Source organism: Mustelus asterias, unplaced genomic scaffold (assembly GCF_964213995.1).
Source record: "Mustelus asterias unplaced genomic scaffold, sMusAst1.hap1.1 HAP1_SCAFFOLD_1208, whole genome shotgun sequence".
Taxonomy (NCBI): Eukaryota; Metazoa; Chordata; class Chondrichthyes; order Carcharhiniformes; family Triakidae; genus Mustelus; species Mustelus asterias.
The window spans coordinates 31,926-103,378 of NW_027591153.1; the positions used below are offsets into that span (position 1 = coordinate 31,926).

Genomic DNA, 71,453 nt, shown 5'->3' on the forward strand with positions numbered 1-71,453 from the left:
AGAGCGAGAGAGACAGAGCGAGAGAGACAGAGCGACAGAGACAGCGCGACAGAGACAGAGCGAGAGAGACAGAGCGAGAGAGACAGAGCGAGTGAGACAGAGCGAGAGAGACAGAGCGAGAGAGACAGAGCGAGAGAGACAGAGCGAGAGAGACAGAGCGAGAGAGACAGAGCGAGAGAGAGAGGGAGCGAGAGTGTGAGAGACAGAGCGAGAGTGTGAGAGGGACAGAGCGACAGAGATAGAGTGACAGAGACAGAGAGAGACGGAGCGAGAGTGTGAGAGGCAGAGTGAGAGTGTGAGAGAAGAGCGAGAGAGACAGAGCGAGAGAGACAGAGCGACAGAGACAGAGCGACAGAGACAGGGCGACAGAGACAGGGCGACAGAGACAGGGCGACAGAGACAGGGCGACAGAGACAGAGCGACAGAGACAGAGCGACAGAGACAGAGCGACAGAGACAGAGCGACAGAGACAAGGCGAGAGAGACAGAGTGACAGAGACAGAGCGAGAGAGACAGAGCGACAGAGACAGGGCGACAGAGACAGGGCGACAGAGACAGAGTGACAGAGACAGGGCGAGAGAGGCAGAGTGACAGAGACAGAGCGAGAGAGACAGGGCGACAGAGACAGAGCGACAGAGACAGGGCGACAGAGACAGGGTGACAGAGACAGGGCGAGAGAGGCAGAGCGACAGAGACAGAGCGACAGAGACAGGGCGACCGAGACAGGGCGACCGAGACAGGGCGACAGAGACAGGGCGACAGAGACAGAGCGAGAGAGGCAGAGCGACAGAGACAGGGCGACAGAGACAGGGCGACAGAGACAGAGCGACAGAGACAGGGCGACAGAGACAGGGCGACAGAGACAGGGCGACAGAGACAGGGCGACAGAGACAGAGCGACAGAGACAGGGCGACAGAGACAGGGCGACAGAGACAGGGCGAGAGAGACAGAGCGACAGAGACAGAGCGACAGAGACAGAGCGACAGAGACAGGGCGACAGAGACAGGGCGACAGAGACAGGGCGACAGAGACAGAGCGACAGAGACAGAGCGACAGAGACAGAGCGACAGAGACAGGGCGACAGAGACAGGGCGACAGAGACAGGGCGACAGAGACAGGGCGAGAGAGGCAGAGCGACAGAGACAGAGCGACAGAGACAGAGCGACAGAGACAGGGCGACAGAGACAGGGCGACAGAGACAGGGCGACAGAGACAGAGCGACAGAGACAGAGCGACAGAGACAGAGCGACAGAGACAGAGCGACAGAGACAGGGCGACAGAGACAGGGCGACAGAGACAGGGCGACAGAGACAGGGCGAGAGAGGCAGAGCGACAGAGGCAGAGTGACAGAGACAGAGCGACAGAGACAGAGCGACAGAGACAGGGCGACAGAGACAGGGCGACAGAGACAGGGCGAGAGAGACAGGGCGACAGAGACAGGGCGACAGAGACAGAGCGACAGAGACAGAGCGACAGAGACAGGGCGACAGAGACAGGGCGACAGAGACAGGGCGACAGAGACAGAGCGACAGAGACAGAGCGACAGAGACAGGGCGACAGAGACAGGGCGACAGAGACAGGGCGACAGAGACAGGGCGACAGAGACAGGGCGACAGAGACAGGGTGACAGAGACAGAGCGACAGAGACAGAGAGAGCCAGAGCGAGAGTGTGAGAGACAGAGTGAGAGTATGAGAGTGACAGAGCGACAGAGACAGAGCGACAGAGACAGAGCGACAGAGACAGGGCGACAGAGACAGGGCGACAGAGACAGGGCGACAGAGACAGAGCGACAGAGACAGAGCGACAGAGACAGAGCGACAGAGACAGGGCGACAGAGACAGGGCGACAGAGACAGGGCGACAGAGACAGGGCGAGAGAGGCAGAGCGACAGAGACAGAGCGACAGAGACAGGGCGACAGAGACAGGGCGACAGAGACAGGGCGACAGAGACAGGGCGACAGAGACAGAGCGACAGAGACAGAGCGACAGAGACAGAGCGACAGAGACAGAGCGACAGAGACAGGGCGACAGAGACAGGGCGACAGAGACAGGGCGACAGAGACAGGGCGAGAGAGGCAGAGCGACAGAGGCAGAGTGACAGAGACAGAGCGACAGAGACAGAGCGACAGAGACAGGGCGACAGAGACAGGGCGACAGAGACAGGGCGAGAGAGACAGGGCGACAGAGACAGGGCGACAGAGACAGAGCGACAGAGACAGAGCGACAGAGACAGGGCGACAGAGACAGGGCGACAGAGACAGGGCGACAGAGACAGAGCGACAGAGACAGAGCGACAGAGACAGAGCGACAGAGACAGGGCGACAGAGACAGGGCGACAGAGACAGGGCGACAGAGACAGGGCGACAGAGACAGGGCGACAGAGACAGGGTGACAGAGACAGAGCGACAGAGACAGAGAGAGCCAGAGCGAGAGTGTGAGAGACAGAGTGAGAGTATGAGAGTGACAGAGCGACAGAGACAGGGCGACAGAGACAGGGCGACAGAGACAGGGCGACAGAGACAGGGCGACAGAGACAGGGCGACAGAGACAGAGCGACAGAGACAGAGCGACAGAGACAGGGCGACAGAGACAGGGCGACAGAGACAGGGCGACAGTGACAGAGCGAGAGAGGCAGAGCGACAGAGGCAGAGTGACAGAGACAGAGCGACAGAGACAGAGCGACAGAGACAGGGCGACAGAGACAGGGCGACAGAGACAGGGCGACAGAGACAGGGCGACAGAGACAGAGCGACAGAGACAGGGCGACAGAGACAGGGCGACAGAGACAGGGCGACAGAGACAGGGCGACAGAGACAGGGCGACAGAGACAGGGCGACAGAGACAGAGCGACAGAGACAGAGCGACAGAGACAGAGCGACAGAGACAGGGCGACAGAGACAGAGCGACAGAGACAGAGCGACAGAGACAGAGCGACAGAGACAGGGCGACAGAGACAGGGCGACAGAGACAGGGCGACAGAGACAGGGCGAGAGAGGCAGAGCGACAGAGGCAGGGTGACAGAGACAGAGAGAGCCAGAGCGAGAGTGTGAGAGACAGAGTGAGAGTATGAGAGTGACAGAGCGACAGAGACAGCGCGACAGAGACAGGGCGACAGAGACAGGGCGAGAGAGAGAGAGCGACAGAGGCAGGGTGACAGAGACAGAGAGAGCCAGAGCGAGAGTGTGAGAGACAGAGTGAGAGTATGAGAGTGACAGAGCGACAGAGACAGCGCGACAGAGACAGGGTGACAGTGACAGAGCGAGAGAGACAGAGCGACAGAGACAGGGCGACAGAGACAGAGCGACAGAGACAGGGCGACAGAGACAGAGTGACAGAGACAGGGCGAGAGAGGCAGAGTGACAGTGACAGAGCGAGAGAGACAGGGCGACAGAGACAGGGCGACAGAGACAGAGCGACAGAGACAGGGCGACAGAGACAGGGTGACAGAGACAGGGCGAGAGAGGCAGAGCGACAGAGACAGAGCGACAGAGACAGGGCGACAGAGACAGGGCGACAGAGACAGGGCGACAGAGACAGAGCGAGAGAGGCAGAGCGACAGAGACAGAGCGACAGAGACAGAGCGACAGAGACAGAGCGACAGAGACAGAGCGACAGAGACAGAGCGACAGAGACAGAGCGACAGAGACAGCGCGACAGAGACAGAGCGACAGAGACAGAGCGACAGAGACAGAGCGACAGAGACAGAGCGACAGAGACAGAGCGACAGAGACAGAGCGACAGAGACAGAGCGACAGAGGCAGAGCGACAGAGGCAGAGCGACAGAGGCAGAGCGACAGAGACAGAGCGACAGAGACAGCGCGACAGAGACAGAGCGACAGAGACAGAGCGACAGAGACAGAGCGACAGAGACAGAGCGACAGAGACAGAGCGACAGAGACAGAGCGACAGAGACAGAGCGACAGAGACAGAGCGACAGAGGCAGAGCGAGAGAGGCAGAGTGACAGAGGCAGAGCGACAGAGACAGAGCGACAGAGACAGAGCGACAGAGACAGAGCGAGAGAGACAGAGCGACAGAGACAGAGCGACAGAGACAGCGCGACAGAGACAGAGCGAGAGAGACAGAGCGAGAGAGACAGAGCGAGTGAGACAGAGCGAGAGAGACAGAGCGAGAGAGACAGAGCGAGAGAGACAGAGCGAGAGAGACAGAGCGAGAGAGACAGAGCGAGAGAGAGAGGGAGCGAGAGTGTGAGAGACAGAGCGAGAGTGTGAGAGGGACAGAGCGACAGAGATAGAGTGACAGAGACAGAGAGAGACGGAGCGAGAGTGTGAGAGGCAGAGTGAGAGTGTGAGAGAAGAGCGAGAGAGACAGAGCGAGAGAGACAGAGCGACAGAGACAGAGCGACAGAGACAGGGCGAGAGAGACAGGGCGACAGAGACAGGGCGACAGAGACAGGGCGACAGAGACAGGGCGACAGAGACAGAGCGACAGAGACAGAGCGACAGAGACAGAGCGACAGAGACAGAGCGACAGAGACAAGGCGAGAGAGACAGAGTGACAGAGACAGAGCGAGAGAGACAGAGCGACAGAGACAGGGCGACAGAGACAGGGCAACAGAGACAGAGTGACAGAGACAGGGCGAGAGAGGCAGAGTGACAGAGACAGAGCGAGAGAGACAGGGCGACAGAGACAGAGCGACAGAGACAGGGCGACAGAGACAGGGCGACAGAGACAGAGCGACAGAGACAGGGCGACAGAGACAGAGTGACAGAGACAGGGCGACAGAGACAGAGCGACAGAGACAGGGCGACAGAGACAGGGCGACAGAGACAGGGCGACAGAGACAGAGCGACAGAGACAGGGCGACAGAGACAGGGCGACAGAGACAGGGCGACAGAGACAGGGCGAGAGAGGCAGAGCGACAGAGACAGAGCGACAGAGACAGAGCGACAGAGACAGGGCGACAGAGACAGAGCGACAGAGACAGGGCGACAGAGACAGGGCGACAGAGACAGGGCGACAGAGACAGGGCGACAGAGACAGGGCGACAGAGACAGGGCGACAGAGACAGGGCGACAGAGACAGGGCGACAGAGACAGGGCGACAGAGACAGGGCGAGAGAGACAGAGCGACAGAGACAGAGCGACAGAGACAGAGCGACAGAGACAGGGCGACAGAGACAGGGCGACAGAGACAGGGCGACAGAGACAGGGCGACAGAGACAGGGCGACAGAGACAGGGCGACAGAGACAGGGCGACAGAGACAGGGCGGGAGAGACAGAGCGACAGAGACAGAGCGACAGAGACAGAGCGACAGAGACAGAGCGACAGAGACAGGGCGACAGAGACAGGGCGACAGAGACAGGGCGACAGAGACAGGGCGACAGAGACAGAGCGACAGAGACAGAGCGACAGAGACAGAGCGACAGAGACAGAGCGACAGAGACAAGGCGAGAGAGACAGAGCGACAGAGACAGGGCGACAGAGACAGGGCGACAGAGACAGGGCGACAGAGACAGGGCGACAGAGACAGGGCGACAGAGACAGGGCGACAGAGACAGGGCGAGAGAGACAGAGCGACAGAGACAGGGCGACAGAGACAGAGCGACAGAGACAGGGCGACAGAGACAGGGCGACAGAGACAGGGCGACAGAGACAGGGCGAGAGAGACAGAGCGACAGAGACAGAGCGACAGAGACAGAGCGACAGAGACAGGGCGACAGAGACAGGGCGACAGAGACAGGGCGACAGAGACAGGGCGACAGAGACAGGGCGACAGAGACAGAGCGACAGAGACAGAGCGACAGAGACAGAGCGACAGAGACAGAGCGACAGAGACAGGGCGACAGAGACAGGGCGACAGAGACAGGGCGACAGAGACAGAGCGACAGAGACAGAGCGACAGAGACAGGGCGACAGAGACAGGGCGACAGAGACAGGGCGACAGAGACAGGGCGACAGAGACAGGGCGACAGAGACAGAGCGACAGAGACAGAGCGACAGAGACAGAGCGACAGAGACAGGGCGACAGAGACAGGGCGACAGAGACAGGGCGACAGAGACAGAGCGACAGAGACAGAGCGACAGAGACAGGGCGACAGAGACAGAGAGACAGGGCGACAGAGACAGAGCGACAGAGACAGAGCGACAGAGACAGGGCGACAGAGACAGGGCGACAGAGACAGAGCGACAGAGACAGGGCGACAGAGACAGGGCGAGAGAGGCAGAGCGACAGAGGCAGGGCGACAGAGACAGGGCGACAGAGACAGGGCGACAGAGACAGAGCGACAGAGACAGAGCGAGAGAGGCAGAGCGACAGAGACAGGGCGACAGAGACAGGGCGACAGAGACAGAGCGACAGAGACAGAGCGACAGAGACAGAGCGACAGAGACAGAGCGACAGAGACAGGGCGACAGAGACAGGGCGACAGAGACAGAGCGACAGAGACAGGGCGACAGAGACAGGGCGACAGAGACAGGGCGACAGAGACAGAGCGACAGAGACAGGGCGACAGAGACAGGGCGACAGTGACAGAGCGACAGAGACAGAGCGACAGAGACAGAGCGACAGAGACAGGGCGACAGAGACAGGGCGACAGAGACAGGGCGACAGAGACAGAGCGACAGTGACAGGGCGACAGAGACAGAGCGACAGAGACAGGGCGACAGAGACAGGGCGAGAGAGACAGAGCGACAGAGACAGGGCGACAGAGACAGGGCGACAGAGACAGGGCGACAGAGACAGGGCGACAGAGACAGAGCGACAGAGACAGGGCGACAGAGACAGGGCGACAGTGACAGAGCGAGAGAGACAGAGCGACAGAGACAGAGCGACAGAGACAGGGCGACAGAGACAGGGCGACAGAGACAGAGCGACAGAGACAGAGCGACAGAGACAGAGCGACAGAGACAGGGCGACAGAGACAGGGCGACAGAGACAGGGCGACAGAGACAGGGCGACAGAGACAGAGCGACAGAGACAGGGCGACAGAGACAGGGCGACAGAGACAGGGCGACAGTGACAGAGCGAGAGAGACAGAGCGACAGAGACAGAGCGACAGAGACAGGGCGACAGAGACAGGGCGACAGAGCCAGAGCGACAGTGACAGAGCGAGAGAGGCAGAGCGACAGAGGCAGAGCGACAGAGACAGGGCGACAGAGACAGAGCGACAGAGACAGGGCGACAGAGACAGAGCGACAGAGACAGAGCGACAGAGACAGGGCGACAGAGACAGGGCGACAGAGACAGGGCGACAGAGACAGAGCGACAGAGACAGAGCGACAGAGACAGAGCGACAGAGACAGGGCGACAGAGACAGAGCGACAGAGACAGGGCGACAGAGACAGAGCGACAGAGACAGAGCGACAGAGACAGAGCGACAGAGACAGAGCGACAGAGACAGAGCGACAGAGACAGGGCGACAGAGACAGAGCGACAGAGACAGAGCGACAGAGACAGAGCGACAGAGACAGGGCGACAGAGACAGAGCGACAGAGACAGAGCGACAGAGACAGAGCGACAGAGACAGGGCGACAGAGACAGGGCGACAGAGACAGAGCGACAGAGACAGGGCGACAGAGACAGGGCGACAGAGACAGGGCGACAGAGACAGAGCGACAGAGGCAGGGCGACAGAGACAGGGCGACAGTGACAGAGCGAGAGAGGCAGAGCGACAGAGGCAGAGTGACAGAGACAGAGCGACAGAGACAGAGCGACAGAGACAGAGCGACAGAGACAGGGCGACAGAGACAGGGCTACAGAGACAGGGCGACAGAGACAGAGCGACAGAGACAGGGCGACAGAGACAGGGCGACAGAGACAGGGCGACAGTGACAGAGCGAGAGAGGCAGAGCGACAGAGGCAGAGTGACAGAGACAGAGCGACAGAGACAGAGCGACAGAGACAGGGCGACAGAGACAGGGCGACAGAGACAGGGCGACAGAGACAGGGCGACAGAGACAGGGCGAGAGAGACAGAGCGACAGAGACAGAGCGACAGAGACAGAGCGACAGAGACAGGGCGACAGAGACAGGGCGAGAGAGACAGAGCGACAGAGACAGAGCGACAGAGACAGGGCGACAGAGACTGGGCGACAGAGACAGGGCGAGAGAGACAGGGCGACAGAGACAGGGCGACAGAGACAGAGCGACAGAGACAGAGCGACAGAGACAGAGCGACAGAGACAGGGCGACAGAGACAGGGCGACAGAGACAGGGCGACAGAGACAGGGCGACAGAGACAGGGCGACAGAGACAGGGCGACAGAGACAGAGCGAGAGCAAGAGAGAGACAGAGCGACAGAGACAGAGCGAGAGCAAGAGAGAGACAGAGCGGGAGAGAGAGAGAGACAGAGCGAGAGAGAGACAGAGCGGGAGAGAGAGACAGAGCGGGAGAGAGAGACAGAGCGAGAGAGAGACAGAGCGACAGAGGCAGAGCGACAGAGACAGAGCGACAGAGACAGAGCGAGAGCAAGAGAGAGACAGAGCGACAGAGACAGAGCGAGAGCAAGAGAGAGACAGAGCGGGAGAGAGAGAGAGACAGAGCGAGAGAGAGACAGAGCGGGAGAGAGAGACAGAGCGGGAGAGAGAGACAGAGCGAGAGAGAGACAGAGCGACAGAGACAGGGCGACAGAGACAGGGCGAGAGAGACAGAGCGACAGAGACAGGGCGACAGAGACAGAGCGACAGAGACAGAGCGACAGAGACAGAGCGACAGAGACAAGGCGACAGAGACAGGGCGACAGAGACAGGGCGACAGAGACAGGGCGAGAGAGGCAGAGCGACAGAGGCAGAGTGACAGAGACAGAGCGACAGAGACAGAGCGACAGAGACAGGGCGACAGAGACAGGGCGACAGAGACAGGGCGACAGAGACAGGGCGACAGAGACAGGGCGACAGAGACAGGGCGACAGAGACAGGGCGACAGAGACAGAGCGACAGAGACAGAGCGACAGAGACAGAGCGACAGAGACAGGGCGACAGAGACAGGGCGACAGAGACAGGGCGACAGAGACAGGGCGACAGAGACAGGGCGACAGAGACAGGGCGACAGAGACAGGGCGAGAGAGGCAGAGCGACAGAGACAGGGCGACAGAGACAGAGCGACAGAGACAGGGCGACAGAGACAGAGCGACAGAGACAGGGCGACAGAGACAGGGCGACAGAGACAGGGCGACAGAGACAGGGTGACAGAGACAGAGCGACAGAGACAGAGAGAGCCAGAGCGAGAGTGTGAGAGACAGAGTGAGAGTATGAGAGTGACAGAGCGACAGAGACAGCGCGACAGAGACAGAGAGAGCCAGAGCGAGAGTGTGAGAGACAGAGTGAGAGTATGAGAGTGACAGAGCGACAGAGACAGCGCGACAGAGACAGGGGCGACAGAGACAGGGCGAGAGAGACAGAGCGACAGAGACAGAGCGACAGAGACAGAGCGACAGAGACAGGGCGACAGAGACAGGGCGACAGAGACAGGGCGACAGAGACAGGGCGACAGAGACAGGGCGACAGAGACAGGGCGACAGTGACAGAGCGAGAGAGGCAGAGTGACAGAGACAGAGCGACAGAGACAGAGCGACAGAGACAGGGCGACAGAGACAGGGCGACAGAGACAGGGCGACAGAGACAGGGCGACAGAGACAGGGCGACAGAGACAGGGCGACAGAGACAGGGCGACAGAGACAGGGCGAGAGAGACAGAGCTACAGAGACAGAGCGACAGAGACAGAGCGACAGAGACAGGGCGAGAGAGACAGGGCGACAGAGACAGGGCGAGAGAGACAGAGCGACAGAGACAGAGCGACAGAGACAGAGCGACAGAGACAGGGCGAGAGAGACAGGGCGACAGAGACAGGGCGACAGAGACAGGGCGACAGAGACAGGGCGAGAGAGACAGAGCGACAGAGACAGGGCGACAGAGACAGGGCGACAGAGACAGGGCGACAGAGACAGGGCGACAGAGACAGGGCGACAGAGACAGGGCGAGAGAGACAGAGCGACAGAGACAGAGCGACAGAGACAGAGCGACAGAGACAGGGCGAGAGAGACAGGGCGACAGAGACAGGGCGAGAGAGACAGAGCGACAGAGACAGAGCGACAGAGACAGAGCGACAGAGACAGAGCGACAGAGACAGGGCGAGAGAGACAGGGCGACAGAGACAGGGCGAGAGAGACAGAGCGACAGAGACAGAGCGACAGAGACAGAGCGACAGAGACAGGGCGACAGAGACAGGGCGACAGAGACAGGGCGAGAGAGACAGAGCGACAGAGACAGAGCGACAGAGACAGAGCGACAGAGACAGGGCGACAGAGACAGGGCGACAGAGACAGAGCGACAGAGACAAGGCGAGAGAGGCAGAGCGACAGAGACAGAGCGACAGAGACAGGGCGACAGAGACAGGGCGACAGAGACAGGGCGACAGAGACAGGGCGACAGAGACAGGGTGACAGAGACAGAGAGAGCCAGAGCGAGAGTGTGAGAGACAGAGTGAGAGTATGAGAGTGACAGAGCGACAGAGACAGCGCGACAGAGACAGGGTGACAGAGACAGGGCGACAGAGACAGGGCGACAGAGACAGAGCGACAGAGACAGGGTGACAGTGACAGGGTGACAGTGACAGGGTGACAGTGACAGAGCAACAGAGACAGAACGAGAGAGAGACAGAGCGACAGAGACAGAGCGAGAGCAAGAGAGAGACAGAGCGGGAGAGAGAGAGACAGAGCGAGAGAGAGACAGAGCGGGAGAGAGAGAGACAGAGAGAGAGAGAGACAGAGCGGGAGAGAGAGAGACAGAGCGAGAGAGAGACAGAGCGAGACAGAGAGACAGAGAGAGAGAGAGAGAGACAGAGTGAGAGAGAGACAGAGCGAGAGAGAGAGACAGACAGGGAGAGAGAGAGACAGGGAGAGAGAGACAGAGAGAGAGACACACAGAGAGAGAGAGAGATAGAGAGAGAGAGTGACAGCGAGAGAGAGAGACAGGGAGAGAGAGAGACAGGGAGAGAGAGAGAGACAGGAGAGAGACAGGGAGAGAGAGAGAGACAGGGAGAGAGAGACAGGAGAGAGAGAGACAGGGAGAGAGAGAGAGAGAGAGACAGGGAGTGAGAGAGAGAGAGAGAGACAGGGAGAGAGAGACAGCGAGAGAGAGAGAGACAGGGAGAGGGAGAAAGAGTGAGAGAGAGATAGGGAGAGAGAGAGACAGGAGAGAGAGAGACAGCGAGAGAGAGAGAGAGACAGGGAGAGAGAGAGAGAGAGAGTAGTGGAGAGGTTTAGGGAGGGTATTCCAGAAGTTAGCGCCCACTCCACCTCCCCCCCCGGTCCCCAGGCAGCTGAAGGCATGGCCACCAATGGTGGAACGATGGGAATCGGAATGCTGAAGAGGCCAGAATTGGAAGAGCGCAGATATCTCACAGGATAGGAACTGCAAGAGACAGGGATGGTACCGGGGATGGAGAGGGATACAGAGATAGGGATGGTACCGGGGATGGAGAGGGATACAGAGATAGGGAGGGTACCGGGGATGGAGAGGGATACAGAGATAGGGATGGTACCGGGGATGGAGAGGGATACAGAGATAGGGATGGTACCGGGGATGGAGAGGGATACAGAGATAGGGATGGTACCGGGAATGGAGAGGAATACAGAGATAGGGAGGGTACCGGGGATGGAGAGGGATACAGAGATAGGGATGGTACCGGGGATGGAGAGGGATACAGAGATAGGGAGGGTACCGGGGATGGAGAGGGTTACAGAGATAGGGATGGTACCGGGGATGGAGAGGGATACAGAGATAGGGAGGGTACCGGGGATGGAGAGGGATACAGAGATAGGGATGGTACCGGGGATGGAGAGGGATACAGAGATAGGGAGGGTACCGGGGATGGAGAGGGATACAGAGATAGGGATGGTACCGGGGATGGAGAGGGATACAGAGATAGGGAGGGTACCGGGGATGGAGAGGGATACAGAGATAGGGATGGTACCGGGGATGGAGAGGGATACAGAGATAGGGATGGTACCGGGGATGGAGAGGGATACAGAGATAGGGAGGGTACTGGGGATGGAGAGGGATACAGAGATAGGGATGGTACCGGGGATGGAGAGGGATACAGAGATAGGGATGGTACCGGGGATGGAGAGGGATACAGAGATAGGGATGGTACCGGGGATGGAGAGGGATACAGAGATAGGGATGGTACCGGGGATGGAGAGGGATACAGAGATAGGGATGGTACCGGGAATGGAGAGGGATACAGAGATAGGGATGGTACCGGGGATGGAGAGGGATACAGAGATAGGGATGGTACCGGGGATGGAGAGGGATACAGAGATAGGGATGGTACCGGGGATGGAGAGGGATACAGAGATAGGGATGGTACCGGGGATGGAGAGGGATACAGAGATAGGGATGGTACCGGGGATGGAGAGGGATACAGAGATAGGGATGGTACCGGGGATGGAGAGGGATACAGAGATAGGGATGGTACCGGGGATGGAGAGGGATACAGAGATAGGGAGGGTACCGGGGATGGAGAGGGATACAGAGATAGGGATGGTACCGGGGATGGAGAGGGATACAGAGATAGGGAGGGTACCGGGGATGGAGAGGGTTACAGAGATAGGGATGGTACCGGGGATGGAGAGGGATACAGAGATAGGGAGGGTACCGGGGATGGAGAGGGATACAGAGATAGGGATGGTACCGGGGATGGAGAGGGATACAGAGATAGGGAGGGTACCGCGGATGGAGAGGGATACAGAGATATGGATGGTACCGGGGATGGAGAGGGATACAGAGATAGGGAGGGTACCGGGGATGGAGAGGGATACAGAGATAGGGATGGTACCGGGGATGGAGAGGGATACAGAGATAGGGATGGTACCCGGGATGGAGAGGGTTACAGAGATAGGGAGGGGTGTAGGGGATGGAGAGGGATACAGAGATAGGGAGGGTACCGGGGATGGAGAGGGATACAGAGATAGGGAGGGTACCGGGGATGGAGAGGGATACAGAGATAGGGATGGTACCGGGGATGGAGAGGGATACAGAGATAGGGAGGGTACCGGGGATGGAGAGGGTTACAGAGATAGGGATGGTACCGGGGATGGAGAGATAGGGATGGTACCGGGGATGGAGAGGGATACAGAGATAGGGAGGGTACCGGGGATGGAGAGGGATACAGAGATAGGGATGGTACCGGGGATGGAGAGGGATACAGAGATAGGGAGGGTACCGGGGATGGAGAGGGATACAGAGATAGGGATGGTACCGGGGATGGAGAGGGATACAGAGATAGGGATGGTACCGGGGATGGAGAGGGATACAGAGATAGGGATGGTACCGGGGATGGAGAGGGATACAGAGATAGGGATGGTACCGGGGATGGAGAGGGATACAGAGATAGGGATGGTACCGGGAATGGAGAGGGATACAGAGATAGGGATGGTACCGGGGATGGAGAGGGATACAGAGATAGGGATGGTACCGGGGATGGAGAGGGATACAGAGATAGGGATGGTACCGGGGATGGAGAGGGATACAGAGATAGGGAGGGTACCGGGGATGGAGAGGGATACAGAGATAGGGATGGTACCGGGGATGGAGAGGGATACAGAGATAGGGAGGGTACCGGGGATGGAGAGGGATACAGAGATAGGGATGGTACCGGGGATGGAGAGGGATACAGAGATAGGGAGGGTACCGGGGATGGAGAGGGTTACAGAGATAGGGATGGTACCGGGGATGGAGAGGGATACAGAGATAGGGAGGGTACCGGGGATGGAGAGGGATACAGAGATAGGGATGGTACCGGGGATGGAGAGGGATACAGAGATAGGGAGGGTACCGGGGATGGAGAGGGATACAGAGATAGGGATGGTACCGGGGATGGAGAGGGATACAGAGATAGGGAGGGTACCGGGGATGGAGAGGGATACAGAGATAGGGATGGTACCGGGGATGGAGAGGGATACAGAGATAGGGATGGTACCGGGGATGGAGAGGGATACAGAGATAGGGATGGTACCGGGGATGGAGAGGGTTACAGAGATAGGGAGGGGTGTATGGGATGGAGAGGGATACAGAGATAGGGAGGGTACCGGGGATGGAGAGGGATACAGAGATAGGGAGGGTACCGGGGATGGAGAGGGATACAGAGATAGGGATGGTACCGGGGATGGAGAGGGATACAGAGATAGGGAGGGTACCGGGGATGGAGAGGGTTACAGAGATAGGGATGGTACCGGGGATGGAGAGGGATACAGAGATAGGGATGGTACCGGGGATGGAGAGGGATACAGAGATAGGGAGGGTCCCGGGGATGGAGAGGGATACAGAGATAGGGATGGTACCGGGGATGGAGAGGGATACAGAGATAGGGATGGTACCGGGGATGGAGAGGGATACAGAGATAGGGATGGTACCGGGGATGGAGAGGGATACAGAGATAGGGATGGTACCGGGGATGGAGAGGGATACAGAGATAGGGATGGTACCGGGGATGGAGAGGGATACAGAGATAGGGAGGGTTGTAGGGGCTGGAGGAGGTTACAGAGATAGGGAGGGTTGTAGGGGCTGGAGGAGGTTACAGAGATAGGGAGGGTTCTAGGGGCTGGAGGGGGTTACAGAGATAGGGAGGGTTGTAGGGGCTGGAGGAGGTTACAGAGATAGGGAGGGTTGTAGGGGCTGGAAGAGGTTACAGAGACAGGGAGGGTTGTAGGGTCTGGAGGAGGTTACAGAGATAGGGAGGGTTGTAGGGTCTGGAGGAGGTTACAGAGATAGGGAGGGGTGTAGGGGCTGGAGGAGGTTACAGAGATAGGGAGGGGTGTAGGGGCTGGAGGAGGTTACAGAGATAGGGAGGGTTATAGGGGCTGGAGGAGGTTACAGAGATAGGGAGGGCTGTAGGGGCTGGAGGAGGTTACAGAGATAGGGAGGGTTATAGGGGCTGGAGGAGGTTACAGAGATAGGGAGGGTTGTAGGGACTGGAGGAGGTTACAGAGATAGGGAGGGTTGTAGGGGCTGGAGGAGGTTACAGAGATAGGGAGGGTTGTAGGGGCTGGAGGAGGTTACAGAGATAGGGAGGGTTGTAGGGGCTGGAGGAGGTTACAGAGATAGGGAGGGTTGTAGGGGCTGGAGGAGGTTACAGAGATAGGGAGGGTTGTAGGGGCTGGAGGAGGTTACAGAGATAGGGAGGGTTGTAGGGGCTGGAGGAGGTTACAGAGATAGGGAGGGTTGTAGGGGCTGGAGGAGGTTACAGAGATAGGGAGGGTTGTAGGGTCTGGAAGAGGTTACAGAGACAGGGAGGGTTGTAGGGTCTGGAGGAGGTTACAGAGATAGGGAGGGGTGTAGGGGCTGGAGGAGGTTACAGAGATAGGGAGGGTTATAGGGGCTGGAGGAGGTTACAGAGATAGGGAGGGTTGTAGGGTCTGGAAGAGGTTACAGAGACAGGGAGGGATGTAGGGTCTGGAGGAGGTTACAGAGATAGGGAGGGGTGTAGGGGCTGGAGGAGGTTACAGAGATAGGGTGGGTTGTAGGGGTTGGAGGAGGTTAGAGAGATAGGGAAGGTTGTAGGGGCTGGAGGAGGTTACAGAGATAGGGAAGGTTGTAGGGGTTGGAGGAGGTTAGAGAGATAGGGAGGGTTGTAGGGTCTGGAGGAGGTTACAGAGATAGGGAGGGTTGTAGGGTCTGGAGGAGGTTACAGAGATAGGGAGGTTTGTAGGGGCTGGAGGAGGTTACAGAGATAGGGAGGGTAGTAGGGTCTGGAGGAGGTTACAGAGATAGGGAGAGTTGTAGGTGTAACTGGGGTGATCAGTATGTTTGCGGATGACACGAAAATGGCTGGACTTGCAGATAGTGAGGAACATTGTCAGAGGCGACAGAAGGATATAGATAGGCTGGAAATTTGGGCAAAGAAATGGCAGATGGAGTTCAATCCAGATGAATGTGAAGTGATGCATTTTGGTAGAACTAACGTAGGGGGGAGCTATACGATAAATGGCAGAACCATAAAGGGTGTAGATATGCAGAGGGACCTGGGTGTGCAAGTCCACAGATCCTTGAAGGTGACGTCACAGGTGGAGAAGGTGGTGAATAAGGCATATGGCATGCTTGCCTTTATAGGACGGGGCATAGAGTATAAAAGTTGGGGTCTGATGTTGCAGATGTATAGAACGTTGGTTCGGCCGCATTTGGAATACTGCGCCCAGTTCTGGTCGCCAGACTACCAGAAGGATGTGGAGGCTTCAGAGAGAGTGCAGAGGAGGTTGACCAGGATGTTGCCTGGTATGGAGGGGCTTAGTTATGAGGAGAGATTGGGTAAACTGGGGTTGTTCTCACTAGAAAGACGGAGGATGAGGGGTGACCTAATAGAGGTGTAAAGAATTATGAAAGGCATAGATAGGGTGAACGGTGGGAAGCTTTTCCCCAGGTCGGTGGTGACGTTCACGAGGGGTCATAGGTTCAAGGTGAGGGGGGGGGGGGAGGTTTAACACGGATATCAGAAGGACGTATTTTACACAGAGGGTGGTGGGGGCCTGGATTGCGCTGCCAGGCAAGGTGGTGGAGGCGGACACACTGGGAACGTTTAAGACTTATCTAGATAGCCATATGAACGGAGTGGGAATGGAGGGATACAAAAGAATGGTCTAGTTTGGACCAGGGAGCGGCGCGGGCTTGGAGGGCCGAAGGGCCTGCTCCTGTGCTGTATTGTTCTTTGTTCTTTGTTTAGGGGCTGGAGGAGGTTACAGAGATAGGGAGGGGTGTAGGGGCTGGAGGAGGTTACAGAGATAGGGAGGGTTGTAGGGGCTGGAGGAGGTTACAGAGATAGGGAGCATTGTCGGGGCTGAAGGAGGTTACAGAGATAGGGAGGGTTGTCGGGGCTGGAGGAGGTTACAGAGATAGGGAGGGTTCTAGGGGCTGGAGGGGGTTACAGAGATGGGGAGGGTTGTAGGGGCTGGAAGCAGTTACAGAGATAGAAAGGGTTGTCAGGGCTGGAGGAGGTTACAGAGATAGGGAGGGTTGTAGGGGCTGGAGGAGGTTACAGAGATAGGAAGGGTTGTAGGGGCTGGAGGATGTTACAGAGATAGGGATGGTTGTAGGGGCTGGAGGGGGTTACAGAGATAGGGAGGGTTGTAGGGGCTGGAGGAGGTTACAGAGATAGGGAGGGTTGTAGGGGCTGGAAGACGTTACAGAGATAGGGTGCATTGTAGGGGCTGAAGGAGGTTACAGAGATAGGGAGGGTTGTAGGGGCTGGAAGAGATACAGAGACAGGGAAGGTTGCAGGGACTGGAGGAGGTTACAGAGATAGGGAGGGTTGTAGGGGCTGGAGGAGGTTACACAGATAGGGATGCAGTAGGGGGTGCTGGGGGTTACAGAGAAAGGGAGGTTTGTAGGGTCTGGAGGGGGTTACAGAGATAGGGAGGGTTGTAGGGGCTGGAGGAGGTTACACAGAGATAGGGAGGGGTGTAGGGGCTGGAGGAGGTTACAGAGATAGGGAGGGTTGTAGGGGCTGGATGAGGTTACAGAGATAGGGAGGGTTGTAGGGGCTGGAGGAGGTTACAGAGTTAGGGAGGGTTGTAGGAGCTGGTTGAGGTTGCCGAGATAGGGAGGGTTGTAGGAGCTGGGGGAGGTTACAGAGATAGCGAGGAGTGTCGGGGCTGGAGGAGGTTACAGAGATAGCGAGGAGTGTAGGGGCTGGAGGAGGTTACAGAGATAGGGAGGGTTGTAGGGGCTGGAGGAGGTTACAGAGACAGGGAAGGTTGTAGGGGCTGGAGGAGGTTACAGAGATAGGGAGGGTTGTAGGGACTGGAGGAGGTTACAGTAATAGGGAGGGTTTGTAGGGACTGGAGGAGGTTCCAGAAATAGGGAGGGTTTGTAGGGGCTGGAGGAGGTTACAGAAATAGTGAGGAGTGTAGGGGCTGGAGGAGTGTACACAGAGATAGGGAGGAGGCTGATGTTGCGGCTGTATAGAACGTTGGTTAGGCCACATTTGGAGTACTGCGTCCAGTTCTGGTCGCCGCACTACCAGAAGGACGTGGAGGCTTTAGAGAGAGCGCAGAGAAGGTTTACCAGGATGTTGCCTGGTATGGAGGGTCTTAGCTATGAGGAAAGATTGGGTAAACTGGGCTTGTTCTCCCTGGAAAGATGGCGAATGAGGGGAGACCTAATAGAGGTGTACAAAATTATGAAGGGTATAGATAGGGTGAACAGTGGGAAGCTTTTTCCCAGGTCGGAGGTGACGATCACGAGGGGTCACGGGCTCAAGGTGAGAGGGGCGAGGTATAACTCAGATATCAGAGGGATGTTTTTTACACAGAGGGTGGTGGGGGCCTGGAATGCGCTGCCAAGTAGGGTGGTGGAGGCAGACACCCTGACATCGTTTAAGACTTACCTGGAAAGTCACATGAGCATCCTGGGAATGGAGGGATGCAAACGATTGGTCTAGTTGGACCAAGGAGCGGCACAGGCTTGGAGGGCCGAAGGGCCTGTTTCCTGTGCTGTACTGTTCTTTGTTCTTTGTTCTTTGAGTGTGGGGGCTGGAGGGGGTTACAGAGATAGGGAGGGGTGTAGGGGCTGGAGGGTGTTACAGAGATTGGGAGGGGTGTAGGGGCTGGAGGGTGTTACAGAGATAGGGAGGGGTGTAGGGGCTGGAGGGTGTTACAGAGATTGGGAGGCAGGGTGAGGAGGCCCTGGAGGGGTTTGAAAGGGTGAGAATTTGAAAATGGAGGCGTTTCCGGACTGGGAGCCAGTGTGGGTGAGCGAGCAGAGGGGGCGATGGGTGAACGGGGACTTGGACAGGGGGTTCGGACAGGGGGCTTTGGGCAGCAGAGTGTGGAGGTAACGAAGGGGCGGACGAGGGCTTCCTCAGCGGATGAGCTGAGATGGGAAGCGGAGCCAGGCGATGAGTGGCACGGTGGTTAGCACCGCTGCCTCTCAGCGCCAGGTACCTGGGTTCGATTCCCGGCTTGGGTCACTGTCTGTGTGGAGTCTGCACGTTCTCCCCGTGTCTGCGTGGGTTTCCTCCGGGTGCTCCGGTTTCCTCCCACAGTCTGAAAGGTGTGCTGGTTAGGTGGATTGGGCATGGTGATACCCGGAGTTAGAGGAATAATGCGAGGGTGTGGGCCTGTGTCAGATGCTCTTTCGGAGAGTTGGTGCAGATTTGATGGGCCGAATGACCTTCTGCACCGTCGGGATCCTCTGGAGATCAGGGCGGTGTGAATGGGCGGTGTGAGTGACGGTGAGGTTATGGTTTTGGATTTGACCCTGAGGTTATCGGCTGCCTCAGGCAGGCAGTGCAGAGGTGGATGGAGTCAGTAACTCGAGAAGAATAAACACAAGCAATGATAGAATTAAAAACTCATTTATTACAAAAATATAAAGACTCTCAAACTCAGGTCTAGAATGTGGACAGAAGCTGAACACAGGAACAAAGTGGCTTCCTTAATCAACTACAAAAACACATCACATACTGGCCCCCGCTCGATCGACATGCTAACCACCCACCGTGCTGTACCTGTCCTGGGAGTGTTTGATGGGGACAGTGTAGAGGGAGCTTTACTCTGTATCTAACCCCGTGCTGTACCTGTCCTGGGAGTGTTTGATGGGGGACAGTGTAGAGGGAGCTTTACTCTGTATCTAACCCCGTGCTGTACCTGTCCTGGGAGTGTTTGATGGGGACAGTGTAGAGGGAGCTTTACTCTGCATCGAACCCCGTGCTGTACCTGTCCTGGGAGTGTTTGATGGGGACAGTGTAGAGGGAGCTTTACTCTGTATCTAACCCCGTGCTGTACCTGTCCTGGGAGTGTTTGATGGGGACAGTGTAGAGGGAGCTTTACTCTAAGAGAGAGGGAGTGAGGGAGGGAGAGAAAGGGAGGGAGGGAGGGAGGGAGAGAGAAGGTGGGAGGGAGGGAGGGAGGGAGGAAGTTAGAGGGAGGGAAGTAGAGGAAGAGAGAGAGGGTGAGGGAGGGAGCGAGAGAGAGAGGGCACGACAGAAAGATGGTGAGTGAGGAGGGAGAAAGAGGGTGGGAAAGAGAAAGATTCTGGATTGGACAGTCAGAGAGAGAAGATTTAGATTAATTTCCAACATTGATCTCTCAAGGCTGCCTGTCCCTCTGCTGAATATGGCTGGGGTAGAGTTAGTAAGAAGTCTAACAACACCAGGTTAAAGTCCAACAGGTATATTTGGTTGCAAAAGCCACTAGCTAGTGACTTTTGCGACCAAATAAACCTGTTGGACTTTAACCTGGTGTTGTTAAACTTCTTACTGTGTTTACCCCAGTCCAACGCCGGCATCTCCACATCATGGGGTAGAGTTACACAATCCCAGGAAACCCCTTCCTCTTCACTCCCACTGTACACAATCCCAATCCCCTTCCCGTTCACTCCCACTGTACACAATCCCAATCCCCTTCCCGTTCACTCCCACTGTACACAATTCCAATCCCAAACCCCTTCCCGTTCACTCCCATTGTCCACAATCCCAATCCCCTTCCCGTTCACTCCCACTGTACACAATCCCAATCCCCTTCCCATTCACTCCCACTGTACACAATCCCAATCCCCTTCCCGTTCACTCCCACTGTACACAATTCCAATCCCAAACCCCTCGCCATTCACTCCCATTCTACATAATTCCAATCCCAAACCTATCCCGTTCACTCTCTCTGTACATAATCCCAATTCCCTTCCCGTTCACTTCCACTGGACACAATTCCAATGGACGCACAGCACATGGTGAAATACAGAGTAAAGCTCCCTCTACACTGTCCCCATCAAACACTCCCAGGACAGGTACAGCACGGGGTTAGATACAGAGTAAAGCTCCCTCTACACTGTCCCCATCAAACACTCCCAGGACAGGTACAGCACGGGGTTAGATACAGAGTAAAGCTCCCTCTACACTGTCCCCATCAAACACTCCCAGGTCAGGTACAGCACGGGGTTAGATACAGAGTAAAGATCCCTCTACACTGTCCCCATCAAACACTCCCAGGACAGGTACAGCACGGGGTTAGATACAGAGTAAAACTCCCTCTACACTGTCACCATCAAACACTCCCAGGACAGGTACAGCACGGGGTTAGATACAGAGTAAAGCTCCCTCTACACTGTCCCCATCAAACACTCCCAGGACAGGTACAGCACGGGGTTAGATACAGAGTAAAGCTCCCTCTGCACTGTCCCCATCAAACACTCCCAGGACAGGTACAGCACGGGGTTAGATACAGAGTAAAGCTCCCTCTACACTGTCCCCCATCAAACACTCCCAGGTCAGGTACAGCACGGGGTTAGATACAGAGTAAAGCTCCCTCTGCACTGTCCCCATCAAACACTCCCAGGTCAGGTACAGCACGGGGTTAGATACAGAGTAAAGCTCCCTCTACACTGTCCCCATCAAACACTCCCAGGTCAGGTACAGCACGGGGTTAGATACAGAGTAAAGCTCCCTCTACACTGTCCCCATCAAACACTCCCAGGACAGGTACAGCACGGGGTTAGATACAGAGTAAAGCTCCCTCTACACTGTCCCCCATCAAACACTCCCAGGTCAGGTACAGCACGGGGTTAGATACAGAGTAAAGCTCCCTCTGCACTGTCCCCATCAAACACTCCCAGGTCAGGTACAGCACGGGGTTAGATACAGAGTAAAGCTCCCTCTACACTGTCCCCATCAAACACTCCCAGGTCAGGTACAGCACGGGGTTAGATACAGAGTAAAGCTCCCTCTGCACTGTCCCCATCAAACACTCCCAGGACAGGTACAGCACGGGGTTAGATACAGAGTAAAGCTCCCTCTGCACTGTCCCCATCAAACACTCCCAGGACAGGTACAGCACGGGGTTAGATACAGAGTAAAGCTCCCTCTACATGGTCCCCCATCAAACACTCCCAGGACAGGTACAGCACGGGGTTAGATACAGAGTAAAGCTTCCTCTACACTGTCCCCATCAAACACTCCCAAGACAGGTACAGCACGGGGTTCGATACAGAGTAAAGCTCCCTCTACACTGTCCCCATCAAACACTCCCAAGACAGGTACAGCACGGGGTTAGATACAGAGTAAAGCTCCCTCTACACTGTCCCCATCAAACACTCCCAGCACAGGTACAGCACAGGGTTAGATACAGAGTAAAGCTCCCTCTACACTGCCCCCATCAAACACTCCCAGGACAGGTACAGCACGGGGTTAGATACGGAGTAAAGCTCCCTCTACACTGTCCCCATCAAACACTACCAGGACAGGTACAGCAGATGTACCAGAATCTCGAACTCTACACAGCGGCGGAAAGCTTGTTTTCCAAAGTTTGCGACCGAGATGCACTTGGGAAAAATGGTGTTTGAAATTGGATCACAGAAATGTCCGACCGGCCGTTGGTGTGGTGTCCTAGATATTACCCATCGCCCCTGGCTAAGCAACAATGACACTTTTCACGTCTGACCTTTTTCTCTTTTTGGGCTTTATGACCTTGCCGCTGCAGTCCACGTGTGCCCGGCCGTAACCTCCAACCCTTTGGGTGCTTAGCTTGAGTCTTGGAATTTTGAAGAGAGCCTGTTTGTCTCTGTGGTGGCAAGTCTCAAAGCAGAATGGCACATCTAGTACTGACAACGTCCTGGCAGGCACACGGGTTGATGCAGGTTTGACCTCCCTGCCTTGAGGTCCAATGAAGACAAAGCAGTGACTTGAGGACAGTCAGAGTCCAATTGCACGGAGGCGGAGGCCGGGGGGGGGGGGGGGGGGGGGGAGGGCAATCAGAGTCCAATTGCACAGGGGGGCAATCAGAATCTAATTGCACAAGGGGGGTCAATCAGAGTCCAATTGCACAGGGGGGGTCAATCAGAGTCCAATTGCACAGGGGGGCAGAGTCTAATTGCACAGGGGGGCAATCGGAGTCCAATTGCACAGGGGGCGGGGCAATCAGAGTTCAATTGCACAAGGGGGGCAGTCAGAGTCCAATTGCACAAGGGGGGCAGTCAGAGTCCAATTGCACAGGGGGCCAATGAGAGTCTAATTGCTGCATTTCAGCAGTGGAATGACACCTAGTGCCACTTGCCTGGTGTAGAGCCCCTTATAGTACCCCCACGGATGGTGCCGCGTTGTAGGCCATGCTTAGCCCAGAAGGGGAGCCGTTGCTCGAAGCTGGGGTGAGGGCATCGGAACCAAGCAATCGTCCGCCAACCTGTGTTCCCCGGCATCATTGCAAGTGGGTGAAAGCTCAGACCCCGTTGCCCGCGGGCGAGCCTCCTGTGTGTCTCAGTTGCAGGTATAGGCATGCGTCCTCTCACTGCACCGGCTGCAGGTGACCTGGCAGCACCAGTGGAACTTGCAGTTGCACTGCCAGGTGCGGGTGTACTGGAAGGTGTTGTACCCCCGGCCGCAGCACAGGATCTCGCAGCCGCCCTGCTTCCCAGCGTCTCCCCGCTCACACCGGCGTCCCCGTGTGCCCGCGCTCCCCGTGGCCACGCTCTCCTCGCAGTAGTTGGGTGAACGCTCGGTGTAGACCAGGTCGGTGGGCAGCGGCTTGAGGTGGGACGTCCTGCGGACCTTCAGGAAAGTGGGCTGGTGCCCCCGGCCCGCCCGCACCGGCTCCACCTGAACTGCCCGCCCGTACTTGTTCTTGAGGGCGTAGCCCACCTCGCGGAAGGCTGGCAGGGTCACCCAGCAGGTCTTGATGGTGCAGGAGCCCGAGACGCCGTGGCATTTACACTCCATCCTCATACTCTCCCTCAGGGTCTGCAAAGGCAACACAAAGCAACAATTACCAGCCTTATCACCAGCAATACTTGTCCCGCTCGCTGCCGGACCCACCGCGACCTCGGCCTCAGGCGAGACGGCAAGTCCCGGGTCCAACAAGAACGGGGATTGAACCCCCTACGCCAGTGACACCAAACTGACCTGCGACCGACGTCCATTATTAAGGATGTTACAGAGTGGCGCTCAGAAAAACTGAAGGCAGAGTCAACATGGTTTCGTGAAAGGAAAATCACGTTGAACCAATTTACTGGAGCTCCCTGCAGGAGTCACATGGGATGGCGATAGAGGGGAACCAGTGGATGCGCTGTACTTGGATTTGCAGAAGGCGTTTGATAATAAGCGTGCAGCTAAAGCAGGCAATGAAGAAGGCAAATGATATAGCGAGAGGATTTGCGTATAGGAATAGGGATGTTTTGCTGCAATTTCTTAGGGCGTCAGTGAGGCCAAACCTGGAGCATTGTGTGCAGTTTTGGTCTCCTTATCTGAGGAAGGATGTCTTTGATTTGATTTATTATTGTCACGTGTACCGGGATACAGTGAAAAGTATTGTTTCTTGCACGTTATGCAGACAAAGCATACTGTTCACAGAGTACATAGGGGAGCAGGAAAGGAGAGGGTGCAGAATATAGTGTTACAACCATAGCTAGAGTGTAGAGAAAGATCAGCTTAACATATAGTATGTCCATTCAGTTTGATGGCAGCAGGGAAGAAGCTGTTCTTGAGTCGGTTGGTACGTGATCTCAGACTTGTCCTTGCTGTAGAGGGAGAACAGCGAAGGTTTACCAGGCTGATTCCTGGGATGGCAGGTCTGTCATATGAGGAGAGACTAAGTCGGTTAGGATTATATTCACTGGAGTTTAGAAGAGTGAGAGGGGATCTCATAGAAACTTATAAAATTCTAACAGGGTTAGACAGGGTAGATTCAGAAAGAATGTTCCCGATGGTGGGGGGAGTCCAGAACTAGGGGTCATAGTTTGAGGATAAGGGGGTAAACCTTTCAGAATTGAGGTGAGGAGAAATTTCTTCACCCAGAGGGTGGTGAATGTGTGGAATTCACTCCCACAGAAAGTAGTGGAGACCAAAACGTTGTGTGATTTCGAGAAGAAATTGGATATCGCTCTTGGGGCTAAAGGGATCGAGGGATATGGGGGGAAGGGGGGGGATCAGGATATTGAATTTAATGATCAGCCATGATCAAAATGAATGACGTAGCAGCTCGATGGGCCGAATGGCCTCCTCCTGCTGCTATTTCTGTTGTTTCTATGATACATCGAAGGTTATTGCGGGAAATAAAAGTTAATGGCATAGGGATTAACACAGAGGCACGGATTGGACATTGGCTAGCGGACAGGAAACAGAGAGTAGGCATAAATGGGTCTTTTTATGGTTAGTCAGGCGTGACGAGTGTTGTGCCACAGGGATCTGTGCTGGGACCTCACCTATTTACAATTCATATCAGTGAGTTGGATGAAGGGACTGAAGGCACGGTTGCTAAACTTGCTGACGACACAAAGACAGGTAGGACAGTCAGTTGTGAAGAGAACAAAAGGATGTACTAAAGGACGTAGACAGGTTCAGTGAGTGGGAGAAATTCTGGCAAGTGGAGAACAATGTGAGGAAAATGTGAAATTGGCCATTTTTGGCAGGAACAATAAAGAATAAACTTTTTATCTGGACAGCGAGAGATTGCAGAGCCCGGAGGTGCAGAGGGATCTGGGGGTCCGAGTGCACGAATCAAAAAAGGCTGGCGTACAGGGACAGCAAGTGATTAGGAAAGCTCATAGAATGTTACTGTTCACTGTGAGGGGAATTGAAGAGAAAAGTAGGAAGGTTATGCTTCAGTTGTACAGGGTGTTGGTGAGACCACATCTGGAGTATTGTGTACAGTATCAGTGAGGTCACATCTGGAGTATTGTGTACAGTATCAGTGAGACCACATCTGGAGTATTGTGTACAGTATCAGTGAGACCACATCTGGAGTATTGTGTACAGTATCAGTGAGACCACATCTGGAGTACTGTGCACAGTATCAGTGAGGCCACATCTGGATTATTGTGTACAGTATGGGTGAGGCCACATCTGGAGTATTGTGTACAGTATCAGTGAGACCATATCTGGAGTATTGTGTACAGTATGGGTGAGGCCACATCTGGAGTATTGTGTACAGTATGGATGAGACCACATCTGGAGTATTGTGTACAGTATCAGTGAGACCACATCTGGAGTATTGTGTACAGTATGGGTGAGGCCACATCTGGAGTATTGTGTACAGTATGGATGAGACCACATCTGGAGTATTGTGTACAGTATCTGAGACCACATCTGGAGTATTGTGTACAGTATCAGTGAGGCCACATCTGGAGTATTGTGTACAGTATCTGTGAGACCACATCTGGAGTATTGTGTACAGTATGGGTGAGGCCACATCTGGAGTATTGTGTACAGTATCAGTGAGACCACATCTGGAGTATTGTGTACAGTATGGGTGAGGCCACATCTGGAGTATTGTGTACAGTATCAGTGAGACCACATCTGGAGTATTGTGTACAGTATGGGTCTCCTTATTTAAGGAAAGATATTTCCTCTTGTTGGAGAATCTAGAACAAGGGGGATCTCGGGGGATCAAAGGGGCTGAATGGCCTACTCCGGCTCCAATTCTTATGTTATAAATCTGTGGCCTTTTCATTCAGACATGGGTGCACAGATCCACCCACGTGCACACTCGCATCGTGCACAGATCCACAACATGCACACTCGTACCGTGCACAGACCCACCCACGTGCACACTCGCATCATGCACAGTTCCACAACATGCACACTCGCATCGTGCACAGATCCACCCATGTGCACACTCGTACTGGGCACAGACCCACCCATGTGCACACTCGCATCGTGCACAGATCCACCCATGTGCACACTCGTACCGTGCACAGACCCACCCACGTGCACACTCGCATCGTGCACAGACCCACCTACGTGCACACTCACATCGTGCACGGACCCACTCACGTGCACACTCGTAACGTTCACAGACCCACCCACGTGCACACTCGTGCCGTGCACAGACCCACCCACGTGCACACTCGTGCCGTGCACAGACCCACCCACGTGCACACTCATGCCGTGCACAGACCCACCCACGTGCACACTCGCACCGTGCACAGACCGCCCAACGTGCACACTCGTGCTGTGCACAGACCCACCCACGTGCACACTCGTGCCGTTCACAGACCCACCCACGTGCACGCTCGTACCGTTCACAGACCGCCCGATGTGCACACCCGTGCTGTGCAGACCCACCCACGTGCACACTCGTGCCGTGCACAGACCCACCCACGTGCACACTCATATCGTTCACAGACCCACCCACGTGCACACTCGCACCGTGCACAGACCCACCCATGTGCACACTCGTATCGTTCACAGACCCACCCATGTGCACACTCGTGCCGTGCACAGACCCGCCCACGTGCACGCTCGTACCGTTCACAGACCGCCCCACGTGCACACTCGTGCCGTGCACAGACCCACCCACGCGCACACTCGCACCGTGCACAGACCCACCCACGTGCACACTCGCACCGTGCACATACCCACCCACGTGCACACTCGCACCGTTCACAGACCAACCCACGTGCACACTCATACCATGCACAGACACAGCCACGTGCACACTCGTGCCGTGCACTGACTGCCCACGTGCACACTCGTGCCATGTACAGACTGCCTCACGTGCACACTCGTGCCCTGCACAGACCGCCCCATGTGCACACTCGTACCGTGCACAGACCAGCCCCACATGCACACTCGCACCGTGCGCAGACCGCCCCACGTGCACACTCGCACCGTGCACAGACCCGCCCCACGTGCACACTCGCACCGTGCACAGACACGCCCCACGTGCACACTCGCATCGTGCACAGACCCACCCACGTGCACACTCGCATCGTGCACAGATCCACCCACGTGCACACTCGCACCGTGCACAGACCCACCCACGTGCACACTCACATAGTGCACAGATCCACCCACGTGCACACTCGCATCGAGCACAGAGCCACCCACGTGCACACTCGCACCGTGCACAGACCACCCCACGTGCACACTCGTACCGTGCACAGACCCACCCACGTGCACACTCGCGCCATGCACAGACCACCCCACGTGCACACTCGCGTTGTGCACAGACTGCCCCACGTGCACACTCACGTCGTGCACAGACCCACCCACGTGCACACTCGCACCGTGCACAGACCCGCCCCACGTGCACACTCGCACCGTGCACAGACCCGCCCCACGTGCACACTCGCACCGTGCACAGACCCGCCCCACGTGCACACTCGTACCGTGCACAGACCCGCCCACGTGCACACTCGCACCGTGCACAGACCCGCCCCACGTGCACACTCGCACCGTGCACAGACCCGCCCCACGTGCACACTCGCACCGTGCACAGACCCGCCCCACGTGCACACTCGTACCGTGCACAGACCCGCCCACGTGCACACTCGTACCGTGCACAGACCCGCCCACGTGCACACTCGCACCGTGCACAGACCCGCCCCACGTGCACACTCGCACCGTGCACAGACCCGCCCCACGTGCACACTCGCACCGTGCACAGACCCACCCCACGTGCACACTCGCGCTCCCTCGAGCAGCCTCACTGACCTTCCTTCCCACCTCATTGTTGTGCAGGTTCATTAGCCTCCGGGCGTGACGCTTGACCTCGCGAGCGTCGAGGAAGCGGCGGGAGAAGACGATGCCGTGCTCCACGTCTGCCGAGCAGCCCCCCCATTTCCAGCCCCGCTCCTGCTCGTAGTAGCCGTGTTTGGCCCTGTCGCAGCTGCAGTCCGACAGGTTGCCCTGGCTGCAAGCCTCCGTGACAGCGTGAGCCACGCCCGCCGCGATGATGCTGTAGGCGAAGGCCGTCTCCCTGCTTCCTGAAGGAGCAAAACCGATCAGCGTCACTCCCGGCTGCAGGGGTGGGGGGAATACAAGTAGGGCCGACATGGGGCCCTCAGGGTGACACCCCTCCGCTCTGTGCCGTTAAATGAGTATACCCGGTGGGGGGAGGTGTGGTGGTCGGCTGGGGTGGGGGGGGGGGGGGGGGGGGGGGCGGTGGGATGCATGCTGTAAAAATATGAACAAACAAATTGGGAAAAAGATTAGGCCGCCTGACCTCTCGAGTCCACTTCGCCAAACAATGAGGTCAAGGCCGATCTGATTGTACCCTCATGCCAACCCCCCCCATAACTTTTAACCCCTGCGACGCTCCCTCAGCACTGACCCTCCCACAGTGCGGCGCTCCCTCAGCACTGACCCTCCCACAGTGCGGCGCTCCCTCAGCACTGACCCTCCCACAGTGCGGCGCTCCCTCAGCACTGACCCTCCCACAGTGCGGCGCTCCCTCAGCACTGACCCTCCCACAGTGCGGCGCTCCCTCAGCACTGACCCTCCCACAGTGCGGCGCTCCCTCAGCACTGACCCTCCCACAGTGCGGCACTCCCTCAGCACTGACCCTCCCACAGTGCGGCGCTTCCTCAGTACTGACCCTCCCACAGTGCAGCGCTCCCTCAGCACTGACCCTCCCACAGTATGGCGCTCCCACAGCACTGACCCTCCCACAGTGCGGCGCCCCCTCAGCACTGACACTCCCACAGTGCGGCGCTTCCTCAGCACTGACCCTCCCACAGTGCAGCGCTCCCTCAGCACTGACCCTCCCATAGCGCAATGCTCCCTCAGCACTGACCCTCCCACTGTGCGGCGCTCCCTCAGCACTGACCCTCCCACTGTGCGGCACTACCTCAGCACTGACCCTCCCACAGTGCGGCGCTCCCTCAGCACTGACCCACCCACAAGTGCGGCGCTCCCTCTGCACTGACCCTCCCACAGTGCGGCGCTCCCTCAGCACTGACCCTCCCACAGTGCGGCGCTCCCTCAGCACTGACCCTCCCACAGTGCGGCGCTCCCTCAGCACTGACCCTCCCACAGTGCGGCGCTCCCTCAGCACTGACCCTCCCACAGTGCGGCGCTCCCTCAGTACTCACCCTCCCACAGTGCGGCGCTCCCTCAGCACCGGTGTGAGTGTTGGGCCTGGATTACGTGGCTTGAGTCTGGGGAGTGCGGGGAGTGCGAGCTGGGACTCGGGTGGCTGCAAGGGTTGGCCGCAGTTACGGGGGGGCAGGGGCGTGCGATAAGGAGGGGGCTGGTGGAGGGTGGTGGGTTCACGTACCTATCTTCAACTCCGGGCCGAAAACTGTCCTCTCCCCCAGGGCTGTACAGTTCCAGCGACTGGTCCTGAACTGGTGTTGGCATTCGTCCAGCCCCATCTGTGCTCCCTCCCCAATGACGATCATGGCATCCGGCCGGTTCTGGCACAAGTCTCGCTGGCGCGGCGCCAGTCCCGGCATCTTATTGCAAATGATGCTGGCACCAAGGGCCACCACCGACGGGAATCCGCTGTGGGCAGAGAATGAGAGAGAGAATGAGGGCAGCGCGGGCAGAGAGGGAGGAGAGGAGGGAGGGTGGTGGTGGGAAGGGGGGAGAGGGTGGGAAGAGAGAGGGGGAAAAGAGAGAGGAGGCTGTGGAAGAAAGGAAGAGCGGAGAGGGAGGGGGACAAAGGGGGGGGGGGCAGTGAGAGAGTGAATGGGGGAGGGAACGAGGGAAAAGAGAGAGGGAAAGAGAGAAGCGAGTCGGAGAAAGAAAGTGAGGGAGGGAGAGTGACGGAGAGACAGACAGGTTGGGAGAGAAAGGGTTAAAGGGGGAGAGAGAGAGATGGAGAGAAAGGGAGGTTGGGAAAGGGGAAAGAGAGGGAAGGGAAGAGAGAGGAGGAGGGAGAGAAGGAGGGAAGGGGAGTGAGAAAAGGAGAGAGGGGGACAGAGGAGGGGGCTTAGGGAAGGAGACAGTTGAGGGGAAAGACAGAAGGAGAAAGGGGAATGAGGGGAGGGGAGACAGAGGGAAAGGGAAGAAGAGAGTGCGGGACAGAGTGTGGGAGTGAGGGAAGGATAGAACGAGATAGTGGGCTGTGGGGAGAGAGGGAGATAGAGAGGGGCGAGGGGAGAGAGAGAGAGGAACTGGGGGGGAAACACAACATTATGTGCAGCAGGCGGTAAAGAAGGCTAATGGCATGTTGGCCTTCACTGTGAGAGGTTTCGAGTACAGGAGCAGGGATGTGATGCAGCAATTGTACGGGGCCTTGCTGAGTTTTGGTCTCCTTTTCTGAGGAAGGATGTTCTTGCTCTCGAGGGAGTGCAGTGAAGGTTTACCAGGCTGATTCCGGGGATGGCGGGACTGATGTATGAGGAGAGATTGACGAGGTTAGGATTGTTTTAGCTGGAGTTCAGACGAATGAGGGGGGATCTCATAGAGACTCATAAAATTCTAACAGGACTAGACAGGGTAGATGCAGGGAGGATGTTCCCGATGGTGGGGGAGTCCAGAACCAGGGGTCACAGTCTGAGGATCCGGGGTAGACCATTTAGGACGGAGGTGAGGAGACATTTCTTCGCCCAAAGAGTGGTGAGCCTGTGGAATTCATTCCCACAGGAAGTAGTTGATGCCAAAACATTGAATGTATTCAAGGGGCGGCTGGATATAGCACTTGGGGCGAATGGGATCAGAGGTTATGGGGAGGAAGCAGGATTAGGGAATTGAGTTGGGTGATCAGCCATGATGGTGATGAATGGTGGAGCAGGCTCGAAGGGCCGAATGGCCTCCTCCTGCTCCTATCTTCTATGTTCCTATCAGAACTAGGAACAAGGATAGGCCACTCAGCCCCTCGGGTCTGCTCCTCCATTCAATATGATCATGGCTGGTCTCACCTCGGCCTCAACTCCACTTTCCTGCCCGTTGTCCATAACCCTTCAACCCTATTACTCATTAAAAATCTGTTCATCTCCTCAAATTTCCTCAAAGTCCCGGCATCCACCGTACTCTGGGGTAGTGAATTCCAGACTCATCGCCCTCTGGGGGAGCTCATTGCTCCTCATTTCTGTTTTAAATCTGCTCCCCACTCCCCCCACCTTATCCTAAAGCTAGGACCTCTCGTTCTAGGTCCCCCTACATCAGCAAACATTCCCTCGCCGTCTACTCTGTCAATCCCCCTTATCACTTCAATGAGATCTCCCCTCATAGTCGAGAGAGCACAGGCCTAAACTGCCCCAATCTCGCTTCATAAGACAAAACCTCTCATCTCTGGATTTAAATCGAGTGAATCTCCTCTGAGCTGCCTCCAATGCAACTCCATCTCTCCTCGGGCAAGGGGACCAGAACTGTACGCAGTACACTCCAGGTGCTGCCTCACTAATGCCTCGTACAGTAGCAGCAACTCATCCCTGTTTTTATATCCTATTCCTTTCGCAATAAATCCCATTTCCCTCCCTTCTTACCTGCTCTACCTGCGTACTTGCTCTCTACGATTCATGCACTCGGACACCCAGATCCCTCTGCCCCGAAGCACTCCAAAGTCTCTCTCCATTTGGACAATAAGTTGCCTTCCTGCTTCTCCAACCAAAATGGATAACCTGACACTGATCCACCTCAAATTCCAAATGCCACATTTTGGCCCCACTCACCTAACCTATCCATATCCGTTTGTAAATTGCTTATTTCCCCATTACAACCGACTATCCCACCTATTTTAGTGCCATCCGCAAATCTGGCTTTGGTACCTACTCTCCCTGTGTATAAGTCATAGAATTTACACTGCAGAAGGAGGCCGTTTGGCCCACCGAGCCTGCACCAATAACAATCCCACCCAGATCCTGTCCTAGCCCCATAACCCCACATACATTTACCTTCCTAATTCCCCCTGACATCAAGGGGCAATTTAGCACGGCCAATCAACCTAACCCACACATCTTGGAGTGTGGGAGGATACCGGAGCACCCGGAGGAAACCCACGCAGACACGGGGAGAACGTGCAAACTCCATACAGACAGTGACCCAAGCCGGGAATCGAACCCAGGTCCCTGGCGCTCTGAGGCAGCAGTGCTAACCACTGTGCCGCCCCCATTAATACAGTCGTTAATATAGCTTGTAAATAGTTGGGGCTCAAGGATTGAACACTGTGGCACCTCCACTAGTTACATCTTGCCAACCAGAAAAAGACCTATTTATCCCAACTCTCTCCATTCTGTTGGTTAGCCAATCCTCTATCCAAGCTAATATATTACCCCCAACCCCGTGGGATCTTGCCTTGTGAAGGGGAGAAGGAGTGAGGGGTTGTGGAGTAAATGGAAGAGTGAGTGAGGGAAATGGAGGAAAGGGGGATACAGAGAAGCTGGGAGGGAGAGAGTGAGGAAGATAGAGAGGGGGGAAGGGAGGAGAGAAGGATAAGGAGACGGTGACGGTGGCTAGAAAGGGAGTGTGAGTGAGGGGGAGAGTCAGAGAGACAAAGCTCTTGAGGGGGGGAGAATTGGGGTGATAGGGAAAGGAGGAGACAGTGGGAGAGAGAGAGAGAGAGAGAGAGGTGTAAGAAAAAGAGCGAGAGATGGGAAAGGAAAGACAGGGTGGGGGACGGAGGGAGAGGGGGACGGAGGGAGAGGGGGACGGAGGGAGAGGGGGACGGAGGGAGAGGGGGACGGAGGGAGAGGGGGACGGAGGGAGAGGGGGACGGAGGGAGAGGGGGACGGAGGGAGAGGGGGACGGAGGGAGAGGGGGACGGAGGGAGAGGGGGACGGAGGGAGAGGGGGACGGAGGGAGAGGGGGACGGAGGGAGAGGGGGACGGAGGGAGAGGGGGACGGAGGGAGAGGGGGACGGAGGGAGAGGGGGACGGAGGGAGAGGGGGACGGAGGGAGAGGGGGACGGAGGGAGAGGGGGACGGAGGGAGAGGGGGACGGAGGGAGAGGGGGACGGAGGGAGAGGGGGACGGAGGGAGAGGGGGACGGAGGGAGAGGGGGACGGAGGGAGAGGGGGACGGAGGGAGAGGGGGACGGAGGGAGAGGGGGACGGAGAGAGAGGGGGACGGAGAGAGAGGGGGACGGAGGGAGAGGGGGACGGAGGGAGAGGGGGACGGAGAGAGAGGGGGACGGAGAGAGGGGAGAGTGGGACGGAGAGAGGGGAGGGGAGGGACGGAGAGAGGGGAGGGGAGGGACGGAGAGAGGGGAGGGGAGGGACGGAGAGAGGGGAGGGGAGGGACGGAGAGAGGGGAGGGGAGGGACGGAGAGAGGGGAAGGGGAGGACGGAGAGAGGGGAGAGGGGGACGGAGAGAGGGGGGGACGGAGAGAGGGGGGGACGGAGAGAGGGGAGGGGGGAACGGAGAGAGGGAAGAGGGGGGGAACAGAGAGAGGGGAGAGGGGGGGAACGGAGAGAGGGGAGAGGGGGAGAAACGGAGAGAGGGGAGAGGGGGGGAAACGGAGAGAGGGGAGAGGGGGGGAATGGAGAGAGGGGAGGGGGGACGGAGAGAGGGGAGAGGGGGATGGAGAAAGGGGAGGGGGGGGACGGAGAGAGGGAGAGGGGGGCAACGGAGAGAGGGGAGAGGGGGGGAATGGAGAGAGGGGAGGGGGGACGGAGAGAGGGGAGAGGGGTTGGAGAAAGGGGAGGGGGGGGACGGAGAGAGGGGAGAGGGGGGCAACGGAGAGAGGGAAGAGGGGGGGAACGGAGAGAGGGGAGGGGGGGGAACGGGGAGAGGGGGACGGAAAGAGGGGAGGGGGGGATGGAGAGAGGGGAGAGGGCGGACGGGTAGAGGGGGGACGGAGAGAGGACGGATGGAGGGGGGGACGGAGAGAGAGAGAGTGGAGACGGGGGGGGGGGGGGGCGGAGAGAGAGAGAGAGGAGGGGTTGGAGGGGGGGGGATGGAGAGAGAAGGGGGGATGGAGAGACAGGGGGGATGGAGAGAGAAGGGGGGATGGAGAGAGAAGGGGGGATGGAGAGAGAAGGGGATGGAGAGAGAGGGGGGGATGGAGAGAGAGGGGGGGATGGAGAGAGAGGGGGGGGGGATGGAGAGAGAGGGGGGGGACAGAGAGAGGAGAGATTTGATTTACAGAATCATAGAATCCGACAGTGCAGAAAGAGGCCATTTGGCCCATCGAGTCTGCGCCAACCACAATCCCACCCATAACCCCAAGCATTTACCCTGCTGTCCCCCTGACACTAAGGGGGAATTTAGCACGGCCAATCCACCTAACCTACATATCTTTGGACTGCGGGAGGAAACCGGAGCACCCGGAGGAAACCCACGCAGACACGGGGAGAAGGTGCAAACTCCACACAGACAGTGACCCGAGGCCAGAATCGAACCCGGGTCCCTGGAGCTGTGAGGCAGCAGTGCTAACCACTGTGCTACCGTGGAGGCACAGGGAAAAGGAGTGAGATAGTGAGGGGAGGGGAGAGAATGGTGGAATGATCGGGGTTGAGAGATGGGTGCGAGATACAGTGAGACCAGCAGAGAGATCGGGAGAAGAGAGAGAGAGAGGGAGCGATACAGAGGAGAGGGAGTGACTGACAGAGAGGGTGAGATAGAGAGACAGACACACTGAGAAGCAAAGACAGACAAATACATTGACAGCAAGAGGGACAGATACCTTCTGGTGTCCCACAAGTGTCCCACCAGCCCACCCGTGCCCTTTGCACCAACACCGGCTCACCCCCTCACACGCCTCACCCTGCCCCTTCCCACAGGGCACAGGAACATTCAATGCCCCCCAGGGTACACGCCATGCCATACAGGCAGCGTTGAGGATTGAGTGATCAGATCTCAGAGCGGTTAGCCCCAAGAGTAAACTCATGCTCCCCAAGGTCCTCTCCGAATACCCAGCAGACACACCGCGCCCGTATTGTGCACAGCAAGATTCCACAAACGCTCGGGCTGATGCTGTGGGGATGTGGGGGTGGGGGAGTGGGCAGGGTGGAGTGATATTCGGCCCCGGGCCAGTGCTGGCATTTCACCATCGCTCAGCTTTCCACCAATGGAGGCCATTGAATCGTTAACTGAGAAAAGAAGAGTTCAGGAGGCAGCATCAGCCTCGGCATCTACCCTGCAGAGATGGCACATCCGAGAGCGCGGCGCCCCTTCAGCACTGACCCTCCCACAGTGCGGCGCCCCTTCAGCACTGACCCTCCCACAGTGCGGCGCCCCTTCAGCACTGACCCTCCCCCAGTGCGGCGCTCCCTCAGCACTGACCCTCCCACAGTGCGGCGCTCCCTCAGCACTGACCCTCCGAGAGCGTGGTGCCCCCTCAGCACTGACCCTCCCACAGTGCGGCACTCCCTCAGCACTGACCCTCCCACAGTGCGGCGCCCCTTCAGCACTGACCCTCCCACAGTGCGACGCTCCCTCAGCACTGACCCTCCCACAGTGCGGCGCTCCCTCAGCACTGACCCTCCGAGAGCGTGGTGCCCCCTCAGCACTGACCCTCCCACAGTGCGGTGCCCCCTCAGCACTGACCCTCCCTCAGCGCGGCGCCCCCTCAGCACTGACCCTCCCTCAGCACTGACCCTCCCACAGCGCGGCGCCCCCTCAGCACTGACCCTCCCTCAGCACTGACCTCCCACAGCGCGGCGCCCCCTCAGCACTGACCCTCCCACAGCGCGGTGCTCCCTCAGCACTGACCCTCCCACAGTGCGGCACTCCCTCAGCACTGACCCTCCCACAGTGCGGTGCTCCCTCAGCACTGACCCTCCCACAGTGCGGCACTCCCTCAGCACTGACCCTCCGAGAGCACGGTGCCCCCTCAGCACTGACCCTCCCACAGTGCAGCACTCCCTCAGCACTGACCCTCCGACAGTGCGGCGCTCCCTCAGCACTGACCCTCCCACAGTGCGGCGCTCCCTCAGCACTGACCCTCCCAAAGTGCGGCGCTCCCTCAGCACTGACCCTCCCACAGTGCGGCGCTCCCTCAGCACTGACCCTCCCACAGTGCGGCGCTCCCTCAGCACTGACCCTCCCACAGTGCGGCGCTCCCTTAGCACTGAACCTCCCACAGTGCGGCGCTCCCTCAGCACTGACCCTCCCACAGTGCGGCACTCCCTCAGCACTGACCCTCCGAGAGCACGGTGCCCCCTCAGCACTGACCCTCCCACAGTGCAGCACTCCCTCAGCACTGACCCTCCCACAGTGCGGGGCTCCCTCAGCACTGACCCTCCCACAGTGCGGCGCTCCCTCAGCACTGACCCTCCCACAGTGCGGCACTCCTTTAGCACTGACCCTCCCACAGTGCGGCGCCCCCTCAGCACTGACACTCCCACAGTGCGGCGCTCCCTCAGCACTGACCCTCCCACAGTGCGGCGCTCCCTCAGCACTGACCCTCCCACAGTGCGGCGCTCCCTCAGCACTGACCCTCCCACAGTGCGGCGCTCCCTCAGCACTGACCCTCCCACAGTGCGGCACTCCTTTAGCACTGACCCTCCCACAGTGCGGCGCCCCCTCAGCACTGACACTCCCACAGTGCGGCGCTCCCTCAGCACTGACCCTCCCACAGTGCGGCGCTCCCTCAGCACTGACACTCCCACAGTGCGGAGGGAGCTTTACTGTGTGCTGGTGAATGCCCTTTTTCAGAGACTAATCCTGTGGTCACTGGGTCGCGGGTTCAGTTGAAAGGAGAATGGTGTAGTCTTTCACCTTCAACCCATTCCCATTCCAAGCGCCTGAAACTTATATGAGCTTCCTGTAATCCCTTCCTCCACCGAAATCATCGATCTCACCGCGCATTTTGGAAACCCGGCTAAATTAATGTTAAAATAATGAATCCCCTCCTTCCATCGTGTGTCGGGACAGGCGGTGAGTGTCTGGGAGAGGGGTGAAAGGTGACTGGCTGAGCTGTCAGACTGTGGGAATGGTTTAACGGTCAGTGAAACCAACCAGTAGCTTGCAGAGTGTTTGTGTGGGCGTCCTGCTGGTATCAGGCACTGTAAACCCACAGGAGCCAATCCCGATAGTATCCCTCCAATTCCTTAAATAAAAAAACACATTACCACATCCCATTTTCATCAATCAAACCACTAGTGCTGGCTTGCCTGAATAATCCACCAATCTGCTCCTCAAGCACTGTCCTCACTGTCGAGTAAAGCTCCCTCCACACTGTCCCCATCAAACACTCCCAGGACAGGGACAGCACGGGGTTAGATACAGAGTAAAGCTCCCTCCACACTGTCCCCATCAAACACTCCCAGGACAGGTACAGCACGGGGTTAGATACAGAGTAAAGCTCCCTCTGCACTGTCCCCATCAAACACTCCCAGGACAGGTACAGCACGGGGTTAGATACAGAGGAAAGCTCCCTCTACACTGTCCCCATCAAACACTCCCAGGACAGGGACAGCACGGGGTTAGATACAGAGTAAAGCTCCCTCTACACTGTCCCCATCAAACACTCCCAGGACAGGGACAGCACGGGGTTAGATACAGAGTAAAGCTCCCTCTACACTGTCCCCATCAAACACTCCCAGGACAGGTACAGCACGGGGTTAGATACAGAGTAAAGCTCCCTCTGCACTGTCCCCATCAAACACTCCCAGGACAGGTACAGCACGGGGTTAGATACAGAGGAAAGCTCCCTCTACACTGTCCCCATCAAACACTCCCAGGACAGGTACAGCACGGGGTTAGATACAGAGTAAAGCTCCCTCTGCACTGTCCCCATCAAACACTCCCAGGACAGGTACAGCACGGGGTTAGATACAGAGTAAAGCTCCCTCTGCACTGTCCCCATCAAACACTCCCAGGACAGGTACAGCACGGGGTTAGATACAGAGGAAAGCTCCCTCTACACTGTCCCCATCAAACACTCCCAGGACAGGGACAGCACAGGGTTAGATACAGAGTAAAGCTCCCTCTGCACTGTCCCCATCAAACACTCCCAGGACTGGTACAGCACGGGGTTAGATACAGAGTAAAGCTCCCTCTGCACTGTCCCCATCAAACACTCCCAGGACAGGTACAGCACGGGGTTAGATACAGAGGAAAGCTCCCTCTACACTGTCCCCATCAAACACTCCCAGGACAGGGACGGCACAGGGTTAGATACAGAGTAAAGCTCCCTCTGCACTGTCCCCATCAAACACTCCCAGGACAGGTACAGCACGGGGTTAGATCCAGAGTAAAGCTCTCTCTACACTGTCCCCATCAAACACTCCCAGGACAGGTACAGCACGGGGTTAGATCCAGAGTAAAGCTCCCTCTACACTGTCCCCATCAAACACTCCCAGGACAGGTACAGCACGGGGTTAGATGCAGAGTAAAGCTCCCTCTACACTGTCCCCATCAAACACTCCCAGGACAGGTACAGCACGGGGTTAGATACAGAGTAAACCTCCCTCTGCACTGTCCCCATCAAACACTCCCAGGACAGGTACAGCACGGGGTTAGATACAGAATAAAGCTCCCTCTACACTGTCCCCATCAAACACTCCCAGGACAGGTACAGCATGGGGTTAGATACAGAGTAAAGCTCCCTCTACACTGTCCCCATCAAACACTCCCAGGATAGGTACAGCAAGTGGTTAGATACAGGGTAAAGCTCCCTCTACACTGTCCCCATCAAACACTCCCAGGACAGGTACAGCACGGGGTTAGATCCAGAGTAAAGCTCCCTCTATACTGTTCGTGCTGCACCTGTCCTGGGAGTGTTTGATGGGGACAGTGTGGAGGGAGTGTCCGTGTCTCAGTTCCCCTCACCTCGGTTGAAGTCAGATGAATTGTGAGGGCATGCTGGTGAGTGCTGAGTAGTTAAATGATTGACAGGAGACAGACAGAGAGACAGAGCTGGAATTCTAGACTTACCCAGCTCCGAGGTAGACCATCCCGATGCACAGCACAGTGTTGTAAATTCCCGGACTGACTCTCAACTCCATTCTGCCAAGCTTGTCATGGAAGTCTCAGGTGAGGTTTGTGTGTGTGTGTGTGCATGTGTGCACATGGGCATCCGTGTGTGAGAGACTGTGTGTGTGTGTGTGTGTGCACGTGTTTGAGTGTGTGTTTCTGTATGTGAGTGTAAATGTGAGTGTGTTTGTGTGAGTCTGTGAGAGAGAGAGTGTGAGAGACAGAGTGTGTGTGAGAGGGACTGTGTGTGTGAGAGAGAGTGTGTGTGAGAGAGAGTGTGTGAGAGAGAGTGTGTGAGAGGGAGAGTGTGTGTGAGTGAGAGTGTGTGTGTGAGAGAGAGTGTGTAAGAGAGAGAGTGTGTGTGTGTGTGAGTGTGTATGTGAGAGAGAGTGTGTGAGAGGGATAGTGTGTGTGAGTGAGAGTGTGTGTGTGAGAGAGAGTGTGTGTGTGAGAGAGAGTGTGTGTGTGTGTGTGTGTGAGAGTGTGTATGTGAGAGAGAGTGTGTGTGTGAGAGAGAGTGTATGTGAGAGGAGAGAGTGTGTGTGAAACAGTGTGCGTGAGAGAGAGAGACAGTATGTGTGAGAGAGTGTGCGTGAGAGAGACTGTGCGTGTGAAAGAGTGCGTGTGTGTGTAAATGCGTTTGAGAGTGTGCGAGTGAGTGTGTGTGAGAGAGTGTGCGTGAGAGAGTGTGTGTGTGAGAGAGTGTGTCAGTGTGTGAGAGAGCGTGTGAGAGAGTGTGTGTGAGAGAGAATATGTGAGAGAGTGTCAGTGTGTGAGAGTGTGTGTGTGAGAGAGTGTGTGTGAGAGAGTGTGTGTGAGAGAGTGTGTGTGAGAGAGTGTGTGTGAGAGAGTGTGTGTGAGAGAGTGTGAGTGAATGTGTGAGAGAGTGTGTGTGAGTATGTGTCAGTGTGTGAGAGAGAGTGTGTGAGAGAGTGTGTGTGTGAGAAAGTGTGAGTGAATGTGTGAGAGAGAATGTGTGAGAATGTGTCAGTGTGTGAGTGAGTGTGTGAGAGTGAGTGAGAAAGTGTGAGTGAATGTGAGAGAGTGTGTGTGAGAGAGTGTGCGAGAGAGTGTGTGTGAGTGTGAGAGGTGTGTGTGTGAGAGAGAGTGTGTGTGTGTGTGAGAGAGAGTGTGTGTGTGAGAGAGAGTGTGTGTGAGAGAGAGAGTGTGTGAGAGAATGTGTGTGTGAGAGAATGTGTGTGTGTGAGTGTGTGTGAGAGTGTGCGTGTGTGTGTGAGAGAGAGTGTGTGTGTGAGAGTGTGTGTGTGTGAGAGAGAGAGAGTGTGTGAGAGTGTGTGTGTGAGAGTGAGTGTGTGTGTGAGAGAGTGTGTGAGAGAGAGTGTGTGTGTGAGAGAGTGTGTGAGTGAATGTGTGAGAGTGTGAGTTAGGTCACAGTGCCATGCGAGCCGGAATGATTTTTCCCACTGGGAGAGTCAGTCGGTGCAAAGTATATCTTCTCAGAAGCTGTAGACGGTGGGGAGGGTAATCTCTCCAAGGAGTCTGTGTGTGTGTGTGTGTGTTGGTGTGTGTGTGTGTTTTGTCAGCCAGCCGGTAGTCTGGGCAAGTCGAGGATCTCACTCGCAATCACTGCTAGCTTTGGAATCCAGGTTAGTTCTTGTGACTGTTCGTAGTGTCAGTGCCTGGTGCAGGTTCATGTCTGGACTTGGGAAGAGAGCTCTCTCTCTCTCTCACACACACACACACTCCACTAAAACCAGTTTCCCACAGTGGGAGGAATCCTTCAAAAAAACACTCCAAAAAAGGCAAATTAAAAAGGAAATCTGCTTTTTTCCCCCAACTCTGCAAATGTCTTCTTTTTAAAAAAAAATACGAAAAAACACCCGCACACAGAGATCCCTGGATTGAGAACTGTCGGAGGAAGTTTAAAGAGAACTCCTTGAAAAATCTTCACAATTCCATTATCTCACAGAGAGGCAGAGATACTGAAGATTCAAGGTTCCTTTCGCAAATATTTCTTTCAAAGCAATTTTCTTTTTCCCTTTCGTTCCTTTACCTCCCTCCGCATCAGCGAGGACCGAGTTCAGGATATTTGGGAATCCAAAGCGGGCTTAATCCCCCCTCCAAAGGCTGTGATCTGCGGGTGAATTCTCACAGGTAAACTGAAACCATCCACCAGAGTTTCCGCCAGTGACTTATTGCCTCAATCTGTTCATCGCTCCGGTTCTTTCTGGTCCACCTCTTCAAAGGTTCATTCTCTCTCTCCCCCACTCCCTTATCCGGCAAACAGATACATTCCACAGTCACCAGTGTCCCAGACGACTGCAACCGCCCAGGTGTAAGCAGCCCTCTGTCTTGGCATCGACAACACGTGTCAGAGAGGGAGGCGGTGCCTCTGGGAAGGCAGATAGATAGAGAGAGGGAGGGAGGGAGGGATTGTGTGAGGCAGGTAGAGAGAAAGAGAGAGAGAGAGAGATGGACAGAGGGGCAGGTGGAGAGAGAGGGGGACAGTGAGAGAGGGATAGAGACAGAGAGAGAGAGATGGACACAGAGGGGCAGACAGAGAGAGAGAGAGGGGCAGAGAGAGATAAAGAGAAAGGGAGCAGGTAGAGAGAGAGAGATAGAGAGAGATAGAGAGAGAGACAGAGTGCCTGAGACAGAGAGAGAGAGATGGACAGAGGGGCAGGTGGAGAGAGAGGGGGACAGTGAGAGAGGGATAGAGACAGAGAGAGAGAGATGGACACAGAGGGGCAGACAGAGAGAGAGAGAGGGGCAGAGAGAGATAAAGAGAAAGGGAGCAGGTAGAGAGAGAGAGAGACAGAGAGAGAGACACACACATGGGCAGCACTAAAGAGAGAGAGAGGCAGAGAAGAAATAGAGGGAGAGAGACATGAGCGAGATAGGGAGAGAGAGAGTTACAGAGGGGCAGATAGAGGCAGGGAGAGAGAGTCAGAGAAAGACTGAGACACTGGGAGACAGGGATATAGATAGATAGAGAGATGGGGAGAGAGAGCGTGGGTGGAGGCAGTGAGAGAAACAGGAAGAAAAGGAGAGAGAGATGTAGAGGGGCAGATGGGGATAGGAAGAGAGAGATATGGAGGAGCAAGAAGAGTGACAGGGAGAGTTACAGAGGGAATAGAGAACAGGGAGGATAGAGGGGGATCGAGGGGGATATAGAAAGGGGCAGTCAATGAGGGAGAGAGAGAGACAGATGAGGAAGAGAGAAGGAAAGAGAGAGAGAACGGAGAGGGACAGTGAAAAGAGGAATAGTGGGATTGAGGGGTTGATGGAGAGGGAGAGAGGAAAGGAGACAAAAAGGTAGCTGGAGAGACTGAAATAGCGAGGGAGATGGAGAAAATATTTTACATTAGGATTATTTTTTAGTGTCACAAGTAAGGCTTACATTAACACTGCAATGAAGTTACTGTGAAAATCCCCTAGACGCCACAGCCCGGCGCCTGTTCGGGTCAATGTGCCCTAACCAGCACGTCTTTCAGACTGTGAGGGGAAACCGGAGCACCCGGAGGAAACCCACGCAGACACTGGGAGAATGTGCAAACTCCACACAGACAGTGACCCAAACCAGGAATCGAACCCGGGTCCCTGGCGCTGTGAGGCAGCAGTGTTAACCCACTGTGCCACCGTGCTGCCATGGGAGAGGTGCAGAGGGATAGAGAGGTAGAGGGAGAGATGGATAGAGGGATTAAGATGAGAAGATGGTTGTGGTGGTTGGAGTTCGATCATCTCAGTTTCGGGGTGATCTCTGCAGGAGTTCCTCAGGGTCGTGTCCGAGGCCCCAGCCATCTTCAGCTGCTTCATCAATGACCTTCCCTCCATCACAAGGTCAGGAGTGGGGATGTTCGCTGCTGACTGCACAGTGTCCAGCACCATTCGCCACTCCTCAGATACTGAAGCAGCCCGTGTCCAAATGCAGCGAGACCGGGACAATATCCAGGCTCGGGCTGACAAGTGGTGAGTAACATTCACCCCACACAAGCGCCAGGCAATGACCATCTCCAACAAGAGAGGATCCAACCATCTCCCCTTGACATTCAATGGCATTCCCATCGCTGAATCCCCCCCACTATCAACATCCTGGGGGTCACCATTGAGCAGAAACTGAGCTGGACCCAGCCACATAAATACTGTGGCTCCCAGAGCAGGTCAGAGGCTGGGAATCCTGCGGAGAGTAACTCACCTCCTGACTCCCCCCAAAGCCTGTCCACCATCTACAAGGCACAAGTCGGGAGTGTGATGGAATACTCTCCCACTCGCCTGGATGAGCGCGGCTCCGACAACACTCGAGAAGCTCGACACCATCCGGGACAAAGCAGCCCCCCCCCCCAGCTCGATCGACACGCTAACCCCCCCACCCTCAACATTCACTCCCTCCACCACCGACGCACAGCGGCAGCAGTGTGTACCGTCTACAGGACGCACTGCAGCAACTCGCCAAGGCTCCTTCGACAGCACCGCCCAAACCCACCACCTCGAGTGAGGTCACTGACTTGCCTCAGAATCCCTGGCCTCTGACCCCGAGCTCAAACCAATGGGCATTGACTGATAGCAGCTGAGTTCTCTCACTCGGTTAACCGATACCTTCCAGCAACTTCCTGACAAAACATCATTCCGACATCTAATAGGACTTAATAATCAATTAAATATATTCGATTACAAAACGTGAGGTGTTGGATGTCAAACTCAGGGACTCAGAGCTGCCGGGACCTGGCTTCAATTCCCGGCTCGGGTCACTGCCTGTGCGGAGTTTGCACCTTCTCCCCGTGTCTGCGTGGGTTTCCTCCGGGTGCTCCGGTTTTTTCCCACAGTCCGAAAGATGTGCTGGTTAGGTGGATTGGCCATGATAAATTCTCCCTCAGTGTCCAAAGATATGCAGGTTAGCGAGATTAGCACAGATTATGTTAGAGGGACAGTGTAGAGGGAGCTTTACTCTGTATCTAACCCCGTGCTGTACCTGTCCTGGGAGTGTTTGATGGGGACAGTGTAGAGGGAGCTTTACTCTGTATCTAACCCCGTGCTGTACCTGTCCTGGGAGTGTTTGATGGGGAAAGTGTAGAGGGAGCTTTACTCTGTATCTAACCCCGTGCTGTACCTGTCCTGGGAGTGTTTGATGGGGACAGTGTAGAGGGAGCTTTACTCTGTATCTAACCCCGTGCTGTACCTGTCCTGGAAGTGTTTGATGGGTTCAGTGTAGAGGGAACTTTATTCTGTATCTAACCCCATGCTGTCGCCCTCCTGGGAGTGTTTGATGGGGGACAGTGTAGAGGGAGCTTTACTCTGTATCTAACCCCGTGCTGTACCTGTCCTGGGAGTGTTTGATGGGGACAGTGTAGAGGGAGCTTTACTCTGTATCTAACCCCGTGCTGTACCTGTCCTGGGAGTGTTTGATGGGGACAGTGTAGAGGGAGCTTTACTCTGTATCTAACCCCGTGCTGTACCTGTCCTGGAAGTGTTTGATGGGTTCAGTGTAGAGGGAACTTTATTCTGTATCTAACCCCATGCTGTCGCCCTCCTGGGAGTGTTTGATGGGGGACAGTGTAGAGGGAGCTTTACTCTGTATCTAACCCCGTGCTGTACCTGTCCTGGGAGTGTTTGACGGGGACAGTGTAGAGGGAGCTTTACTCTGTATCTAACCCCGTGCTGTACCTGTCCTGGGAGTGTTTGACGGGGACAGTGTAGAGGGAGCTTTACTCTGTATCTAACCCCGTGCTGTACCTGTCCTGGGAGTGTTTGATGGGGACAGTGTAGAGGGGGTTTTACTCTGTATCTAACCCTGTGCAGCTCCTGTAGATGCTGAGCTGAGCCAGCAGGGGAGTGAATTTGAGGTCCTGGGAAGCAGTGAGGTGTGATAATGCAGTTTATGACTTCCTGCTGTTTGCTGTGTCTGATAAGGCTCAGGCTGGGTAAACACAGCTCCCAGCTTATCAAAGGCGACTGAATAATGGGAGCCTTGTTCAGCTGGCTGTGCTGTTTATGTCGGCCTATCTTGTGTGGGTCACCTGGAGGGGAGTGTTCCTGCAGATCAGAGGCCGTCAGCACCTCAGGGGATGATGGCTACACTCCAACTGGCTCCCACATTGTACGCTGAACCCACGCCCGATAGGTTCAATTGTGGAAACCCTCACAGACTTACATCCCCATCACAACTGAGACCCTCACTCCCAGCACGCCACTTCTCCACACACGGTGACTGGAGACTCTGCCAATTCCACCATCTCTCTCCCTCTCTCTCTCAGGGAGATATCTGTACACTGACTGGTGTCTCTCAGTCCTCTCTCTCTCAGGGAGATATCTGTACACTGACTGGTGTCTCTCAGTCCCCTCTCTCAGGGAGAAATTTTGTACACTGACTGGTGTCTCTCTGTCTCCTCTCTCTCAGGGAGATATCTGTACAGTGACTGGTGTCTCTCAGTCCCCTCTCTCAGGGAGAAATTTTGTACACTGACTGGTGTCTCTCTGTCTCCTCTCTCTCTCTCAGGGAGATATCTGTACAGTGACTGGTGTCTCTCTCTCTCTCAGGGAGATATCTGTACACTGACTGGTGTCTCTCAGTCCCCTCTCTCAGGGAGAAATTTTGTACACTGACTGGTGTCTCTCTGTCTCCTCTCTCTCAGGGAGATATCTGTACAGTGACTGGTGTCTCTCAGTCCCCTCTCTCAGGGAGAAATTTTGTACACTGACTGGTGTCTCTCTGTCTCCTCTCTCTCTCTCAGGGAGATATCTGTACAGTGACTGGTGTCTCTCTCTCTCTCAGGGAGATATCTGTGCACTGACTGGTGTCTCTCAGTCCCCTCTCTCTCAGGGAGATATCTGTACACTGACTGGTGTCTCTCAGTCCCCTCTCTCAGGGAGAAATTTTGTACACTGACTGGTGTCTCTCTGTCTCCTCTCTCTCTCTCAGGGAGATATCTGTACAGTGACTGGTGTCTCTCTCTCTCTCAGGGAGATATCTGTACACTGACTGGTGTCTCTCAGTCACCTCTCTCTCAGGGAGATATCTGTACACTGACTGGTGTCTCTCAGTCCCCTCTCTCAGGGAGATATTTTGTACACTGACTGGTGTCTCTCTGTCTCCTCTCTCTCTCAGGGAGATATCTGTACAGTGACTGGTGTCTCTCTCTCTCTCAGGGAGATATCTGTACACTGACTGGTGTCTCTCAGTCCCCTCTCTCTCTCAGGGAGATATCTGTACAGTGACTGGTGTCTCTCTCTCTCTCAGGGAGATATCTGTACACTGACTGGTGTCTCTCAGTCACCTCTCTCTCTCTCGGAGATATCTGTACAGTGACTGGTGTCTCTCTCTCTCTCAGGGAGATATCTGTACACTACCTGGTGTCTCTCAGTCACCTCTCTCTCTCAGGGAGATATCTGTACACTGACTGGTGTCTCTCAGTCCCCTCTCTCTCTCAGGGAGATATCTGTACACTGACTGGTGTCTCTCAGTCCCCTCTCTCTCTCAGGGAGATATCTGTACACTGACCGGTGTCTCTCAGTCCTCTCTCTCTCAGGGAGATATCTGTGCACTGACTGGTGTCTCTCAGTCGCTTCTCTCTCTCTCAGGGAGTTTCTGTACACTGACTGGTGTCTCTCAGTCCCCCCTCTCTCTCTCTCAGGGAGATATCTGTACACTGACTGGTGTCTCTCAGTCCCCCCTCTCTCTCAGGGAGATATCTGTACACTGACCGGTGTCTCTCAGTCCCCCCTCTCTCTCAGGGAGATATCTGTACACTGACTGGTGTCTCTCAGTCCCCCCTCTCTCTTAGGGAGATATCTGTACACTGACTGGTGTCTCTCAGTCCCCTCTCTCTCTCAGGGAGATATCTGTACACTGACTGGTGTCTCTCAGTCCCCTCTCTCAGGGAGATATCTGTACACTGACTGGTGTCTCTCAGTCCCCTCTCTCTCTCAGGGAGATATCTGTACACTGACTGGTGTCTCTCAGTCCCCTCTCTCAGGGAGATATCTGTACACTAGTGCGCGATATAACACACGAGAGGCGTGATGTACTCGGGAAATAAAGGCTTTTATTGCCAACAATAACAGAGCTACCATATACAGTATACGATCCCAGACTAAAGGGTCACCAGGCAGAGCAGTGACCTTTATACCTCTCCCAGGAGGTGGAGCCGACTGGGGTGTACCATAACAACTATATTAACAGGTAGAACAGCCCAACCCTAACCCCAACAGTAACATATCTACAGACTCATAGTACTGGCCAGACCATGGCTCAGCACTACCTGGTGGGAACCAACAATGGTTCACCACATTCACCCCTCCTTTGAAAACAAAGGCCGGCGGGGTACAAAACACAGAACAATTGTTCATCTGTCTATAAGTTCAAACGGTCTGGGGGACCGCACCGTCGCTGTGACCTCCTCAACACCGGCGATGACACCGGTTCAGGCAATCGCGGTGACGTTCCCTCCAAGGCGGTGTCCAGCGACTCCTCCAGTGCCTCACGGGCCGGTAGACCCCGAGGTGGTGACAATCCGCTGAACTCGGGCACACCTTGAAGTGGCGACCATCTCCTGGACTCAGGCAAGCAGTACACGGGAGTAAGAGGGTTAAGTGGTGGTCCCGATACTCCCCGCGCCGTGTCAGGAGGGGAAATAATGGTTGGGGGTCCCTAACAGGAGGTGTGGGAGCGACAGGGGTTTCCAAGCCCCCTGCTGGCGCCAGATCTCGAATCGAGACCGTGTCCTCTCGCCCGTCAGGATATGCCACGTAGGCATACTGAGGGTTGGCGTGGAGGAGATGGACCTGTTCAACCAAAGTGTTGGACTTGCGGGTCCTAACATGTCGCCGCAGGAGGACAGGTCCTGAGTACGTCAACCAAGACGGTAATGAGGTCCCAGAGGAAGACTTCCTAGGGAATGAAAACATTCTCTCATGAGGAGTAGCGTTGGTTGCCGTACACAGGAGTGAGCGTATGGAGTGGAGCGCATCAGGGAGTACCTCTTGCCAATGGGAGACTGGAAGACCTTTAGACCTCAACGCCAGTAGGACAGCCTTCCAGACTGTAGCATTCTCTCGTTCGACCTGTCCGTTACCCCTTGGGTTGTAGCTCGTGGTTCTACTAGAGGCAATCCCATATGAGAGCAGGTATTGCCTCAAGTCATCGCTCATGAACGACGAGCCCCTATCGCTGTGGATATAACAGGGGTAACTGAACAGGGTGAAAAGATCACGAAATGCCTTGATAACCGTGGCAATGACAAAGGGGAATCGTGAGTACTCATCAACCACATTGAGGAAGTACACGTTCTGATCTGTCGAGGGAAGGGGGCCCTTAAAATCCACACTCAATCTTTCGAATGGACGAGTGGCCTTAACGAGTTGTGCCCTGTGAGGTTGGTAGAAGTGCGGTTTGCATTCCGCGCATACCCGGCAGCTTCTGGTTATGGACCTGACATCCTCCACCGAGTAGAGTAGATTCCGGGCTTTTATGAAGTGGAAGAGCCGAGTGACCCCCGGATGGCAGAGGTCATTGTGGAGAGCCTGCAATCGATTCTCCTGCATACTAGCGCATGTTCCACGCGACAGGGCATCCGAGGGCTCGTTGAGCTTCCCTGGACGATACATGATATCATAATTGTAGGTGGAGAGTTCAATTCTCCACCTCAAGATCTTATCATTCTTGATCTTACCCCGTAACGTGTTGTTGAACATGAACGCCACGGACCGCTGGTCCGTGAGCAGAGTGAACCGTTTTCCCGCCAAGTAATGGCGCCAATGCCGGACGGCCTCCACAATGGCCTGGGCCTCCTTTTCCACTGCCGAATGTCGAATTTCAGGGCCTTGGAGGGTGCGAGAGAAAAAGGCGACAGGCCTGCCCGCCTGGTTAAGTGTGGCGGCCAGGGCGACATCAGATGCATCACTCTCCACCTGGAAGGGGATGGACTCATCGATAGCGTGCATCGTGGCTTTCGCGATGTCGGCTTTTATTCTTGCCTCTGCTGCCAGGGGAAAAGAGGTAGACTTGATGAGCGGACGGGCTTTGTCCGCGTAATTGGGAACCCACTGTGCGTAATATGAGAAGAAGCCTAAGCATCTTCTCAGTGCTTTGACGCTAGTGGGCAGGGGAAGTTCGAGGAGAGGACGCATACGGTCTGGATCAGGGCCAAGGACCCCGTTTTCCACCACGTATCCGAGGATAGCTAGGCGGCGCGTGCGAAATACACACTTCTCCCTGTTGTAGGTCAGATTCAGGCGAGATGCAGTGCGTAAGAATCTAAGGAGGTTGGCATCGTGGTCCTGCTGGTCATGGCCGCAGATGGTGACGTTATCCAGGTACGGGAAGGTAGCCCGCAGCCCGTTCTGGTCCACCATTCGGTCCATTGCACGCTGGAAGACCGAGACCCCATTCGTGACACCAAAAGGAACCCTTAAAAAATGGTACAGGCGACCATCCGCCTCAAAGGCCGTGTATTGTCGGTCCTCTGGGCGAATGGGGAACTGGTGGTAGGCAGATTTTAAGTCGATGGTGGAGAACACCCGGTACTGCGCAATCTGATTGACCATGTCAGATATACGCGGGAGGGGATACGCATCCAGCTGTGTGTATCTGTTAATGGTCTGACTATAGTCTATGACCATCCGGGGTTTGTTCCCATTCTTAACCACCACGACTTGCGCTCTCCAAGGACTAGCGCTAGGTTGGATGATCCCTTCGTTGAGGAGCCGCTGAACTTCAGATCAAATGAAGATCCGATCCTCAGCGCTGTAACGCCTGCTCTTTGTTGCGATGGGCTTGCAGCCTGGCACGAGATTCTGGAATAGGGAGGGTGTGGTAAACCTAAGCGTTGAGAGACTACATGTGGAGCGCGTTGGGCAATTTAGAGGCTGCGGGTCTCCCACTGAAAGCGGAGGGAGTGGCCCATCGTACTGCAGGGTTACACTCTTCAAGTGGACCATAAAATCTAGTCCTAGGAGTATTGGCGCGCAAAGGTGCGGTAACACAAGGAGCTTGAAGTTCTCGTAAACCGTGCCCTGCACCGTCAGATTGACCACGCAACTCCCTAGCACGGTGACAGACCGGGACCTTGACGCCATCGAAATTGTCTGCTTGACAGTCCGAATCTGGAGACCACACCGCTTCACGGTGTCCGGGTGAATGAAGCTCTCCGTGCTCCCGCTGTCAAACAAACAATAAATCGGGCGTTTGTTTACCTGTATGTCCATCATGGACTTGTCGAGTCAGTGAGGCTTGGCCTGGTCCAGGATGATCGACGCCACCGTTGGTTCGTGGGTGCCACTGCAGGCAGCTGAGATGGTTGATGACGACCCCTGCTGGTCATTCGCGGTCGGTGCCGACCAAAATGGCTGCCCCCATAGGTCGCACGTGGACGATGGCGCCAAAACCTGTGGCCCCTGCAGGTCGCACGTGTCTTGCGACTCCGTCGTTCGGAATGGCGACGTCCTGGAATCGCACGTGGTAGAAGACCTTGAAGATGCAGAAGACAAGGAGGCCGGCTCCGGGGAGTCACACACCGCACTGCTGGTCTTGGATGGAAGTTTGGACCGGCACACCTTGGAATAGTGCCCCTTCTTGCCGCAGGCGGAGCACAACACCACTTTAGCTGGACATCGCTGCCGAGGGTGTTTCACCCCCCCCCACAGAAGTAACACCCCGGGCCACCTGGAGCTGCTGCCGTCGTCAGGTCCGAGGCTGGGAACGCAATTGCGCAGTTTTTCGGTCCCGCTGAATAAAGTGGAGTCTGCGACTGCCCCTGCCACAATGTCTCCACGCGGTCGTCGGGGTACATCGCCAGACTTTTGGAGGCCGTTTCTAGAGCGTCAGCTAACTCTATGGATTTAGTGAGATCGAGGTTACCTTGCTCCAACAGCCGAAGGCGGATGTACGACGAGCCGATTCCCGCCACGAACGCATCTCGAACTAGGTCGCTCATGTACTGGTCTGCCGACACTGCCTTGCAGTTGCAGGCTCTGGCTAGCTGCTGAAGCTCGCACGCGTACTGTTCCGTCGTTTCGCCGGGCTGCCGCCGTCGAGTGGCTAGAAGGTGTCGAGCATGCATCTCATTCGGCGGTTTGTTGTATCGCTTCTTGAGAAGCTCGAGGGCCCCTTTGTAGTCGGTGGCCCCACGGATCGCTAGGTATACAGCGTCGCTTACCCTCGCGTGGAGGACCCGAAGTCTGTCGGCGTCGTCGGTGACCGCTGCGGAGGCGTCGAGGTAATCCTGGAAACACTTCAACCAGTGGTCGAAAGTGTTCGATGCTCCCGCCGCACGTGGGTCCAACGTAAGCCGTTCGGGTTTAAGCATTTGCTCCATGTTTTCTTTGTCGTTTTTTCTTTCAAAAGAAAAAAGAATTTACTTGTTGGCAATAAAATTGATGCGCGATATAACACACGAGAGGCGTGATGTACTCGGGAAATAAAGGCTTTTATTGCCAACAATAACAGAGCTACCATATACAGTACACGATCCCAGACTAAAGGGTCACCAGGCAGAGCAGTGACCTTTATACCTCTCCCAGGAGGCGGAGCCGACTGGGGGTGTACCATAAGGACTATATTAACAGGTAGAACAGCCCAACCCTAACCCCAACAGTAACATATATACAGACTCATAGTACTGGCCAGACTATGGCTCAGTACTACCTGGTGGGAACCAACAATGGTTCACCACATGCACTGACTGCTTTCTCTCTCTCTCTCTGTCTCTCAGAGAGATATCTGTACACTGACTGGTGTCTCTCTCTCTCTCTGTCTCTCAGAGAGATATCTGTACACTGACTGGTGTCTCTCTCTCTCTCTGTCTCTCAGAGAGATATCTGTACACTGACTGGTGTCACTCAGTCCCCCCGCTGTCTCTCAGGGAGATATCTGTACACTGACTGGTGTCACTCAGTCCCCCCGCTGTCTCTCAGGGAGATATCTGTACACTGACTGGTGTCGCTCAGTTCCCTCTCTCTCTCTCAGGGAGATATCTGTACACTGACTGGTGTCTCAGTCCCCCCTCTCTCTGTCTCTCTCTCAGGGAGATATCTGTGCACTGACTGGTGTCGCTCAGTTCCCTCTCTCTCTCTCAGGGAGATATCTGTACACTGACTGGTGTCTCAGTCCCCCCTCTCTCTGTCTCTCTCTCAGGGAGATATCTGTGCACTGACTGGTGTCTCTCAGTCCCCTCTCTCTGTCTCTCTCTCAGGGAGATATCTGTACACTGACTGGTGTCGCTCAGTCCTTTCTTTCTCTCCCAGGTGACACGTGACTGCCTCCTTGTGGTTTGTCGATTCATTACATGTGTGTGGAGACGAATAAAGAAACTTGTGTTTCTCTTCAGTGCAATTCTCCACATTCAAACAGAACATCACAGCCAATGAGACAACATGTTGCAGTTATGTCGGGAGATGGCCATTTTGTGAACAGCAAGATCCCACCCTGGGCAATGTGATGCTGACCCCCGTTTTGATGATCTTGGCGGAGTTTGAGAATTTTCCCAGATCACTCAGAGGACAAATCTCAGCTTCGCTTCCAATCGCCTCCTCTACAGGTCTCAACCTGCCCCAGATTTGTTATCACCAGGAGGAAGATGACACTGACCCTCCCACAGTGTGGCGCTCCCTCAGCACTGACCCTCCCACAGTGCGACACTCCCTCAGCACTGACCCTCCCACAGTGCGACACTCCCTCAGCACTGACCCTCCCACAGTGCGACACTCCCTCAGCACTGACCCTCCCACAGTGCGACACTCCCTCAGCACTGACCCTCCCACAGTGCGGTGCTCCCTCAGCACTGACCCTCCCACAGTGCGGCGCTCCCTCAGCACTGACCCTCCCACAGTGCGGCGCTCCCTCAGCACTGACCCTCCCACAGTGCGGCGCTCCCTCAGCACTGACCCTCCCACAGTGCGGCGCTCCCTCAGCACTGACCCTCCCACAGTGCGGCGCTCCCTCAGCACTGACCCTCCCACAGTGCGACACTCCCTCAGCACTGACCCTCCCACAGTGCGGCGCTCCCTCAGCACTGACCCTCCCACAGTGCGGCGCTCCCTCAGCACTGACCCTCCCACAGTGCGGCGCTCCCTCAGCACTGACCCTCCCACAGTGCGGCGCTCCCTCAGCACTGACCCTCCCACAGTGCGGCGCTCCCTCAGCACTGACCCTCCCACAGTGCGGTGCTCCCTCAGCACTGACCCTCCCACAGTGCGGCACTCCCTCAGCACTGACCCTCCCACAGTGCGGTGCTCCCTCAGCACTGACCCTCCCACAGTGCGGCGCTCCCTCAGCACTGACCCTCCCACAGTGCGGCGCTCCCTCAGCACTGACCCTCCCACAGTGAGGCGCTCCCTCAGCACTGACCCTACCGCAGTGCGGCGCTCCCTCAGCACTGACCCTCCCGCAGTGCGGCGCTCCCTCAGCACTGACCCTCCCACAGTGCGGCGCTCCCTCGCTGACCCACTGATCCCACGATCCTAGCTGCTCTGGGTGTGTTGGCTAGGGACACAGTGGAGAGGGAACATCAGAGATCTCAACAGTGCTGTGGTTTTGGACTAACATGAAGGCCAAACGGTGTAAGAATGGCAGATTTCTTTCACTGGGGGGTTTCGGTGAACTAATGGCATTTTTAGTCACTTAATTCAGATTGCATTTAAATTCCATGAGCTGTAATGTTAGGATTTGATGCCGTGTGCCCCAAAGCCTTAGGTAGGCCTCTGCGTTTCCCCTGTGACATCACCATTACCACAATATCCCCCCTCTTGTTCAGGGGACAAATCTTTCTGTGAATTAGTGTTGCCAGGAGTAATGACTGTTCTTCTGAGACAAATAACTCCAATTGGATATTTTCCCAGCGCTCCTTCGGCAAGGACTCGCTGCTGAGGGACATTGTGCCTTTGAGATAAGGATCTCTGGCTCTCGATGTAAGAATGTGAGAGGAACCGGGAATGAGATCACACACGAGAGCGTGACCCCAGGACATTTTCTCACCGCCTGGGAGCTCCGGGTTCCACCGCAGCAGGGCAGGGGGGGAGATGAAAGAGATCGGGCCTGCAGATTTCGACCGCCCTGAAGCCTGTGTGTCATAGGCCCAAAGGGGACGTGGGAAAAGGGTGGACAAGATAAGGCGGAGGAGAGAGCGAGACAGAGAGAGAGAGAGACAGAGAGAGAGAGTGACAGAGAGAGAGGGAGACAGAGAGAGAGACAGGGAGAGAGAGAGGCACAGAGAGAGAGAGAGAGACAGAGAGAGACAGAGAGACAGAGAGAGAGAGAGACAGAGAGAGAGAGAGAGACAGAGAGAGAGAGAGAGAGACAGAGAGGGAGACAGAGAGGGAGAGACAGAGAGAGAGGGAGACAGAGAGAGAGAGAGACAGGGAGAGAGAGAGAGAGACAGAGAGAGAGAGAGACAGAGTGAGACAGAGAGATATATAGAGAGAGAGAGAGAGACAGAGAGGGAGAGAGAGAGACAGAGAGAGAGAGAGACAAGAGAGAGACACAGGGAGAGAGAGACGGAGACAGAGAGAGAGAGACAGAGAGAGAGAGAGACAGAGAGAGAGACAAAGGGAAAGGGAGAGAGACAGAGAGAGAGAGACAGACAGAGAAGGAGAGAGAGACAGAAAGAGAGAGACAAAGGGAAAGGGAGAGAGAGAGAGAGAGAGAGACAGAGAGAGACAGAGAGGGAGAGAGAGACAGAGAGAGAGAGAGGGAGAGAGAGATAGGGAGACAGAGAGAGAGAGAGAGACAGAGAGAGACAGAGAGAGAGAGACGGAGAGAGAGAGGGAGAGTGAGAGAGACAGGAAGAGAGACAGAAACAGGGACAGACAGGCACACACACACACACACACACACACACACACAGAGCCACGGAGTGACACAGGCAAGAGAGAGAGAGCGAAGGTGGGCAGCTTGGAAAATCAGAATCACCCAGATTCTGGAGGGGGAGGAACATGAACGACCTCCTCTGACACTGCTCACACTAACCCGATAAACTATCTCAGCTTATATCTTTCTTCTTCATTCCCGGGGATGTGGGTGTCACTGGCCGGGCCCCAGCGTTTATCCCCCATCCCCAGTTGCCCCCTTGAGAAGGTGGTGTGTGAGCCGCCATCTTGAACCCGCTGCAGTCCTGTGTGGTGTAGGTACACCCACAGCGCTGTTAGGGAGGGGGGATTCCCAGGATTTTGACCCCAGCCACCTCTGCGACATCCTAAAGAGTGAAGCTTGGAGGCAGGAGATTAGGTAAACCCTGATGCGCGACAATAAGCACATGGAACCAAGGCTTCGGTATTGAAGGCTTTAATAGAGTAACAATGGAACTACTAACACGAATACACCAGTTCAGACTGAAGGGGTCCTGCCGGAGCAGGGGGTCTTATACCTCGCCACCGGAGGCGGGACCCCACTGGAATGTGCCATGATAACTCTTATAACAGGTAACACCCTAACCCAACAACATAGTACAACCCCCACAGTAACAACACCCTAGCCCAACAGTAACATAGTAACAACCCCCAGTGGTGAACCAACGATGGTTCACCACAAACCCCTACTTGAGTACTTCAAGATAATGTAAGAATCGGATGGAGTGGAGATGGAGGGAATGTTTCCCCTTGTGGGAAGAGCTGATTGAGAGGGACACCAAGGTTAGACACTCCTCAAGAAACCCAATCATAGAGTCATAGAGGTTTACAGCATGGAAACAGGCCCTTCGGCCCAACTTGTCCATGCCGCCCTTTTTTTTTAAAGCCCGAAGCTAATCCCAATCGCCCGCATTTGGCCCATATCCCTCTATACCCATCGTACCCATGTAACTGTCTAAATGCTTTTTAGGAGACAAAATTGTACCCGCCTCTACTACTACCTCTGGCAGCTTGTTCCAGACACTCACCACCCTCTGTGTGAAACAATTGCCCCTCTGGACACTTTTGTATCTCTCCCCTCTCACATTAAACCTATGCCCTCTAGTTTTAGACTCCCCTACCTTTGGGAAAAGATATTGACCATCTAGCTGATCTGTGCCCCTCATTATTTTATCGACCTCTATAAGATCACCCCTCAGCCTCCTACGCTCCAGAGAAAAAAGTCCCAGTCTATCCAGCCTCTCCTTATAACTCAAACCATCAAGTCCCGGTAGCATCCGAGTAAATCTTTTCTGCACTCTTTCTAGTTTAATAATATCCTTTCTATAATAGGGTGACCAGAACTGTACACAGGGAGCGGGGAGAATTTGGGGCTCGCTCCCACAGAGCGTGGGGAGAATGTGAGATACACTCCCACAGGGAGTGGGGAGAATGTGGGACTCGCTCCCACAGGGCCTGGGGAGAATGTGGGACTCGCTCCCACAGGGAGTGGGGAGAATGTGGGAGTCGCTCCCACAGGGAGTGGGGGGAATATGGGACTCGTTCCCACAGAGAGTGGGGAGAATGCGGGACTCTAATCGTGGAATTTGGGGTGTTATTTATAGAATAACAGATACCTGGGGATGAGTTACAGACTGGAATCTTATCGAGGGGTTCGGGGTGGTTTATATATAGAATAACAGATACCTGGGAGTGAGTTACAGACTGGAATCTAATCGAGGGGTTCGGGGTGGTTTATATACAGAATAACAGATACCCGGGAGTGAGTTACAGACTGGAATCTAATCGAGGGGTTCGGGGTGGTTTATATACAGAATAACAGATACCCGGGAGTGAGTTACAGACTGGAATCTAATCGAGGGGTTCGGGGGGGTTTATATATAGAATAACAGACACCCGGGAGTGAGTTACAGACTGGAATCTAATCGAGGGGTTCAGGGAGGTTTATATATAGAATAACAGACACCCGGGAGTGAGTTACAGACTGGAATCTAATCGAGGGGTTCGGAGTGGTTTATATATAGAATAACAGATACCCGGGAGTGAGTTACAGACTGGAAACTATTTGGAGCTGTGTCTCGAGCCCCCTCATCATTTTGAACCCATCGATCCAATCTCCTCTGAACTTCCCTTCTCCCAAGGAGAACATTCCCAATTTCTCCCAATCTATCCACAGAATCCCATCATCCCAGAAACCCTTCTTGAGAGTGTTTTTTTGCCCACGCTCTCTGATAATTGGGGGGCCAGAAGGGTTTTTGAAAAAAGCAACTTATTGATACATTCACCAGATGTGGGGCATTTATTACTTCTCCCTAACTGCCCCTCGCAGAGGCAGTGGTGAGCCACCTTCATGTAGAGAACAGACCCCGTACTATGGCCTGCTTTGCAGGGGCAGTGAAGAGTCGGCCATATTGCTCTGTGTGTGTGTATGTGTGTGTGGGTGGGGGGGTGGGGAATCTGGAGTCACGTGTAGGCCAGACCGGGGTCAGGACGACAGATTTCCTTTTCCTGAAAGGGGGACATGAGTGAACCAGATGGGTTTTTTCTTTACGACGATGATATTTCACAGTTACCAGTTACTGATATTAGCTTTTTATTCCTGAGTGAATTAATTAACCGGAGATTTAACTGAAAATGGGCCGTTTGTGGTGGGATTTGAACTCGCTTTTCCAGATTAGGTATAAATCGGGTGGATTCTCGGAGGCTTTTTCCCAGGGCTGAAATGGCTGCTACGAGGGGACACAGGTTTAAGGTGCTGGGGAGTAGGTACAGAGGAGATGTCAGGGGTAGGTTTTTCACTCAGAGGGTGGTGGGCGAGTGGAATCGGCTGCTGTCAGTGGTGGTGGAGGCAAACTCGATCGGGTCTTTTAAGAGACTTCTGGATGAGTACATGGGACTTAATAGGATTGAGGGTTATAGGTAAGCCTATATATAAGCCGGGGTAGGTAGGGACATGACCGGCGCAGCTTGTGGGCCGAAGGGCCTGTTTGTGCTGTAGTTTTTCTATGTTCTATGTTCTATTACCAGCCCAAGGTTACAAGTCCAGTGACATGACGACTGCTCCCATTCAGAACGAACCAGGAACTTGGGGAGTGGGGGAGCTTAGGGGAAAATATACTACCCGCCTGCCAGCTTTGCCGCAGAACTGGGACTCAAATACAAATGACAACACATTAAATTGCTTTATTTAAACGATCGTTCAACTGCGTCGACCAAAGAGGAAATCAGTGTTCTGAGATAAAGCGTTCTGGGCGTAAATATTGTTATCTGCTGGGTGTTGACGGGGCAGCCAAGGAGGTAGAGAGAGAGAGACAGAGAGAGAGAGATGGGAGGGTGAGAGGGGTGCAAGGAACTGTGTGGTCACTAATCTACAGCGTTTGAGTCGTTTCAGTGTGGAGATAAACTCCAGGCCTCTTCCTTCACTGGACCACAGGGCAACAAAACATTTCGGATCCCCCGTTCCTCTCGAACAGAATGACTTTCAGCAGCGTACCCTGTAGTCAGAGATTGTCCTGGGAGTGTTTGATGGGGGACAGTGTAGAGCGAGCTTTACTCTGTATCTAACCCCGTGCTGTACCTGTCCTGGGAGTGTTTGATGGGGACAGTGTAGAGGGAGCTTTACTCTGTATCTAACCCCGTGCTGTACCTGTCCTGCGAGTGTTTGATGGGGACAGTGTAGAGGGAGCTTTACTCTGTATCTAACCCCGTGCTGTACCTGTCCTGGGAGTGTTTGATGGGGACAGTGTAGAGGGAGCTTTACTCTGTATCTAACCCCGTGCTGTACCTGTCCTGGGAGTGTTTGATGGAGACAGTGTAGAGGGAGCTTTACTCTGTATCTAACCCCGTGCTGTACCTGTCCTGGGAGTGTTTGATGGGGACAGTGCAGAGGGAGCTTTACTCTGTATCTAACCCCGTGCTGTACCTGTCCTGGGAGTGTTTGATGGGGACAGTGTAGAGGGAGCTTTACTCTGTATCTAACCCCGTGCTGTACCTGTCCTGGGAGTGTTTGATGGAGACAGTGTAGAGGGAGCTTTACTCTGTATCTAACCCCGTGCTGTACCTGTCCTGGGAGTGTTTGATGGGGACAGTGTCGAGGGAGCTTTACTCTGTATCCGACCCCGTGTTGTACCTGTCCTGGGAGTGTTTGATGGGGACAGTGTAGAGGGAGCTTTACTCTGTATCTAACCCCGTGCTGTACCTGTCCTGGGAGTGTTTGATGGAGACAGTGTAGAGGGAGCTTTACTCTGTATCTAACCCCGTGCTGTACCTGTCCTGGGAGTGTTTGATGGGGACAGTGTAGAGGGAGCTTTACTCTGTATCTAACCCCGTGCTGTACCTGTCCTGGGAGTGTTTGATGGAGACAGTGTAGAGGGAGCTTTACTCTGTATCTAACCCCGTGCTGTACCTGTCCTGGGAGTGTTTGATGGGGGACAGTGCAGAGGGAGCTTTACTCTGTATCTAACCCCGTGCTGTACCTGTCCTGGGAGTGTTTGATGGGGACAGTGTAGAGGGAGCTTTACTCTGTATCTAACTGATGCACATCAATTTAGACACGAGGCTCGAAGCTCAGTAAATGAAGGCTTTTATTTACTATTAATGAAGCTACCAGAACTTATATACACTATCCCAGACTGAAGGGGTCCCGGCCAGAGCAGGGACTCTTATACCTCTCCCAGGAGGCGGAGCCCGACTGGGATGTACCACAACACTACAGTACAAAGGTGTAACAACCCCACCCTAACCCCAACAGCAACAATAGCACAACCCAACAGTAACATATGTACATCCTTGTAGTCCTGGCCAGCCCCTGGCTCAGCACTATCCAGTGGGAACCAACGATGGTTCACCACACTAACCCTGTCCTGTCTGGAGACAATACACATCTCTTTAACCTGTGCTTAATGCTCCCTCCACTCACATTGTCTGTACCTTTAAGACTTGATTAGTTGCAAGGACTCGCATTCTCACCATTATTTTGTAAATTGAGTTTGTGTCTTTGTATGCCCTGTTTGTGAACAGAACTCCCGCTCACCTGACGAAGGGGCAGCGCTCCGAAAGCGAGTGGCGTTTGTTACCAAATAAACCTGTTGGACTTTAACCTGGTGTTGTGAGACTTCTTACTGTGTTTACCCCAGTCCAACGCCGGCATCTCCACATCGTGTTTGATGGGGACAGTGCAGAGCGAGCTTTATTCTGCATCTAACCGCATGTCTGAGTTGTATTCTCCTGGGTTTAATGAAAGGTTGTGCTGGTCTAACCCCCCCACAGAAGAGGTTAAATTCTCCATCTTGTCACGTTTCCCATCATCACTTTGAACTGCTTGCTGGAAGTATCTGGGACGTAGAGATAAAAGATGGCCACGACCTGATATGGTGCTCTATGGGGAACTGGTAAGTCCTTGGGTTAAATTTAGCCATCTCGCCGCCACATTTAGAGCAGATTAAATCTGTTAAATCATGCTTTTTTTTCTGATATTTTACACCTTCATATTGCAGTGTGATGTTTGTGTTTTGATCGGACTGTTTGTGGTTAGTATTGGATAGGGAGGGCGCAAATTGGCTCATTTGAAGCGATCACATTCATTCTGGTATCTTTATAAGACCAACTCACCCAGTCCCCCCACCCGCCCCCCCACACCCACCCCCCCCCCCCCCCCCCCCGCCCCCAACCTTCTCCCTCTCCCGCCCCAACCTTCTCCCAGTCCCTCCCCCCCCCCCAACCTTCTCCCTCTCCCGCCCCAACCTTCTCCCAGTCCCTCCCCCCCGCCCCCCCAACCTTCTCCCTCTCCCTCCCCCCCCCCAACCTTCTTCCTCTCCCCCCCCAACCCTCCCCCAGACCCTCCGGATAAATGCGAAGTGATGCATTTTGGAAGAAATAATGTAGGGAGGAGTTATACAATAAATGGCAGAGTCATCAGGAGTATAGAAACACAGAGGGACCCTGGGTGTGCAAGTCCACAAATCCTTGAAGGTGGCAACACAGGTGGAGAAGGTGGTGAAGAAGGTATATGGTATGCTTGCCTTTATAGGACGGGGTATAGAGTATAAAAGCTGGAGTCTGATGATGCAGCTGTATAGAACGCTGGTTAGGCCACATTTGGAGTACTGCGTCCAGTTCTGGTCGCCGCATTACCAGAAGGACGTGGAGGCGTTAGAGAGAGTGCAGAGAAGGTTTACCAGGATGTTGCCTGGTATGGAGGGTCTTAGCTATGAGGAGAGATTGGGTAAACTGGGGTTGTTCTCCCTGGAAAGACGGAGAATGAGGGGAGATTTAATAGAGGTGTACAAGATTATGAAGGGGATAGATAGGGTGAACGGTGGGAAGTTTTTTCCCAGGTCGGAGGTGACGATCACGAGGGGTCATGGGCTCAAGGTGAGAGGGGCGAAGTATAACTCAGATATTAGAGGGATGTTTTTTACACAGAGGGCGGTGGGGGCCTGGAATGCGCTGCCAAGTAGGGTGGTGGAGGCAGGCACGCTGACATCGTTTAAGACTTACCTGGATAGTCACATGAGCAGCCTGGGAATGGAGGGATACAAACGATTGGTCTAGTTGGACCAAGGAGCGGCACAGGCTTGGAGGGCCGAAGGGCCTGTTTCCTGTGCTGTACTGTTCTTTGTTCTTTGTTCTCCCCCCCCCAACCTTCTCCCAGTCCCTCCCCCCCAACCTTCTCCCAGTCCCTCCCCCCCAACCTTCTCCTAGTCCCTCCCCCCCAACCTTCTCCCAGTCCCTCCCCCCCAACCTTCTCCCAGTCCCTCCCCCCCCAACCTTCTTCCAGTCCCTCCCCCCCAACCTTCTCCCAGTCCCTCCGCCCCCCCAACATTCTCCCAGTCCCTCCCCCCCAACCTTCTCCTAGTCCCTCCCCCCCCAACCTTCTCCCAGTCCCTCCCCCCAACCTTCTCCCAGTCCCTCCGCCCCCCCAACCTTCTCCCAGTCCCTCCCTCCCAACCTTCTCCCAGTCCCTCCCCCCCAACCTTCTCCCAGTCCCTCCCCCCCCAACCTTCTCCCAGTCCCTCCCCCCCAACCTTCTCCCAGTCCCTCTCCCCCAACTTTCTCCCAGTCCCTCTCCCCACCCCCCAACTTTCTCCCAGTCCCTCCCCCCCACCCCCCAACCTTCTCCCAGTCCCTCTCCCCACCCCCCAACCTTCTCCCAGTCCCTCTCCCTTCCCTCCCCCAACCTTCTCCCAGTCCCTCTTCGTCCCTCACCCCCAAACTTCTCCCGGTCACCCTGCCCATTCCCAGATCCCAATTCCCCTTTGGGAAGGCTCGATTGAACCTGCCTCCCCCACACTCTCAGGCAGCGTCTTCCAAATCCTAACCACTCGCTGTGTGAAAAACTCCCTCCCCGTGTCTCCGTCGCTTCTTTCTCCAATCGCCTCCAATCTGTGTCCCCCTCTGGTTCCCCATCCTCCCGCCAATGGGAACAGTTTCTCCCTCTCTACTCTGTCCCAGACCCCAATCCCCCCTCATGATTTTGAACCCCTCCATCAAATCTCCTCTCAACCTTCTCTTCCCCCAAGGAGAACATTCCCAACTTCTGGTGCAGAAGGTGAAGTCGCATGGGATCAGAGGTGAGCTGGCAAGGTGGATACAAAACTGGCTCGGTCAAAGAAGACAGAGGGTAGCAGTGGAAGGGTGCGTTTCTGAATGGAGGGCTGTGACAAGTGGTGTTCCTCAGGGATCAGTGCTGGGACCTTTGCTGTTTGCAATATATATAAATGATTTGGAGGAAAATGTAACTGGTTTGATTAATAAGTTTGCGGATGACACAAAGATTGGTGGATTTGTGGATAGCGATGAGGACCATCAGAGGATACAGCAGGATATAGATCAGTTGGAGACTTGGGCGGAGAGATGGCAGCTGGAGTTTAATCCGGACAAATGTGAGGTAATGCATTTTGGTAGGTCTAATACAGATAGGAAATATACAGTAAATGGCAGAACCCTTAGGAGTATTGATAGGCAAAGGGATCTGGGTGTACAGGTACACAGGTCACTGAAAGTGGCAATGTAGGTGGAGAAGGTAGTCAAGAAGGCTTACGGCATGCTTGCCTTCATCGGCCGGGGTATTGAGTATAAAAATTGGCAAGTCATGTTGCAGCTTTATAGAACCTTAGTTAGGCCGCACTTGGAATATAGCGTTCAATTCTGGTCGCCACACTACCAGAAGGATGTGGAGGCTTTGGAGAGGGTACAGAAAAGATTTACCAGGATGTTGCCTGGTATGGAGGGCATTAGCTATGAGGAGAGGTTGGAGAAACTTGGTTTGTTCTCACTGGAACAACGGAGGTTGAGGGGCGACCTGATAGAAGTCTACAAGATTATGAGAGGCATGGACAGAGTGAATAGTCAGAAGCTTTTTCCCAGGATGGAAGAGTCAATTACTCAGGGGCACAGGTTTAAGGTGCGAGGGGCAAGGTTTAAAGAAGATGTACGAGGCAGATTTTTACACAGAGGGTGGTGGGTGCCTGGAACTTGCTGCCGGGGGAGGTAGTGGAAGCGGATACGGTAGTGACTTTTAAGGGGCGTCTGGACAAATACATGAATAGGATGGGAATAGAGGGATATGGTCCCCGGAAGGGGAGGGGGTTTTAGTTCAGTCGGGCAGCATGGTCGGTGCAGGCTTGGAGGGGCCGAAGGGCCTGTTCCTGTGCTGTAATTTTGTTTGTTCTTTGTTCTCCCAATCTATCCATGGAGCTGAAATCCCCTCATCCCTGGAACCATTCTCCTCAATCTTTTCCACATACTTTCTCTCTCTCCACATCTCTCTCTCTCTCTCTTGCTCTTTCTCTATCTCTCTGTCCCTTCTCTGACTCTCGCTTTCCCTTACTCTTGCTCTCTCTGACTCTCGCTCTCTTTGTTTCTCTCTCTCTTTTTCTTTTTGTTTCCCTCTATCTCTCTCTCTTTCTCTGTCTCTCTCTCTCTCTTTCTCTCTGTTTCTCTGTTTCTCTCTGTCTCTCTCTCTCTCTTTCTCTGTCTGTCTCTCTGTCTTTCTGACTCTCTCTCTCTCTGTCTCTCTGTCCCTCTGTCTCTGTCTCTCTCTCTTTCTCTGTCTCTCTGTCTTTCTGACTCTCTCTCTCTGTCTCTCTGTCCCTCTGTCTCTGTCTCTCTCTCTCTCTCTTTCTCTGTCAGTCTCTCTGACTCTCTCTCTCTGTCTCTGTCTCTCTCTCTCTCTGTTTCTCTCTGTGTCTCTGTCTCTCTCTCTTTCTCTGTCTCTTTGTCTCTCTGACTCTCTCTCTTTGTCTCTTTCTGTTTCTCTCTGTCTCTCTCTGTTTCTCTCTGTCTCTCTCTGTCTGTCTCTGTCTGTCTCTGTCTCTCTCTCTGTCTCTCTCTCTGTCTGTCTCTCTGTCTCTCTCTGTCTCTCTCTCTGTCTCTCTCTCTGTCTCTCTGTCTGTCTCAGTCTCTCTCTCTGTCTCTCTCTGTCTCTCTCTCTGTCTCTCTCTCTGTCTCTCTCTGTCTCTCTCTGTCTGTCTCAGTCTCTCTCTCTGTCTCTCTCTCTGTCTCTCTCTCTGTCTCTCTCTCAGTCTCTCTCTCTGTCTCTCTCTGTCTCTCTCTCGGTCTCTCTCTCTGTCTCTCTCTCTGTCTCTCTCTCTGTCTCTCTCTCTGTCTCTCTCTGTCTGTCTCAGTCTCTCTCTCTGTCTCTCTCTCTGTCTCTCTCTCTGTCTCTCTCTCTGTCTCTCTCTCAGTCTCTCTCTCTGTCTCTCTCTCTGTGTAATGTGTCCCCTGGGTGCGTCTCCATTGTCCACTACAGGTACCAAGTGCTCAAACTGGTTCCTCGTCATGCAGATAGAAGGGCCAAACACACAAGGAAATCTGCCATTCTTACCCCGTCTGGCCTATATGTGGCTTCAGGACACCCCACCCCCCAACCCCCACACAGCAATGTGGTCAACTCTTAACCACCCCCTTGGAAATGTACAATTTTGTGTACACTTTTGGTCTCCTTACCCTCACTGGAGGATCTACTCTCATCGGAGGCCGTTCAGAGAAGGTTCACTGGGCCGATTCCTGGGGTGAAGGGGGGGGGGTTTTGTCTGATGGGGAAAAGGTTGAGCAGGTCGGGGCCTGAACCCATTGGAGTTTCGAAGAATGAGAGGGGATCTTATTGAAACAGCTCAGATTCTGAGGGGGGGGTTTGACAGGGATGCTGAGAGGATGTTTCCCCCTCTCGTGGGGGGGAATCTAGAACTGGGGGGGGGGGGGGGAAACACAGTTACAGAATGAGGGGGTCTCCCATTGAAGATGGAGATGAGGAGGAATCTCTTCTCTCAGAGGGTGGTCCGTCTGTGGAATTCAAGGGGGTTGAATGGCTTCTCCTGCTCCCAGGTCTTATGAAATGGCCTTCACTAGTTGAGCAATTGTGTTGAGGGAGATGGATCATTGCCACCCTCTCAGGGGGCAGCTAGGGATGGGCAATAAACGCAGAGCCCAGTCAGCTAGGCCTCACATCCCAGTGAATGGATTGCGTAGGAAAAAAACAGGAAGCTTTGCTCGTGTGTGGAGAAAAGGGGACTTTTTCACCTTCGGTACGATTCATGAATAATTACAGAAGGTGCTGTTTACTAGGGGCACTGGCCTGAAGGGGCTGAATGGCCTCCTTCTGCGCTAGAACCGCCCCGTGATTCTAACCCCTCACAGTGCCAGGGACCCGGGTTCGATTCCGCCCTCCAGTCACTGTCTGTGTGGAGTTTGCACGTTCTCCCCGGGTCTGCGTGGGTTTCCTCCGGGTGCTCCGGTTTCCTCCCACAGTCCAAAGATGTGTGGTTAGGTGAATTGGCCATGCTAAATTGCCCCTTAGTGTCCAAAGATGTGTGGTTAGGTGAATTGGCCATGCTAAATTGTCCCTTAGTGTCCAAAGATGTGTAGGTTAGGGGGATTGGCTATGCTAAATTGTCCCTTAGTGTCCAAAGATGTGTAGGTTAGGGGGATTGGCCATGCTAAATTGTCCCTTAGTGTCCAAAGATGTGTAGGTTAGGGGGATTGGCCATGCTAAATTGTCCCTTAGTGTCCAAAGATGTGTAGGTTAGGGGGATTGGCTATGTTAAATTGTCCCTTAGTGTCCAAAGATGTGTAGGTTAGGTGAATTGGCCATGCTAAATTGTCCCTTAGTGTCCAAAGATGTGTAGGTTAGGGGGATTGGCCATGCTAAATTGTCCCTTAGTGTCCAAAGATGTGTAGGTTAGGTGAATTGGCCATGCTAAATTGTCCCTTAGTGTCCAAAGATGTGTAGGTTAGGGGGATTGGCCATGCTAAATTGTCCCTTAGTGTCCAAAGATGTGTAGGTTAGGTGAATTGGCCATGCTAAATTGTCCCTTAGTGTCCAAAGATGTGTAGGTTAGGGGGATTGGCCGTGCTAAATTGTCCCTTAGTGTCCAAAGATGTGTAGGTTAGGGGGATTGGCCATGATAAACTGCTCCTTGGTGTGCAAAGAGTGTGGGTTAGGTGGATTGGCCATGCTAAATTGCCCCCCAGTGGCAGGGGGATTAGTAGGGTAAATATGTGGGGTTGCGGGGATAGGGCCTGGGTAGGATTGTTGTTGGTGCAGGCTCGATGGGCCGAATGGCCTCCTTCTACACTGCAGGAATTCTATGATTCTAGTTCAAAGAGAGACCTCCCTTTGTCCAATGCTCAACCGCGAGGCAAGGGTTAAGACTGAGAGGTTTCGGGAAGGCAATTGTCAAGTCAAAGGGGTTGGGGTTTGTTTTTGCTGAAGGCATTTGAGAAGGGAAACAGAACAAAAGCCCACCTTTCTGCCGCCATGTTCACGGGCCTTCTCGCACACGCACGCACCCCACCGCTACGGGGCTTCCCAGGTCAAAATCCTGGAGCAAACCCCTTGCTAATCGCCAATAGCAACCTTCTCCACACAGACAGGGGCAGCACAAGAGGGTGACGAGCCTCAGCCTCACCACTGCCACCTTCCTGGGGGGGAGGAGGGGGGCAGTGAGGAGCAGGCGATAGTCGTCCCCCTCCATCCCCCCCACTCACCCTCCCAAGCACAAACACGTGACGAAAATCAGAAGTAGAAAGGGGGGGATGTTTGGAGGTGGGGGAGGGGTGGCGAATTGCAAGGACGGTGGAGGGGGTGGTGGGGTGCGTAGCGCGGAAGTTGAGGATGATCTTTTGTGAGATGGATCCTCGATGGTTGCTTTGGAAGGGCAGCAGGCGAGGATGTGGTGTTTGTAACATGTCGAGATCTGTGTCGTCACTCCCACGACGAGGTTCCGAGTCTTGCGTAATTTTAACAGTAAGTTTATTGACGACTTGTAACATTTATACAGCACAAGGTCTAAGCCAAGAGCCCTCTCCATGCTTACTTCTACACACATCTCTGTCCAAATACAAAGACTGTCAACTGGGCTCTGGTCATATGGCCCCTCAGGTCACAGTGAAGACAATCCCACATTAATCCTCTCTGTGCTACACCCTAACACGACAGGGGGTGCAGTAGACAGGGGATAGGCCCACTTACCCTCACTCAAGGAAGGATCCACTCGCATCGGAGGCCGTTCAGAGAAGGTTCACTGGGCCGATTCCTGGGGTGAAGGGGGGGGGTTTTGTCTGATGAGGAGAAGGTTGAGCAGGTCGGGGCCTGAACCCATTGGAGTTTAGAAGAATGAGAGGGGATCTTATTGAAACATCTCAGATTCTGAGGGGGGGGTTTGACAGGGTGGATGCTGAGAGGATGTTCCCCCCCTCATGGGGGGGACGGAATCTAGAACTGGGGGGAGGGGCACAGTTACAGAATGAGGAGGGTCTCCCATTGAAGACGGAGATGAGGAGGAATTTCTTCTCTCAGAGGGTGGTCAGTCTGTGGAACTCCCCCCCCCCCCTTCCCCGACAGCAGTGGGGGCTGCGGCTCATTGGATATATTCAATTGGATTTAATGGGAAGGGGTTTGGGATTGGGATTGTGTACAGTGGGAGTGAATAGGAAGAGATTGGGTCCATTGCGATTCTGTACATTGGGAGTGAACGGGAAGGGGATTGGGATTGTGTACAGTGGGAACGAACGGGAAGGGGATTGGGATTGTGTACAGTGGGAGTGAATGGGAAGGGGATTGGGATTGTGTACAATGGGAGTGAACGGGAAGGGGATTGGGATTGTGTACAGTAGGAACGAACGGGAAGGGGATTGGGATTGTGTACAGTGGGAGTGAATGGGAAGGGGATTGGGATTGTGTACAGTGGGAGTGAATGGGAAGGGGATTGGGATTGTGTACAGTGGGAGTGAACGGGAAGGGGATTGGGATTGTGTACAGTGGGAGTGAACGGGAAGGGGATTGGGATTGTGTACAATGGGAGTGAACGGGAAGGGGATTGGGATTGTGTACAGTAGAAACGAACGGGAAGGGGATTGGGATTGTGTACAGTGGGAGTGAACGGGAAGGGGATTGGGATTGTGTACAGTGGGAGTGAACGGGAAGGGGATTGGGACTGTGTACAGTGGGAGTGAACGGGAAGGGGATTGGGATTGTGTACAGTGGGAGTGAACGGGAAGGGGATTGGGATTGTGTACAGTGGGAACGAACGGGAGGGGATTGGGATTGTGTACAGTGGGAGTGAACGGGAAGGGGATTGGGATTGTGTACAGTGGGAGTGAACGGGAAGGGGTTTGGGTCCATTGGGATTGTGTACAGTGGGACTGAACGAGAAGGGGTTTGGGATTGGGATTGTGTAAAATGGGAGTGAACTGGGAGGAGGATGCAGCCTGCTACATGGAAGATCAAAAATGGCGTTTGCCTTGGAACTCAACAGCTTGTCTTAATATAGAAGGAACCGCAGAGGCCTGTTCAGGAACAAAGCTCTCTGGAGATTGACTGTACGATGAAGAAGTCACACAACAGGGACAGCATCCGCTCTCTCATTATCTCTACTCCACCCAGTTTCCTCTGGCCTGTATGATGAGAATGCAGTTTAGAGGCAGACACTCCCTGGGTACATCACAACCAGATAGAACATTGAGATATCAACAGACAGTGTGCATGAATTCACAATAAGAGCAGCTTGAACAAGCTTGGCCAAGTATTGCACCAGAGGCTTGTCGTCTAGTCCACGCGTACGCGGATTAGCGTGAAGATGGAGGGGACTTCCCATCTTCTCCGTAGATCCAGGGAGCAGGAGGAGGGAGACAGACACTCCAACAACAACTCGCATTCCTGTAGCGCCTCCTCCAACATTTCCCCTCCCCCTCCCACCCCCAAGGTACTCAACTCATCACACAGTATCAGACCCCTGTGACACATCAGGAGATACCAGGGACAGGCAGCAAAAGCAAAAGGAGCATCTTAAAGAATGAGAAAGGGAGAGCAAGAGGCAGAGAGCGAGAGACAGAGAGCGAGAGACAGAGAGCGAGAGACAGAGAGCGAGAGACAGAGAGCGAGAGACAGAGAGCGAGAGACAGAGAGCGAGAGACAGAGAGCGAGAGACAGAGAGCGAGAGACAGAGAGCGAGAGACAGAGAGCGAGAGACAGAGAGCGAGAGACAGAGAGCGAGAGACAGAGAGCGAGAGACAGGGAGCGAGAGACAGGGAGCGAGAGACAGGGAGCGAGAGACAGGGAGCGAGAGACAGGGAGCGAGAGACAGGGAGCGAGAGACAGGGAGCGAGAGACAGGGAGCGAGAGACAGGGAGCGAGAGACAGGGAGCGAGAGACGGAGCGAGAGACAGGGAGCGAGAGACAGGGAGCGAGAGACAGGGAGCGAGAGACAGGGAACGAGAGACAGGGAACGAGAGACAGAGAGCGAGAGACAGAGAGCGAGAGACAGAGAGCGAGAGACAGAGAGCGAGAGACAGAGAGCGAGAGACAGGGAGCGAGAGACAGGGAGCGAGAGACAGGGAGCGAGAGACAGGGAGCGAGAGACAGGGAGCGAGAGACAGGGAGCGAGAGACAGGGAGCGAGAGACAGGGAGCGAGAGACAGGGAGCGAGAGACAGGGAGCGAGAGACAGGGAGCGAGAGACAGGGAGCGAGAGACAGGGAGCGAGAGACAGGGAGCGAGAGACAGGGAGCGAGAGACAGGGAGCGAGAGACAGGGAGCGAGAAACCGAGAGCGAGAGACCGAGAGCGAGAGACCGAGAGCGAGAGACAGGGAGAGAGAGACAGGGAGCGAGAGACCGAGAGTGAGACCTACAGAGAGATGCACAGCTTAGGGCCCCCCAGGCTGCTAAAGGCACGGCCGCCAATGATGGAACGATGGGAATCAGGGGATGCTCAAGAGGTCAGAATTGGAGGAGCGCAGAGATCTCGGAGGGTTCTCGGAGGTTACAGAGATAGAGAGGGTTGTAGGGGCTGGAGGAGGTTATAGAGATAGGGAGGGTTGTAGGGGCTGGAGGGGGTTACAGAGATACAGAGGTTTGTACGGCTGGAGGAGGTTACAGAGGGAGGGTTGTAGGGGCTGGAGTAGGTTACAGAGATAGGGAGGGTTGTAGGGGCTGGAGGAGGTTACAGAGATAGGGAGGGTTGTAGGGCTGGAGTAGGTTACAGAGATAGGGAAGGTTGTAGGGGCTGGGTGGGGTTACAGAGATAGGGAGGGTTGTAGGGGCTGGAGGAGGTTACAGAGATAGGGAGGGCTGTAGGGGCTGGAGGAGGTTACAGAGATAGGGAGGGTTGTAGGGGCTGGAGGGGGTTACAGAGATAGGGAAGGTTGTAGGGGCTGGAGGAGGTTACAGAGATAGGGAGGGGTGTAGGGGCTGGAGGAGGTACAGAGATAGGGAGGGTCGTCCGGGCTGGATGAGGTTACAGAGATGGGGAGGGTTGTAGGGGATGGAGGTGGTTACAGTGATAGGGAGGGTTGTAGGGGCTGGAGGAGGTTACAGAGATAGGGAGGGTTGTAGGGGCTGGAGGAGGTTACAGAGATAGGGAGGGGTGTAGGGGCTGGAGGAGGTTACAGAGATAGGGAGGGTTGTAGGGGCTGGAGGAGGTTACAGAGATAGTGAGTGTGGGAGGAGTGGGGTGGTGAGGAAGGGCAGGTTGGAGATTGAAGCTGAGATTGGGATATGAAAATCGAGGCAATGCCAGTCCGGTGAGCCAGTGCAGCTCAATGGGCAGGAGGGGAAATGGGAGACTGGAACTCACTGCTGGAGAGCAGCGTCACTGGACACTACCCATTGCAATTCACTCGTTACTTCATCAAGAGATATCAGAGAGAGAGAATCACCTTTCGGTCATTCTCTAACTCCAGTACATGCATAAGACCAAGCT

At 55.1% G+C, this 71,453-nt stretch overlaps 1 protein-coding gene across 1 annotated transcript; it reads right to left on the reverse strand.

Moving 5' to 3' along the window:
• Window positions 1-23,197: 23,197 nt before the first annotated feature.
• On the reverse strand, window positions 23,198-39,741 carry LOC144488015 (protein Wnt-7b-like). Its single transcript, XM_078206032.1, has 4 exons — window positions 39,421-39,741; window positions 29,934-30,160; window positions 28,370-28,641; window positions 23,198-23,677 (listed from the first exon to the last, which is right to left on the reverse strand). Exons 1-4 carry the CDS (start codon window positions 39,489-39,491, stop codon window positions 23,198-23,200), a joined length of 1,050 nt encoding a protein of 349 aa, XP_078062158.1. The 5' UTR covers window positions 39,492-39,741.
• Window positions 39,742-71,453: the final 31,712 nt, after the last annotated feature.

What these genes read in the sequence shown, in the direction of transcription:
- LOC144488015 (XM_078206032.1), bottom strand. Translation starts at nt 39,491, where the DNA reads ATGGAGTTGAGAGTCAGTCCGGGAATTTACAACACTGTGCTGTGCATC. An exon ending in CGGCCCGGAGTTGAAGATAG is followed by an intron (nt 28,642 to 29,933) that starts GTACGTGAACCC and finishes TTGCTCCTTCAG; the next exon opens with GAAGCAGGGAGACGGCCTTC. An exon ending in ACAATGAGGTGGGAAGGAAG is followed by an intron (nt 23,678 to 28,369) that starts GTCAGTGAGGCT and finishes TTGCCTTTGCAG; the next exon opens with ACCCTGAGGGAGAGTATGAG.